The 72,089-nt window shown below is 36.2% G+C and overlaps 1 protein-coding gene and 3 pseudogenes across 1 annotated transcript; 3 read left to right on the top strand and 1 right to left on the bottom strand.

The window, feature by feature from the left end:
* LOC113897498 overlaps positions 1-6,799 on the top strand; it is a 10,543-nt pseudogene extending 3,744 nt beyond the window's left edge.
* Positions 6,800-15,042: 8,243 nt separating this feature from the next.
* On the bottom strand, positions 15,043-16,149 carry LOC113897495 (annotated as a pseudogene).
* A 21,503-nt stretch (positions 16,150-37,652) lies between these two features.
* On the top strand, positions 37,653-38,609 carry LOC113897880 (olfactory receptor 13C2). Its single transcript, XM_027550820.1, has one exon. The coding sequence runs from the start codon at positions 37,653-37,655 to the stop codon at positions 38,607-38,609; it is 957 nt and encodes a 318-aa protein (XP_027406621.1).
* Positions 38,610-50,494: 11,885 nt separating this feature from the next.
* LOC113897494 lies at positions 50,495-51,400 on the top strand (annotated as a pseudogene).
* Positions 51,401-72,089: the final 20,689 nt, after the last annotated feature.

Here is a 72,089-nt window from a genome sequence, read left to right as displayed (position 1 = left end):
TTATCACCCCGAGTTCCAAGGGTATAAGATATTGTCAGAGATTGATTGTTTTCCTAGCTTGACTCCATGGACTTAGATCTGGTCCTTGGAAGTGATCAGGTGTAACCCAAAGTAGTTTCCATCAGCCATGGCACAAACAGTACTGTTTTAGGGTGCTGGTAGTGAAATATGATGCCAATATTTTGTGTGTGAAACATCCTGTGGTCTTGGAACATGATGACCCTAATGGAAACAACCTTGGAATGGTGGCCATATCTTATGATTTGCTCAGAACTTATCTAATTAATACCAGCTGCTACAGTGTAATTAGTTATTACTCATTTCATGTCAAAAGTGTCCTAGTTTGGATCATCTAATTTATGGGACACTAAACAGTAGGGCCTATATGAGACAATGTAAGAATCAGTGTCAGACTTTATTTTTTGGGGCTCCAAAATCACTGCAGATGGTGACTGCAGGCATGATATTAAAGGATGCTTACTCCTTGGAACAAAAGTTATAACTAACCTAGATAGCATATTGAAAAGCAGAGACATACTTTGTCAAAAGGGTCCATCTAGTCAAGGCTATGGTTTTTCCAGTGGTCATGTATGGATGTGAGAGTTGGACTATGAAGAAAGCTGAGCACCCAAGAATGATGCTTTTGCACTGTGGTGTTGGAGAAGACTCTTGAGAGTCCCTTGGACTGCAAGGAGATCCGGCCAGTCCATTCTGAAGGAGATCAGCTCTAGGATTTCTTTGGAAGGAATGATGCTGAAGCTGAAACTCCAGTACTTTGCCTACCTCATGCGAAGAGTTGACTCATTGGAAAAGACTCTGATGCTGGGAGGGATTGGGGGCAGGAGGAGAAGGGGACGACAGAGGATGAGATGGCTGGATGGCATCACTGACTCGATGGACGTGAGTCTGAGTGAACTCCAGGAGTTGGCAATGGACAGGGAGGCCTGGCGTGCTGCGATTCATGGGGTTTCAAAGAGTTGGACACGACTGAGTGACTGATCTGATCTGATAGGGCTAAATATAATTATTTTTGTTGGCTTAGTGATATTTTTATTTCTTTCTAAAATTTTTAAAAATTGAAATATATTGATTAATATTGTTTCAAGTGTATAACAAAATAATTGAGTTATGTGTGTGTGTGTATTCTTTTTCAGATTCTTTTCCAAAGTAGGTTATGATAAGATATTGAATATATTTCCCCATGTCTATAGTAAGTCCTTGTTATTTATCTGTTTTGTATGTAGTATCAGCTAACTGGGTATCTATTAACCTCAGGCTTCTCTGGTGGCTCAGTGGTGAAGAATTTGCCTGACAATGTAGGAGGCACAGCTTTTATCACTGGGTCAAGAAGATCCCCTAGAAAAGGAAATGGCAACTCACTTCAGTATTATTGCCAGGGAAATCCTACAGACAGAGGAGCCTGGGGGCGCTATATAGTCTATGGGGTTGCAAAAGAGTCAGACACAACTTAGTAACTAAACAAAACAGCAATCAATTAGTCTCAAATTCTCAATTTATCCATCATCCTCCTTTCTTTTTTGGTAATGATAAGCTTGTTTTCTGTATCTTTGAGTTTATTTTGTAAATAAATTCATTTTTATCATTTTTTGTAGACTCCACAAATTGATGGTATCATCTATTTGTCTTTCTCTAATTTACTTCACTTAGTATAATTAAGTCTAGGTCCAGCCTCGCAATAATTGCCTAGAAATAAATAAGCTGCAAATGACATTGTTTTATCCTTTTTATAGTTGAGTAACATTACACTGTATATGTATTCCACATCTTCTTTATTCATTCATCTGTCAGTGGACACTTAGGTTGCTTCCATGTCTTGCCTATTGTAAATATTGCTGTTATGAACATTGGGGTGCATGTATCTTTTTGAATTAGCATTTTCTCTGTATATATGCCCAGGAGTAGATTTCAAAATTCTATGGCAAGTCTATTATTAGTTTTTTAAAGAACTTCCATACTGGTTTCCATTGTGGTTGTACCAATCTGCATCTTCACAAACAATGTAGGAGAGTTCACTTTTTTCCACACCTTCTCCAGCATTTATTATTTGTAGACATATTGATGATGGCCATTCTGATCAGTGTGAGGTGCTACTTCAGTGTAAATATAACTTAAACATTAAATTAGCATATTGGTAAGTATTCAAAATTATGTACATGTAATATACAAATGGATGTGAAGAGTCGGATATAAAGAAGGCTGAGCACTGAAGACTTTATGCTTTTGAACTGTGGTGTTAGATAAGACTCTTGAGAGTCCTTGGACTGCAAGGAGATCAAACCAGTCAATCCTAAAGGAAATTAATCCTGAATATTCATTGGAAGGACTGATGCTGAGGCTGAAGCTCCAATACTTTGGCCACCCGATGCAAAGAGCCAACTCATTAGGAAAGACCCTGATGTGGGGAAAGATTGAAGGCAGAAGGAGAAGGGGATGACAATGGATGAGATGGTTGGTGGCAACACTGACTCAGTGGATGGCATTACTCAATCCTGTGCTGCAGTCCATGGGGTCGCAAAAGTTGAACACGACTGAGCAACTGAACAACAACAACTGATATAACAACAACAATAGGTGAATGTAATTACTTTACTAGATTTTTAGCTAATTTATTATTAGCCTCTGTGTAATGCTGAGTTGTGTTCCTTCAGAACTCTAATGTTGAAGGCCTAGCCCCCCACCCCTACTCCCACACATACCTAGTACCTCAGAATGCATCTATATTTGAAGATATGACCTTTTAAAAGGTGGTTAAATTGAAACAAGACTGTTATTGTAGGCTCTTGATTTGTGTCATTATAAGAAAAGAAAATTTGAATGCACATAGTGAGAAGGTGACTCTCTAGAAGCCAAGCAGAGGCCTCAGAGGACTTTAAACCTGCTAACATCCTAATCTTGGACTTCTAGCTTCCAAAACTATGACCTGATAAATTTCTGTTGTTTAAACCACCCAGTCCCTGATGTTTTGTTATGGCAGCGTTAGCAAACTAGTATGAACTCTTTTTTAACACAACTAAATGGAATAGAAATAATTACATATTCTCTAAATGTGTGTCTGTGTTTTAAATGTTTGGATATGTTTCTGTATGCATTCATGTATGTGTGTGTAATGTGAACATCTATATACAGATATAAAATATCTGCAGAAATATATCCTGACTAGAGTAGAGTGGATGAGTTCCAGTCAAGAAAAAAATATCAGAGACTTTAGTGGCATGTTATTAGTCTTCAGATGCTGAAATCTTTTTTTTTTTTTAAGTAAATTCACAAGAAGATAAAAGGTGTTTCAGTGAAACTACTAGTTGTTGCTGTTGTTGTTCAGTTGCCCACTAGTGTCTGACTCATGTGACCCCATGGACTGCTGCACACCAGGCTCCCCAGTCCTTCGCTATCCCTTGAGCTTGCTCAAACTCATGTCCATTGAGTTAGTGATGCCATCCAACCATCTCATCCTCTGTCATTCCCTCCTCCTCCTGCCTTCAATCTTTCCCAGCATCAGGATCTTTTCTAATGAGTCTACTCTTCGCATCAGGTGGCCAAAGTATTGGAGCTTCAGCTTCAGCTTCAGCCCTTCCAATGAATATTCAAAAACTACTAGTACTCTGTTTAATCCTGTTATTCCAGACACCTGGTTTAAATCCAATGGTATAAATGAACTCATTAGCACTTAGGGAAAAAAAAAAAAAGGACATGAAATCTGTGCTATAGATGTTACAATAATGAAAGCCTATTAAATGGGTGTAAAATATTGAAATATGTGAAATATCTTATTATATAAACCACAATATACAAAGAATTAAAATGTATACTTAGAAATTTTCATAGCATTTGTAATCCCTCTCTGGACCAGATAGCTAAATGTACAAAACATATTTGATTTTTGTCATGGAATCATTAATGATATCTGTAGATTTTTTTTAATGGCTTGGATTCAAGTTGAGGACTGGCCATGGGTAAAGAAGAAAGAGATAGAAGATGTACTGGGATTAATTTTAGGACATGTTAGCAAATTATAACAAAGATTTATCTAGTTTGTCCAAAGAGCAACAACCTCAGGTAGTTAGATTGGAGTCAATGAACTGATCAATAATTATCTGATAATAATACTTGAAAGCAATGGTTTATGACTATTGGAGCAATAATAGAAAGGTGAAAGAATGGAGGTATCAGAAGTATATTTAAATAAAAGCTAACCCAGTGATGAGGCTTAAGATAGTTATTAATTCCAACTTTTCATATTCACTCATCTGCCTTCCTTCAAAGATTAGACTTTCACTGTCTTCACAAGGTCAGAGAGAATCTGATCTATGGATGAGGAAATAGAACTTAACTAAGCCCCTAAAACTCTATTTCTATATGGAGCCTTTCTAAAGTAAAGTTTGCATTCCTTTAAAATTTTCTGTTATCTGGCCTTGGGTTTATTATCTCCAGTAAGTACTTTTCTGAAACTGACTTCACCAGACATCTTTAAGCCTATGATATAACTTCACTTTGTGAAGACCTCTTAAGTCTTCTGATACCATTATAGGTATCCCTATAATGTATAGGTATCACTATAGGTATCACTATAAAATCACCTGATTTTAATAAACTTCCATAGTACACATACTAGATAATGGTGGATGCTTGTTATTTTATTGCCTATGACTTGTCGTTCAGTTGCTAAGTCATATCCGACTCTTTGAGACCCCATGGGCTGCAGTACACCATGCTTCCCTGTCCTTCACTATACCCTGAAATTTGCTCAAACTCGTCCATTGAGTTGGTGATGCCATCCAACCATCTCATCCTCTGACGTCCCCTTCTCCTCCTGCCCCCAATCTTTCCCAGCATTAGGGTTTTTCCAGTGAGCTGGCTTTTCACATCTAGTGGTGAAAGTATTAGAGCTTCAGCTTCAGTGTCAGTTCTTCCAATGAATATCAGTATTAATTTCCTTTAGGATTGACTGGTTTGATCTCCTTGCAGTCCAAGGGACTCTCAAGAATTTTCTCCAGCATCACAATTTGAAAGCATCAACTTTTTGATGCTTACCCTTCTTTATTGTCCAAATCTTACACCTGTACATGACTACTAGGGGAAAAAAAAAACAAACAAACATAACTTTGATCATATAGACCATGGTCAGCAAAATAATTTCTCTTTGTGTATATACTGTCTAGATTTGTCATAACTTTTCTTCCAAGAAGCAAGAATCTTTTAATTTCATGGCTTCAGTCACTATCCATTGTGATTTTGGAGCCCAAGAAAATAAAATCTGTCAGTTTCCAGTGTTTCTCCATCTACTTGACATGAATTGACAGGACCAAATGCCCGATCTTAGTTTTTGGATATTGAGTTTTAAGAAAAATTTTTCCTATGACTAGTATTTTATAGTTGATTATTTTAATACATTATTTTAATACATTTAATACTCATTTAATACATTTAATATTAGGATGGTGTTACCATTATATTTCTTTTTAAATACAAAAAAGAAGAAATTGGAAGTCAAGGCTAATGGTTTCTTCCATATAAGAACGTGACCTCTCTGTGCTTTGGAAGATGGACACTGCAATGTCTACATTATGAAGCTGTGACAATCAGATGAGAAAATAAAAACCAGCAACCAATTGCTAGTAATTTTTATTATCAAAGGCAAGGGAAGAAAGAGATCCTCTCAGGACTTTAATGAGCATTTGTTTAAGAGATGAAGGTAAAATGGTTTGATGAAGCTTGTTTGTCAAAATCTTACCATACTGGGCTTTTTTCCATAGAAAGAGCAGGTCAGTGAATGTTTTCTCATACTCTTGCGATGTGATCAGGCTAAGATATTAGGTTTAGAAAGACTGGTCTTTCGACAGTATAGAGGATCAACTGAGAATGTGACAAATGATTTAGAGGACCATGGAGACAGTGTACATAGAGGCAGTGAAAAGATAGGATGAATATGGGAATTTCATGGTTACAGTATTGGATTTGAGGATCTTTCATGTATGGATAGTCATCAACAATGATTCTAGTAGTATAAGGAAAGAACTCTAATGCAAGCATTGATTGAATAAGAGGAGAAGCTTAAGGATGATGACTTCATAAAGCTAATGATGTAAGTTGGATGACTGGTTGACTGTGTTGATGATTAGACTTCCAGGGGAAGACAGATTAGTGAAGTCCAGGAGAGAAATCAGGAGTCAAGCTGTATATTAAAAAGTCCTTTGCTCAGAGATGGCAACTGAGCCCTAGGTGTGGATGATATGGTCTATGCAGAAGTTTGGGACAGATATCTATAAAATGATTGGCTTCATTTTTCTACACTTGGTCAGAGTTGAAGTAAAGGGAAAAGAACAGAACACTTGTGATTTAGAGTATAGAATTCCAATTTGATTTTTGTCTGCACCAGCTGAGTGAACTTAGGCTATTTTTAAAACATGCTAGTTTGATTTTCTCTTCTATGAAATACAGATAACTTATTTACTATACTTATAATAAAATTCTTTCTTGCTACTTCTGAAAGACCACCTGTCAGTCAACTTATTTTATTTTAGAGTGTACTTGATAAAAAATGTTGTGTTAGTTTTAGGTTTACAGCAAAGTGATTCAATAATATGTTTATGTATCTATTAATCTTCAAATTCTTCTCCCATATAAGTTGTTAGTAATACTGAGCAGAGTTCCCTTGCGATACAGTGTATCTTTCCTAGTTTTTCCTTTCATATACAGCAGTGTGTACATGTCCATCACAAACCCCCTATCTATTCCTCCCCCTCCCTCCTTCTCCCTTGGTAATAGTAAGTTCATTCTCTAAGCCGGTAAGTCTGTTTCTGTTTTGTAAGTTCATGTCTACTTTTCAGTTCAATTCAGTCTCTCAGTTGTGTCTAACTCTTTGCAACCCCATGACCCGCAGCACGCCAGGCCTTACTGTCCATCACCAACTCCCAGAGTCCACCCAAACCCATGTCCGTTGTGTCTGTGATGCCATCCAACCATTTCATCCTCCGTCGTCCCCTTCTCCGCCTACCTTCAATCTTTCCCATCATGAGAGTCTTTTCAAATGAGTCAACTCTCTGCATCAGGTGGCCAAAGTATTGGAGTTTCAGCTTCAACATCAGTACCTCCAATGATCACCCAGGACTGACCTCCTTTAGGATGGACTGGTTGGATCTCCTTGCAGTCCCGGGGACTCTCAAAAGTCTTCTCCAACACCACAGTTCAAAAGCATCAATTCTTCTAGATTCTGAATAAAAGTGATATCATACAGTATTTGTCCTTCTCTGTCTGACTTACTTTACTCTGTATGACAATCTATATGTCCATCCATGTTGCTGCACATGTCGTTATTCCATTCTTTTTAATAGCTGAGTAATATTCCTTTCTGTATGTATATCACCTCTTTATCCACTCACCTGTCAGTGAACACTTAGGTTGCTTCCATTTCTTGGCTACATAGTCAGTTTTTGATCTTTATTCTGGCTAGATTCTAAATTCAGCTCGTTTGAATTTAATTGTGATTTCAATTAGATTGAGCAACACCTGTTATTTTATTTCATGTCTAGTCCTTTCACTCTGGCAGCTGTTAGGAATATTAGCATAAAATACCCCCAAATCTTTCCTCCTCTCGTGGCTGTCTGTCTCTCTCCACTCTATCTCTGTCCTCTTTGTCTCTCTCTATTTACCTTTCTTTCTCAGCTTTACTCCATTGCCACCCATTCTAGAATATATTGAAATATTTGTTTAATATTTCATTAATTAAGTCAGCATCACCAACTTGATGGACATGAGTTTGAGCAAGCTCTGGGAGTTGGTACTGGACAGGGAAGCCCAGTGTGCTGCTGACCATGGGGTTGCAAAGAATCGGACACGAGTGAGTGACTAAACTGAACAGATTTGTTTTCTGATGGGGAAAACAGAAAGGTGAGGAGGATTAGATTTCTTCTTCTGACCAAGAAGAAACAGGGACTGTGTTTTGCCCTTCTACCTGAAGCAATAAAAATAAAACAGAAATAAATGTGAAAAATCAATTTTAAGATATTGAACATGAAACAACATAGGACAGTGATCCCTGAGAGATGAGGAACAAATGAAGTGAACCCTTTAATTTTCCCAACTTACTTCCCCGAATGATGACTTTCCAGGTAATAAGATAGGGAGAGGGAACCCATCGGGAAAGGATTTGAGGATAGAATTGAGAGGTCAGGGAGAACAAGGCAGCTAGTTTTCAAGTCCAAATCCAGAGAGGAGGAAGCTACAGAAAAAAGAGCTAGAGCTCTAAAGGGACACCGCTCTGCTTTCAGCTGAGTACTGATCAGTGAAGGTGTATGAAGAAACTAAGCGGGACCTGGGAAAGAATCATTCAGGAGAACTGGAGGGAATGATTTTCAGAGCTCACACAAGGCTGAGAATAAAATCAACACATTGCACACCTATAAAATTCACCTTGTATAGCCTAAATGGACACATCTTTAGTTGTTAATAATATTTTAATAAAACAACATAAAAGAAAGAAAGTAGATTTTTAAAGTGGCAAACAGGACACTGATAGAATTACTAGACATGACATTAAGAAGTTATTCTGACTGTATTTAATATTGTCAAGAAGGTAGAGAAAAAATCATGTCATTTGAGATACAGAAAATTATAGTTATAGATATATATTTATAAATAAATATATTTATTTATATTTATAAATATAAAATTATATTTAGAGATATTTTAAAAATACAAATTCTAAGACCTAGTAATGAAGTGTATCTAATATGAATCTATCCAGTATACTTGGGATGGAATTAAAGTAATTGGAGCCTGCAGAAGGAAAGACTAGTGAACAAGGAATCAGAGAAATAGTAACACTTTTAAAAATAAAACAAAGAGAAAAGACAATGAAAAAAATGTGAACAGACCATTAACTGTGTGAGACAGCTTTAAGTGATATGGTATACATATAACTGGAGTCCAAAAAAGAAAAAGCAGTAGTAAATACAAAATGCATTGAAATAAAATGCATTTTAAGTAAATACAAAATGCAAAACAAAAATAATATTTAAATAATGGATAGAAACTTTCTAAACTTGATGAAAACAATAAATACACAGATAAAAAAAATCTCAGTAGCCAAAATAATGAGAAACAGAAAGAAAACCACACCAAGGTTCAGAAACAAACTGCTTAAAAATCAGAAAAGAGGTAGCTTATGTTCATAAGAGATAAGTTTGTTCTCACTGCAAGCCTGAGATAATGAAGAAACCATAACATTAAAGTACTGAAAGAAAAAGAGTCACTATAATATTCTGTAATCCCGTAGAAAGAGAAGCAATGCCAAAGAATGTTCAAATACCACAGAACTGCACTCATTTCACAAGCTAGCAAAATAATACTCAAAATTTGCCAAGCTAGGCCTCAACAGTCCATGAACTGAGAACTTCCAGATGATCAAGTTGGATTTAGAAAAGGTAGAGGAACCAGAGATCAAATTGCCAACAATCTGTTGGGTCATAGAAAAAGCAAGAGAATTCGAGAAAAACAAACAAACAAACAAAAAAACTATCTACTTCTGCTTTATTGACTATGCCAAAGCCTTTGACTGTGTGGATCACAACAAACTATGGAAAATTCTTAACAAGTTGGGAATACCAGACCACCTTACCTGCCTCCTGAAAAATCTGTATGCAGGTCAAGAAGGAACAGTTAGAACCAGATATGGAACTACAGACTGGTTCCAAATTGGGAAAGGAATACATCAAGGCTGTATATTGTCACCCTGCTTATTAAACTTAAATGAAGAGTACATCATGAGAAACGCTGGCTGCAGAAGCACAAGCTGGAATCAAGATTGCCAAGAGAAATATCAATAACCTCAGATATGCAGGTGACACCGCCCTTATGGCATAAAATGAAGAGGAGCTAAAGAACCTCTTGATGAAAGTGAAAGAGGAGAGTGAAAGGCAGGCTTAAAACTCAAAATTCAAAAAAGTAAGAGCATGGCAGGTAATCCCTTCACTTCATGACAAATAGATGGGGAAACAATGGAAACAGTGACAGACTTTACATTCTTGGGCTCCAAAATCACTGCAGATGGTGACTGTAGCCATGAAATCAAATACATTTGCTCCTTGGAAGAAAAGCAATGATCAATCTAGATAGCATATTAAAAAGCAGAAACATTACTTTCCCAACAATGGTCTTTCTAGTCAAAGCTTATGGATTTTCCTGTAGTCATGTATGGATGTGAAAGTTGGACCATAAGGAAAGCTGAGCACTGAAGAACTGATGCTTTTGAACTGTGGTGTTGGAGAAGACTTTTGAGAGTTCCTTGGACAGCAGGGAGAACCAACCAGTCAATCCTAAATGAGATCAGTCCTGAATATTCACTGGATGGACTGATGCTGTAGCTGAAACTCCAATACATTGGCAACTTGATTTGGCACCTTTTTCTTTGTAAAAGACCATGATGCTGGGAAAGATTGAAGGCAGGAGGAGAAGGGGACAATAGAGGATGATACGGTTGGAAGGCATCCCGGACTCAATGGACATGGGTTTGGGTGGACTCTGGGAGTTGGTAATGGACAGGAAAACCTGGTGTGCTGCAGTCCATGGGCTTGCAAAGATCGGACATGCACTGACTGAACTGAACTGATAGTATTCTATACCCAATGTACATATATTTCAAAGTCAACATTTTTCATTTATCATTCTTAGAATCAGCACTGGTTCCATTTTAGCGGAAAATTGAATTTAGTAATCAAGGTCTGGCAATAGATTTACAATTACTATTAACATATCACTGCTCCCAGGTGTTCTCAGTGGTCACAAGTGTGGAATAAGTGTGCTTTTATATGCACCTATGTACATGTAAATATACACACTTTTACAAATATTTGCATCCATATTTTGCTGTTGTTCAGTCGCTCAGTCACGTCTGACTCTTTGCAACCCAATGGACTGTGGCCCACCAGGCTTTCCAGTTTTTTACTAACTCCAGGAGTTTGCTCAAACTCATGTCCATTGAGTTTAGGATGCCGTCCAATCATCTCATCCTCTGCCACCCTCTTCTCTTTCTGCTCTGAATATTTCCCAGCACCAGAGTCTTTTCCAGTGAGTTGGTTCTTTGCATCAGTTGACCATAGTATTGGAGCTTCAGCTTCAGCATCAGTCCTTCCAATGAATAGGCAGGGTTGGTTTCCTTTAGGATTGACTGATTTGATCTCCTTTCTGTCCAAGGAACTCTCAAGAGTCTTCTTCAGCACCACAATTTGAAAGCATCAGTTCTTTGGTGCTCAGCCTTTTTTATGGTTCAACTTTCACATCTGTATGTGACTACTGGAAAAACCACAGCTTTGACTCTCTGGCCTTTCTTGGCAAAGTGATGTCTCTGCTTTTCAATATGCTGTCTAGGAGCTGACTGTGGCTTGGATCATGAACTCCTTATTGCCAAATTCAGACTGAAATTGAAGAAAATGGAGAAAGCCACTAGACCATTCAGGTATTACCTAAATCAAATCCCTTATGACTATACAGTGGAAGTGAGAAATAAATTTAAGGGACTAGATCTGATAGACAGAGTGCCTGATGAACTATGGATGGAGGTTTGTGACATTGTACAGGAGACAGGAATCAAGACCATCCCCAAGAAAAAGATATGCAAAAAAGCAAAATGGCTGTCTGAGGAGGCCTTACAAATATCTGTGAAAGAAGGGACGCAAAAAGCAAAGGAGACTCTCTGGGTTTCTTGGACTTGGGTGATTATTTCCTTCCCCATTTTAGGGAAGTTTTCAACAATTATCTCTTCAAGTATTTTCTCATGGTCTTTCTTTTTGTCTTCTTCTTCTGGAACCCCTATGATTCGAATGTTGTAGCATTTAATATTGTCCTGGAGGTCTCTGAGATTGTCCTCCTTTCTTTTAATTCGTTTTTCTTTTATCTTCTCTGATTCATTTACTTCTACCATTCTATCTTCTAATTCACTAATCCTATCTTCTGCCTCTGTTATTCTACTATTTGTTGCCTCCAGAGTGTTTTTAATTTCATTTATTGCATTATTCATTATATATTGACTTTCTTTTATTTCTTCTAGGTCCTTGTTAAACCTTTCTTGCATCTTCTCAATCTTTGTCTCCAGGCTATTTATCTGTGATTCCATTTTGATTTCAAGATTTTGGATCAATTTCACTATCATTATTTGGAATTCTTTATCAGGTAGATTCCCTATCTCTTCCTCTTTTGTTGGGTTTGGTGGGCATTTATCCTGTTCCTTTATCTACTGGGTATTCCTCTGTCTCTTCATCTTGTTTAAATTGCTGAGTTTGGGGTGTCCTTTCTGTATTCTGGCTGTTTGTGGAGTTCTCTTTATTGTGGCATTTCCTCACTGTGTGTGGGTTTGTACAGATGGCTTGTCAAGGTTTCTTGGTTAGGGAAGCTTGCGTCAGTGTTCTGGTGGGTGGAGCTGTATTTCTTCTCTCTGGAGTGCAATGAAATGTCCAGTAATGAGTTATGGGATGTCTATGGTTTGGGGGTGACTTTGAGCTGCCTGTATCTTGGAGCTCAGGGCTGTGTTCCTTGTTGCTGTAGAATTTTCTTGGTAGTTTGAATATTTTGTGGTAGTTTGAACATTTGTGTAATCCATATGAATTTTATATATATGTATCAGTTCAGTTCAGTTCAGTTGCTCAGTCTTATTTGACTCTTTGCAACCCCATGAATTTCAGCACCCAGGTCTCCCTGTCCATCACCAACTCCAGGAGTTCACTCAGACTCACGTCCATTGAGTCGGTGATGCCATCCAGCCATCTCATCCTCTGTCTTCCCCTTCTCCTCCTGGCCCCAATCCCTCCCAGCATCAGAGTCTTTTCCAATGAGTCAACGCTTCGAATGAGGAGTTTCACCTTCAGCATCATTCCCTCCAAAGAAATCCCAGGGCTGATCTCCTTCAGAATGGACTGCTTGGATCTCCTTGCAGTCCAAGGGACCCTCAAGAGTCTTCTCCGACACCACAGTGCAAAAGCATCAATTCTTCAGCGCTCAGCTTTCTTCACCATCCAACTCTCACATCCATACATGACCACTGGAAAAACCATAGCCTTGACTAGATGGTCTTTGTTGGCAAAGTAATGTCTCTGCGTTTGAATATGCTATCTAGGTTGGTCATAACTTTCCTTCCAAGGAGTAAGCGTCTTTTAATTTCATGGCTGCAGTCACCATCTGCAGTGATTGTGGAGCCCAGAAAAATAAAGTCTGAGACTGTTCCCATATCTATATCTCTATTTTTCTGTATGCATATTGCTCTATGTATATACTGAAAGCAGTGAGTTCACACTATCTTCTTACCCAGTATCTCATGGTTTATTCTAGTTTTTCTCTTTCTGTGTGTGTAACTCTTCTGTCAGTGGTAAGCAGGCTCTCACTATACCTCATATGTTTACTTATCTCTTGTGCATGCTCTTGTGTCATGTCCTGTATATAATTGAGCTCCCATTTCTTTTGATTCACTTTACCTCTATCTCTCCACAGTTCCCACCCTAACACATGCTTTTCTTCTTATAATACGATAATGATCACAAGTGGAATTTTAATTTTAATACTTGTCCTCACAGCTGATAAATTTTAATATACAGAACTGCAAACAAAACATATGTGGTAAGTTTTCTGAAAATACATTTAAAAAAAAGTTATAGGTTATAAAAAAGAGATTAATGGTAGAAACATTGTCCTTAATTACTCCCACCTTTCAGAATACATGTACCTGAAAATTCTTATGTTACATGGATGAAGGATGCATCCTTATTTCCTTATTTTTAATTTTTACTTCTTTTCTCTTGAAATAGAGTTGATTTACAATATTGTATTTGTTTCAGTTATACAGCATGGTGATTTACTATTTTTACAGATTGTACTCCATTTAAAGTATTAATAGACAATAATGGATATATTTCCTCTTCTGGAAAGGAAATCTTGTTGCTTATTTATACATAATAGTTTGTGTCACTTCATTCCATACCTTGGCTCATCCTCCCCATTTCCCTCTCTTCACTGATGACCACTAGCTTGTTCTCTGTATCTGTGACTCTGTTACTGTTTGTTAACATAAATTCATTAGTTCTATTTTTTAGATTTCACATAAAAGTAATAACAGTATTTGTCATTCTCTGACTCATTTCACTAAGTGTAATATATTCTAGGTATATCTATGTTGCTTTAGGTGGCAGAATTTCATTCTTTCTTTGTGGCTGAGTAATATTCTATTGGGGCTTCCCTGATGGTTGAATGGTAAAGATGCCCCTGCCAATTCAGGACACATAGATTCGATCTCTGGGTCAGGAAGATCCCCAGGAGAAGGAAATGGCAACCCACTCCAGTATTCTTGCCTGAGAAATCTCTTAGACAGAGAAGCCGGCAGGAGACAGTCTATGGGTTCCCAAAAGTTTTGGACATAGCAAGTAAACAACAATGATATTCACACACATATATATACACACACACATTACATCTTCTTTATCCATTCATCACCTGATGGACACTTAGGTTGCTTCCATATCTTGGCAATTGTAAACAGTGCTATCACTGTGGGTAAATTTGGAAGGATTTTTCAGAATTAAAACATTTAAATTTTCTTTAATTAGATGCCTGAGTTGTCACCATAGGAGAAATATGATAATGGGGATGAAGTGACATATACTATTGTCCTTAAGTGTGAAAGAACAGGATATATTTGGATAACTACATGGTGCATGCAGCATAGTGTAGCAGACTGTGTAGAAGAAACACAGCAAGGGAAAGAAGAAGGAATATTATATATATATATATATATATATATATATATATATATACATACACACTAGAAAAAGGAGGTTGGGGCCGATCAAGTCCTTAGTAAAACAAAAATGAGTAATAAAGAGAAAAAACATGAACTCAAGTAGTTCTCTCAAAAAGGGGAATGAAAAATACATATTTTTAATTGTCAAAAATTAAACTTGGATATTTCTGGAAAAGTTTAATTTCAATTTTTTTCTTGTTTCTGAAAGTTTGTTCTCACTTCATGGACTACATGTCCCTACATTTTTATGATATTTTCATAAATATTGAAGTTAGATTATTACCTGAAATTTCTTCCCAACTCTTAAATTCTGTGATTTTACGTATAGCCTTTATTTCCTTTGTTCTGCTTATACTGAAAACCTTGCATCCAATATATGAGCTTATTTTGTACATAAATTCAAAGATGAAATTTCTCATTCTTTCCTCCAGAACCAGTCTAGCTGTCAATTTTCTCATAGCGCCATGCACTTCTGTATTCCTCAGGCTATAGATGATAGGATTGAGTATCGGTGTGACTACTCCATAGTACAGGGCAATCAATTTATCAAAAGCAGCGTCTTTGGACTTTGGCTTCATATACATGAAGAGGATTGTCCCATAAAACACAGTCACCACCATTATGTGGGCTGAGCAGGTGGAAAAAGCCTTTTGTCTTCCTTCGGCTGAATTGATTCTTAGGACAATGGAAAGGATGAAAATGTAGGAGATGCAAATCAACAGTAATGGAACAAATAAAAATATTACATTGCCCAACATGATAGTAATCTCATTCAAGGATATATCTGTGCAAGCTAGCTTGACAAAAGCCAATATTTCACAAACAAAATGATTGATGAGATTTTTTCCACAGAAGGGCAACTGTACTGCAAGAATTGTTTCTGTCAATGAGTTGAGAAAGCCCAGTCCCCAGGAGAGGGCCGCCATCTGAATACAAAGTGCCTTGCTCATGATGATAGGCCATCTCAGAGGGTTACAGATGCCTATGGAATGGTCATATGCCATCACTGCTAGAAGTACACACTCTGTCGACCCCATAGTGTAAGAGACAGACATCTGAACAACACACCTAGTGAAGGAGATAGTTTTTTTCTCTGATAGAAAGTGTATCAGCACTGAGGGGATAAAGGAGGATGTGTATCAATTGTCAAGGAAGGAAAGATGACAGAGGAAGAAGTACACAGGGGTGTGAAGGTGGGAATCCAGGAGAGTGAGGATGATCAGAGTGCTGTTCCCCAGGAGAATCACCAGGTGCATCAACAAACACATCGCCAAAAGGAGTTTTTCTGCTCTTGGATACTCAGAAAGTCCCTGTAGAATGAACTCAATGTCTGTCCAACTGGTCCTTTCCATTTCACATTTTCATACCTGGAGTAATCCAGAAGAGATGCGGGTTTAAGGACTCTCTACAGTATTATAATATGAAGTAAGAGAATATTGGAGGAAGGGCAACAGGTCAGTATTAGCTGGCTGGGTTTACAGTTGTGAGTTTAGATTTTCAAACTTTTCTTTTAGCTCATGTGTCAGGGAATAAAAGAAAGACAATAATTATGTTGGTAATTTATTAAAAATACAAACTTAATATTCCATTTCTGACTTTATGTGCACAAATTCTGACTCAGGGAAGAATTATTTAATAAATATTTGTTATTCCTGATTCAGATTTACTTTGAATATCATCATTTTGGAAATAACATGCTTAACTTCTTAAAAATATTGATTTATGATTTTATATCATGCCAGTCATTAACAGTAACATTGGTTAGGGTTTTACAAATTATGAAAATTTTCATCATACTTATTTTATCATCACTATAATACTCTGAGAGAGATAAAGTTCATAACGGTAAGAAGTATTTTAAAACACAGTAGGTAAACAACCTACTATTAAGTTCTATATTTTCTGACTTTACATCCCCCTTTTGAAATTACTTGGTTATTGCTCTCAAAATTATAGAAGTTGTCTGAGTGGGAGTGTCTAAGGCATCTTTTAGAATAACGCACTCCAGATGATTCTATTGTGTAGCTGAGGAAGAAAACACCCATCCAGACCTTAGTATATAGATGAATTACATGGGAAATTTTTGTAAAAGACTCTCAATCAGTGGATCTGAAGTGGGTTTTAAGATCTGTATTCATTAACATGCTTTCAGATGTTGTTGATGTTGCCTGTGTATAAGCACATGAGTAGCAAGGCCTTTTAAATCATCTCTCCCTGATATCTTTGGAACTTGCCATTGGGGTTTCAGTTCTATGTAGGATTGAAATTGAACAGCAGACAATACAAAACTAAACATTTTGGTGAGACTTCTGTGTAAGTGTATTGCAATTTGTTTTGGATTCCTTAGTTTTTAGAAATACAACCTACAAAATCACACATAGAAGAGTTTGCCCTTTATTTCTCTCCATATGAAAGGCATTCCTTTTCCATTTGCTGAATTTGCAATTAAGCTCAATATTTTCCAAGAAAGGAAATTGAGATTCTACCAGACCACCTTACCTGCCTCCTGAGAAATCTGTATGCAGGTTAAGAAGCAACAATTTGAAGCAGACATAGAACAACAGACTGGTTTCAAATTGGGAAAGGAATACGTCAAGGTTGTATATTGTCACCCTGCTTATTTAACTTATATGCAGAGTACATGATGCAAAATGCCAGACTGGATGAAGCACAAGCTGGAATCAAGATTGCCAGGAGAAATATCAATAACCTCAGATATGCAGATGACACCACCCTTATGGCAGAAAGCAAAGAAGAACTAAAGAGCCTCTTGATGAAAATGAAAGAGGAGAGTGAAAAAGTTGACTTAAAGCTCAACATTCAGAAAACTAAGCTCATGGCATCCGAACCCATCACCTCATGGCAAACAATGGAAACAATGGCAACAGTGACAGACTTTATTTTCTTGATCTCTAAAATCACTGCACATGGTGACTGCAGCCATGAAATTAAAAGATGCTTGCTCCCTGGAAGAAAAGCTATTACCAACCTAGACAGCATATTAAAGATCAGTGATAGTACTTTGCCAACAAAGTTCTGTCTAGACAAAGCTATGGTTTTTCCAGTAGTCATGTATGGATATGAGAGTTGGACTATAAAGAAAGCTGAGAGCTGAAGAATTGGTGCTTTTGAACTGTGGTGTTGGAAAGATTCTTGAGAAGCCCTTGGACAGGAAGGAGACCAAACCAGTCCATCCTAAAGGAAATCAGTTCTGAATATTCATTGGAAGGACTGATGCTGAAGCTGAAACTCCAATAGTTTGGCCACCTGATGCAAAGAACTGACTCATTTGAAAAGACCCTGATTCTGGGAAATATTGAAGGCAGGAGCAGAATGGGATGAGATAGTTGAATGGCATCATGAACTCAATAGGCATGAGTTTGAGCAAGCTCTGGGAGATGTTGAAGGACAGGGAAGCCTGGCGTGTTAGCGTCCGTGGTGCTCCAAAGAGTCGGACATGACTGAGAGACTGAACTGAACAAGATCAGAGTAGTGTGCTATAGAATGTAGAGAAAATGACTTTAATTTGAAAAAATCTAAAGAGTAGATATTAGTATATGATATTCTTCCCTGTAACAACTAAGTAGAACTGAGTATAATTTTGAAAACACTTCTTCATTCTCAAGATATTCTACCTAGATTAAAAAATATTCCTAGAGAAAAAAAGTTGATTGAATAGATGGGTTTTTACTTAGGGTTTTCAAAAAGTAGTTATGTTTCCAGTATAGGACTAGCTATTTCTGTGATAGTCATTTGCCAATGAGTTACACTGCTTTCTATGAAAACTCTGTTTTACAATGGTGAGACAGTGCATTCAAAATAATAGAATATTTATATATCTGTTGATTATAGAAAGGAGATTTTTCTTGTTTAGTCTCCAAGTCTTATCTGACTCTTTTGTGGCCTCAAGGACTATGGCCCAGCCAGCTCCTCTGTCCATAGAAAGGAAGACACTCACTTAATTCTGGCTGCACCCTACTTTGTAGGCATACATTTCAAAAAGGGTAGCAAGTGTTGGGTAGGCCAGGATATACCTTTAATTGGTATTAAGATTGGAGCTTGATTGACTGTAGGTACACATACCAAATGACTTTGAGAATAAAATTCTGATAGCAGAACTTCAGTCATCTGAGATCTGACTGTACTGCAGTTTCAGGAGGACAGATGTGAATCAGGTCAAAAACCTTCTCTTTTTAGGAACATCTTATAAACCTGATTCCTATTTGGAAATTACTTATAGTAAATAAATGTAGTGTACATGAGGTATCCTAACAGCCCTTTGATAATTTCTGCAAAAAAAAAAATTTATTTGCAGATTTTTTAAAGAGAGACCACCAATCTGCTTTAAGGTTTTCAAATGGAGGTGGAGAGGAAGCATAACAGATAATATAGAGGAGACGATTTTCATTACTCTTGCAATGCTAGAGTACCTTTTAAGAAACAGTTAACAAATACTCTATTGAATTGCATTGTGCCTGAAATGCTTTCCCCATTTAATTTTACTTCTCTAAAATGAATTTATAGAATCTGGGAACAAGGAAATGAAGATTTTAAAAGATTCTTGGTAATTTATAATACAATCACTTTCCATGGTATCTGTATATTGGAAGTGATCTTTTAAAACAGTTTTTCATTCTTGTCTAATGCAAGGAGAATTGTTAAATAATCATAGTACACTTATATTGGGTCATTATTCACCTTTTAATATGACATTTGTGATAAATTTCCACTAACCCCAAAATTACATTTAAAGTATTTTAGAATGACTAAGTGATAACAAAACAATTATAACATTATTTGAAAGATCAAAATTTAAACCAAGATAACCTAGACAGAATTGAAAGACTGAAAAGAAATATCAAAACATTAATGGATATCTTAGATACTTTTTTCCTACTTTTCTGAATTACCCAAATTCTAAAATAAAAATGCAAAAGGAAAAGTATAATGAAAAAGAGAAAGACACTGAAGTAGGTGTCAAATTATATTAGGAAGATTAACTCAGAGTAAAATATGCTAAAACAATTTAAACATTACAGTGGTTGTCCCATGTGTCTAGATACTAAACATTAAGGCTGAGTTGTACTGGTGCATCCTGTCTAGTTATCCATAGGAAGCTACTATTTCTGGTAGGCCTGGAGCATTTATGATCCCTACTCTCTAAATCTTGCAGGTTAACAGTGTTATATTTGGAGTGAACCAAGATAAAGAATTTGAGTTCTTAGTCATATTAATATAATCTCAAAAGAGATTTCCGATCCATGGTCCCTAGAATAGAATTGTCACTAGACGATAATATTCTTATTTGTTGAGGCTTTGAACTGACCTAAATCCTGTCTGTCCTCTAATCCTTCTCAACCAACGCCCAGTCTTTTAGAGTAATCAGTGTGTGGTTCGATGCTGTGAGGTTTCATTCAGGCACTCTTTTACTGTTGTAACAGACCTAAAGAAAAGTCTGTGACTTTTTTACTCAAAACAGAAGTTAAGCTCTCTAATTATCTAGAAACATCCCTAACTTTCTAGAATTTTTTTTCACTTTTATTGACTTGCTTACTTGAAGATCTAATATTTAAAGTTCTAAGATTTTTCATTGAAAAGCAGATGCCATCTATACTCTAATTCTCACTAGAGGATATAATTCTGTTATCCTCTCCAGTTCTTCTAAATAGATCAATTAAGACAATTGATATTATGAAAAAATAAGTAGAGTTACCAACTTTTATGCTGTAGGTTTTATAAACTCTGATCTTCAATTAACATACCACATGGAAAGGTGTATTATTTTAGCTCACAAAGAGAAGAGTAATTGACAACATGTGAGGTCCTAGTCTGTATTTGGCACTTCAAATAATTTTTAATATTTATCTTTCAGAATAATTCAAAGTTATTATCCATATTTTAACATTGAAGAAATTAATTTGATATTTCAAAATTCAAGTACAATTTCAATGTCTTATAGTTGGTAAATACCAGAATTATTTTTTGAACCCTTATCTTTATTTTTTATATAGGTATTTAATTTACTTTATACGAAAAAAAATTTTGAGACTACATTTTTGTGCTGTTTTTCAAGGTAGAAAGTGTTCCATTTATGCAGTTTTTTCCATACAAAATGAACCAGGAACACAACATCAAAATTCAGTTTTAATTAATTTTAAATCTGTATCTTTATGGTCCCCAAACCCCTATTTTTATTGCTATGTCAAAATGCTTACATAAGTATGAATTTTTTTAAAAAAGCACAATTTTAAAATGATGCACTCAAGTTTTTTCAAGGACCCATATGATAAATACACACATAAAATGTATATTTGCCTCTGAAAACATTGAAGACATTCATCATCTTCCACTTATGAAGACATTATTCTAACAATGAATTCATATGAAAAAATATTGAAAATTTCTCTCAGGTTTAGTGTAGCAAATTAAGGTGTCAGTAGCAGAATTTGATTAATTATATAAATGAAAACTCAAAAACTTTTAAACTTTTTTTTTGTTTGGTTTGGCCTTCTGAGGATCAGACTAACTCTCATGATTATTTCTTCCCTTTGTTACTTTTTTTTTTTTTGGTTTCTAATCCTGTTTTTACTACAAACATCTTTAATTACCTGTATCCTCAAGCTCTTATTGAACATAGTTTATGTGTGAATAATATATAAATCATGAGGCGTTCTTTTTCCAGATACTTTTTACTTAAAATTTTAGTGAACTCAGTACTTCTCAATACTCAAATGATATAGCCACTCAAAGCAAAAGTGTTAATTGCTCAGTCCTATCTGATTTTGCAGCCCCACAAACTGTAGCCCACCAAGCTCCTCTGTCCATGGGATTCTCCAAGCAAGAATACTGCAGGGACCATTTCCTTCTCTAAGAGATCTTCCCAACCTAGGGATTGAACCTGGGTCTCCTGCATTGCAGGCAGATTCTTTACCACCTGAGCCATCAGAAAAGCCTAAGTCTATTATTTATGAGGCTCTTTTGCATTGCAAACTACTTTCTTTTCCTCACAGTCTCTCCCATGGACAAATTTGAGATAAAAAAATTTAGTTGTATCCCGGTCTTGGAGATGATGCCTGGTGGGTTTTTATATTTTTTTCCTTTCACATAAATAAATATATACATATTTTCTAAACCTCTGAGCAATGGTCACCTCAGCTCAATATTTGTATATTTATTGATGGGGTGTTTTTCTTTTGAAAAATTTAAATAAAACTTCTTTCTTTATCTTACCTTCTGACTGGGTTTTAGTCATTCATACCATTCCATTGTATTAACTGAAAGAATTCTCATTTTTGAATTTCATTTGCATTTTATTAATAAGGCCAGAAGATGGTAAACTTCAGTTGCTCCTTCCTAAAAATAAATGGGAGAAAGAGCAGCCATGATTAGGCAACCTGTCTGTGCATGAATATTCTTAAGAGGCATGAAGGAAATGAAACAAGTTAAAAAGAAGATGTGATGCAACTCTAGCTTCACATGATTTGTCTTAAAGTTGACACTTACTCAAGAGACTCAGCTTCTTTTGGAAGCTAATTTAGCGCTCATTTTTATAAACTTCTTTAGTCCCTAAGGTTGTGAGTCAGAAACTTAGAATTCTCTAGAGAAGTCCCCACTTCTGTTCATTCCAAAAACCCAGTTAACCTGTCTTAACAAAAACCTTCCCTAGCCATACATTTCTTGGAATTTTCTTTGAACACATCTATTTGATGACTTCAGCAAAGTTCTCAAAACGCTTAAACTTTCCCTAAGAATTTGTTTTTCTTTGGCTTCCACAGATCATGCTAGATCAGTGCTAATAAAATCCTAGTAAAAGAGGAAGTCATTCTACTTCTTTAAATTATTTTTATCATCCATATGCTTGTTAACTCAAAACTACATAGAAATAATTTTTCTTTATACCAGTATGGATAAAATTTAATTAGCATATTGCATTTTAAATCAATTTTCTGTGACTTTGCAGTCTTTATAACCTTTCTCTCTAATATTTGAAGAATAATCTAGCCTTAATTTTAATACTGTTGGATATTTTAATTTTATTTTAATATTTTGAGATTTTGATATAATAATCAATGATATCTTTGTCATCTGCTTTCCTTCTACTAGAAATAACATAAGGTTAACCTCTAGTGATGTGATTATAGAATGTAAAGATATGAATTGAGAGAATTCTTGATACATTTGCAAAATTATTTTTCCAAAGCTTAACATTTTACTGTGCTCCTGCAGTATTTGCACGTAGACTAATTTTTGCATATTTTCTAGAACCAGAAATGGTATCTATTCTTTTCTATTTATATAAAACATTACTTTGTTTAACTTTTTATTCCTATGATTGCTCATGAAATTGAATATTACGTCTATGTTTATGTATTACTTATATTTACCTTTTTATTATTCTTGTCTCTTGGTATTTTGATAGTTTTCCTCTTAAATTGTATGAACTCTTAATGAACAATTTTGTCTCTGTAAATACCTTTCCAATTTGTAGTTTTCCTTCTTATTTTTGACATGCAGTTTAAATTTTCATTAAGATTTTCATTATATCCCTGAAAAATATGAATGAAATTTAACTTATGGTTTTATTTAGTTTTGTTTCATCCATATGAAAACTATGTTGTTTTCTCTACAGTTGGGTTGATATTCATTTTACTTCTGTTCCCAACCCAGTGATGGTTAGAGCACTGTAAGAGGCCACTCAGGTTGCTTTGGGAGAATACTTATTATTAGAAAGCTCTTTACATTTAACTTTACATATATGCAACCCTCATTTTTCCTTGTGTAACAACAAGTATATTTGTTCATTTTTCATGAGAGCTTTTCAGGTACTTCCAGATTGCTGTTTCTGATTCTTTCTTGTACCAGGCTACACTTTTTTTTTTAAATTTTATTTTATTTTTAAACTTTACAATATTGTATTAGTTTTGCCAAATATCGAAATGAATCCGCCACAGGTAAACCCGCGTTCCCCATCCTGAACCCTCCTCCCTCCTCCCTCCCCTAACCTCCCTCTGGGTCGTCCCAGTGCACCAGCCCCAAGCATCCAGTACCGTGCATCGAACCTGGACTGGCGACTCGTTTCATACATGATATTATACATGTTTCAATGCCATTCTCCCAAATCTCCCCACCCTCTCCCTCTCCCACAGAGTCCATAAGACTGATCTATACATCTGTGTCTCTTTTGCTGTCTCATACACAGGGTTATTGTTACTATCTTTCTAAATTCCATATATATGCGTTAGTATACTGTATTGGTGTTTTTCTTTCTGGCTTACTTCACTCTGTATAATAGGTTCCAGTTTCATCCATCTCATTAGAACTGATTCAAATGTATTCTTTTTAATGGCTGAGTAATACTCCATTTTGTATATATACCACAGCTTTCTTATCCATTCATCTGCTGATGGGCATCTAGGTTGCTTCCATGTCCTGGCTATTATAAACAGTGCTGCAATGAACATTGGGGTACACGTGTCCCTTTCCCTTCTGGTTTCCTCAGTGTGTATGCCCAGCAGTGGGATTGCTGGATCATAAGGCAGTTCTATTTCCAGTTTTTTAAGGAATCTCCACACTGTTCTCCATAGTGGCTGTACTAGTTTGCATTCCCACCAACAGTGTAAGAGGGTTCCCTTTTCTCCACACCCTCTCCAGCATTTATTGCTTGTAGACTTTTGGATCGCAGCCATTCTGACTGGCGTGAAATGGTACCTCATAGTGGTTTTGATTTGCATTTCTCTGATAATGAGTGATGGTGAGCATCTTTTCATGTGTTTGTTAGCCATCTGTATGTCTTCTTTGGAGAAATGTCTATTTAGTTCTTTGGCCCATTTTCTGATTGGGTCATTTATTTTTCTGGAATTGAGCTGTAGGAGCTGCTTGTATATTTTTGAGATTAGTTGTTTGTCCGTTGCTTCATTTGCTATTATTTTCTCCCATTCTGAAGGCTGCCTTTTCACCTTGCTAATAGTTTCCTTTGTTGTGCAGAAGCTTTTAAGTTTAATTAGGTCCCATTTGTTTATTTTTGCTTTTATTTCCAATATTCTGGGAGGTGGGTCATAGAGGATCCTGCTGTGATGTATGTCGGAGAGTGTTTTGCCTATGTTCTCCTCTAGGAGTTTTATAGTTTCTGGTCTTACGTTGAGATCTTTAATCCATTTTGAGTTTATTTTTGTGTATGGTGTTAGAAAGTGTTCTAGTTTCATTCTTTTACAAGTGGTTGACCAGTTTTCCCAGCACCACTTGTTAAAAAGATTGTCTTTAATCCATTGTATATTCTTGCCTCCTTTGTCAAAGATAAGGTGTCCATATGTGTGTGGATTTATCTCTGGGCTTTCTATTTTGTTCCATTGATCAATATTTCTGTCTTTGTGCCAGTACCATACTGTCTTGATAACTGTGGCTTTGTAGTAGATCCTGAAGTCAGGTAGGTTGATTCCTCCAGTTCCATTCTTCTTTCTCAAGATAGCTTTGGCTATTTGAGGTTTTTTTTTGTATTTCCATACAAATTGTGAGATTATTTGTTCTAGCTCTGTGAAGAATACCGTTGGTAGCTTGATAGGGATTGCATTGAATCTATAAATTGCTTTGGGTAGTATACAAACAAAAGCCCAGGTCCAGACGGCTTCACAGCTGAATTCTACCAAAAATTTAGAGAAGAGCTAACACCTATCCTGCTCAAACTCTTCCAGAAAATTGCAGAGGAAGGTAAACTTCCAAACTCATTCTATGAGGCCACCATCACCCTAATACCAAAACCTGACAAAGATCCCACAAAAAAAAAGAAAACTACAGGCCAATATCACTGATGAACATAGATGCAAAAATCCTTAACAAAATTCTAGCAATCATAATCCAACAACACATTAAAAAGATCATACACCATGACCAAGTGGGCTTTATCCCAGGGATGCAAGGATTCTTCAATATCCGCAAATCAATCTATGTTATACACCACATTAACAAACTGAAAAACAAAAACAATATGATTATCTCAATAGATGCAGAGAAAGCCTTTGACAAAATTCAACATCCATTTATGATAAGAACTCTTCAGAAAGCAGGAATAGAAGGAACACACCTCAACATAATAAAAGCTATATATTACAAACCCACAGCAAACATTATCCTCAATGGTGAAAAATGGAAAGCATTTCCTCTAAAGTCAGGAACAAGACAAGGGTGCCCACTTCCACCATTACTATTCAACATAGTTTTGGAAGTTTTGGCCACAGCAATCAGAGCAGAAAAAGAAATAAAAGGAATCCAAATTGGAAAAGAAGAAGTAAAACTCTCACTGTTTGCTGATGACACGATCCTTTACATAGAAAACCCTAAAGACTCCACCAGAAAATTACTAGAACTAATCAATGATTATAGTAAAGTTTCAGGATATAAAATCAACACACAGAAATCCCTTGCATTCCTATACACTAATAATGAGAAAACGGAAAGAGAAATTAAGGAAACAATTCCATTCACCATTGCAACAGAAAGAATAAAATACTTAGGAATATATCTAACTAAAGAAACTAAAGACCTATATATAGAAAACTATAAAACACTGGTGAAAGAAATCAAAGAGGACACTAATAGATGGAGAAATACACCAGGCTACACTTTTGTTGTTCCTTCAGCCATTCCCCATGTGTTTTGTTAAAATATTTAAGAACATACATTGCCAAAGAGAATATTTTAGGATTGTCAGATTCTCTGTGATACAAAAGGACTTTGGCTCCGCACGATATTTCTGGTATTGATTTTGCTAATTCTACAGGAACAAAGTGTTCTCTCTCATTTTGGAGGTAGAAGAGTGAGATGGTTGAGAACATTAGATTCTGAAGTTAGCCCAGTTTTGTCAAGCACTACCTCTATGACCTCAGTGAGGTCCTGAAACTCTCTAAGCCTTGGTTTCCATGTCTGTAAAATGAGGAACTTAAGAATACCCAATATTGTTTTGAGAATTAATGAGGCAATACATATGAAGAATTTAATGTAGTTTTGAATGCATAGTAATTATCAATAATGGTGCTTACTAATCTAATTACACTGTTGATTTAAGATACACACCTTACCTTGCAGTTATAAAAAGAGATGGCTTTAGAATTGGATACTCTGAATTCCAATTTCCTGACTTGTTGGTTGGTGATCTTGGGGAAGATCAATTGAGTATTATATCTACCTTGTAGTGTTGGTATATGATACAGTATTTATGTTTCTTGGTATTTAATAGGCACTCCATAAAAGACAGTTAACATTATTATATTTGATTACAGGTCAGTTAGTTTGAGTGGAGAAGGCGATGGCACCCCACTCCAGTATTCTTGCCTGGAAAATCCCATGGACGGAGGAGCCTGGTAGGCTGCAGTCCATGGGGTCGAGAAGAGTCAGACAGGACTGAGCGACTTCACTTTCACTTTTCACTTTCATGAATTGGAGAAGGAAATGGCAACCCACTCCAGTGTTCTTGCCTGGAGAATCCCAGGGATGGGGGAGTCTGGTGGGCTGCTGTCTGTGGGGTGGCACAGAGTCAGACACGACTGAAGCGACTTAGCAGCAGCAGCAGCAGCAACAGCATACCTCAGTAGCACACCAAGTCATCATTTTTTGTTGCAGCATTAGGTAAGTGTAAGCTTCCTAATGGGAGGGACTGGCAATGGGAAAAACTGGGTCTTGCCCTGATGAGCAGGGCCTTACTCAATAAAACTTTAATCCAATTATTTGCTGATGAGTGGCATTGCATTCCCTCCCTGGTAGTTATTTGGCCTAAGGCCAACTTCAAGGCCAGATTCCCTGGAGATTCCTGAGATGGGAATGTGAGTTCTAATTTCTGGAGCTGAACTTCAGGAATAGAACATGCAAACACTCACAGTTGCATGCAAGTGAATAGGATTTATTTTAAAAGAGAAAAAAGTACAAAGCTCTTAGCACAGACACTCAGTCAGTTCAGTTCAGTTACTCAGTCAGGTCCAACTCTTTGCAACCCCATAGAATGCAGCATGTTGGGCTTCCCTGTCCATCACCAAGTCTTGGAGCTTGTTCAGACTCACGTCCTTTGAGTCAGTGATGCCATCCAACCATCTCATCCTCTGCCGTCCCCTTCTCCTCCTGCCCTCAATCTTTCCCAGCATCAGGGTCTTTTCCAAGGAATCAGTTCTTTACATCAGGTGGTCAAAGTGTTGGAGTTTCAGCTTCGGCCTCAGTCCTTCCAATGAATATTCATGACTGATTTGCTTTAGGATTGACTGTGGCTTGATCTCCTTGCATAGACAGCATAAACCCTGAGAGGGGATAAATAGTCCCCCAGAAAGACAGGATTTACTGGCACTGATCTGTGCATTTTTGGTTGTCTCCTGTCCTTAAAATATGTCATTTCTAACCAATCAGTTTAAAGATCACATTTTAACTTAACATCTTTATGGCCCTTGGATAGCAAGAAGATCAAACCAATCTATCTTAAAGGAAATCAGTCCTGAATACTCATTGGAAGGATGGATGCTGAAGCTGAAGCTCCAATACTTTGGCCACCTGATGCGATGAACTGACTCATTAGAAAATACCCTGATGCTAGGAAAGATTGAAAGCATTAGGAGAAGGGGATGACAGAGAATGAGATGGTTGGATGGCATCACCAACTCAGTGGAGTTTGAGCAAGCTCCAGGAGTTGGTGATGGACAAGGAAGCCTGGCATACTGCAGTCCATGATGTGGCAAAGAGTCACTACGGAGTAACTGAACTGAATGGTTTATATTGATCCTTAGATTAAGTTGCCACCCTTTATCGTGCCCCCTGGCCATTTAAAAGTAGACCAGATGTAAGGGCCAAAGATGAATGGATCACCGGTTGTTTTTCCCTCAAGCTTATGGAACAGATGTTAATTACTGACCTTTCCTGGATCTGAGTACTGATAATTTACCAGACAAAGGACACATTTCAGGAATTCGGGACAAAAGGTATAGTTTTAGGTTAATGGGGCGAGATGTTTATTGAAAACAGGACTGAGGTCTCAGAGTCCTACCCTGACTACCTAGCAATTTCGACCTCATTCCCAGTCCCTTTGTTGGATCCTCAGGAGGGGAAGCCTGAGGTGGGTTTCAGAACTTTCACAACAGTAGGAGAACTTATTGGGTATTATTGTTCTCCAGTTTGTGGGCCAGCCACCTGGCAGGAATGGGATTTGATTTTATCATGGTGCTACCATCTCACTGCAGCTTTGTCTTTGTGCAGCTTCTTCTTGGCTTTGGATGTGGTGTACCTTTTTTGGTGGGAGCCAGAGTCCTCCTCTGATGGTTGTTGGACAACTAGTTTAATGTTGGTGTTCTCTCAGGAGGAGATAAGTGCATGTCCTTCTATTCTGCCATCTTGAACCAGAAGTCTCAATTTATTTTCATCCTTGTTCTTTACATCTCTATGTGTGTATTGCCTAAGGATATACTTTCTTTCCTTGCCTTACTTTCTCTTCCTTCCTTTTTTTCTTTCTTTACTTTAAAAAATTTTTCTTTTAAAGTATGTCTCAGTTTTAGAAATTTATAATATGTTTATTCAAAAAGTCAGCATTTATATAAGCTAAATATATAAAGTGAATGTCTATAAAATCTAGAGTTTCTAAAAAATGTATAAAGAAATTGTGTACTGTAATAACCATTTATACTTCAAAAATGGTGTAGGTGTGTTTGTGTGTTAATATGAGTATGTGTGTAAGAGAGAGCTGGGGAAGAGATAGACAGAGATAGAGAGAGAGAGAGACAGAGAGAGAATTCAACTGGGGAAACTTTGGTAACATTGCACAAGACTCCTCCAGATTCTGTGTGAAGCAGAGTAATAGGCTTCCTGTAATTAGGTCTTCAGGGCTTTATTTCTGGAGTCTCATAAGTTTTATACATATTTCATCTATGAAGCAATTGAAAATTTTGCACAGAGGTTTAGAAACATCCTTTAGAACATTTAAATTGTGTCCCAAAGCCTGAAGCATGTTCTTTAGGTATTTGTGGGTCTCCACAATGGGGTCGTATTTCAGCCTGGGCTTCAGGGGCAAGTTGTCCTATTCCTAAAATTTATTACTAAATATTAATTTTCTTTCTATTTTGAACTAGAGGAATCTAACAATTCTTTATTTGAACTAGAGGAATTTATCCTAATTATCATACCTGCAACCTGCATACTTCTATAGATGTCAACAAATGAGTGAATTTCCATGGCAAAATGATTACTCATCAGTAGCTGCCTCTTTAGAGGTTCATGAAATGAGGAGTCATGAAAACTGGCTACATGTAAAAAAGAAAGATAAAAATATCTTTTGTTGTCCAACCTAGAAAGAGGGTCAGAACCTGGTTTGAAGGTAAGTTATTGTAAAGACAAGAACCAAATCTTATCAACTACAAGAAAGAGTTAGACTGATGGGTTAAATGTGTCAAGTTTGAAATTCAGATGTTTTTCTCACTGAAGAGAGACTAAATATTGGAAATGGAATTTAAGGGTCTAGTCACTGAGAGGTAGTAGGGAAAAATAAAGACTTTTGAGATCACAAGAGCAGTTTAACATGTAAAGGCTTTGAGCAAGGAACAGAATGGAATATCAGTAGTTATGAATTCCTTTGTGTCAGTGTGTAGCTTTTTAGAGTAGCACACAGTATTTGAACACTCTGTTATCATTTTTAGTTCATTAAGGCTCACTACACAGTACAGAGGGAACTCTGTGTTCTGTAGCATGAGATTCATAACAAACAAGACTTTCCTGGTCCCCTAGCAGCAACTCTGCTTCATTTGGCTCAATCAACTGAGAGCAAGATGAATATGCCACATATTGTGCTAGGGACTCTTTGTGCAGAGTAAACATGTGAAGAGAAGAACTATGACCAATTTGCCTTAAAGACACCTCATATGTGAAACAGATGATTTACCAAAGCAGTGAATAGCCAGAAAGAGACCTGAGTGAGCATTATCCTAGTGTGTTTGCATACACTATTGGTGACTGTTTTGAATATTTGTTTTTCTATTATTAGGTTATGATTGTAAAAATGAATGACTTTTCTATTTTTTTTTAATGTTATAGGCTTGCTAAAAATGTTAACACAGTCTCAGTAAAAAAAAAAAAAAAAAAAATCAGCCATCTTTTTAAGACAAGGAACATACTAATGCCTTCCTAAAATCCTATTTTTTTATGGAGTGAATTGAACCTTATGAGTGATTTTTCCTATTTGCCACTCAATTTGCTGACATCCAAGGGATCAGAGTGTGATAAAGGACTGGAGTGTTATATACTGTGATGAAGTGTATTAGGATTTTATGGTAAGATGAACAGAATACCATTTGCCAGAACACTGTGTGCGACGTGATTAAACTCTTCAGCTGTATATACCTGGCCATGGAAAAGACAATGACTGGTTCAAAGGTGTAAAAAGTTTCTAACAAAAGGAAGAACCGTGATAGAGTGGCATAAAGGAAACTGCTAATAGTGGAAACCATTCCTGTGGTAATTGTATAATATATACTATCTCATTTAATCTTATCAACAAATATATGGTACAGGTGCTGTCTTTATCTTCATGCTATAGCTGGGGAAGGTGATAATCAGAAATATGCCCAGGCCACCCTGCTTAGTAAGGGGCAGAGATACCATTTAAACTAAGCCTACCTCCAAGGCCTGTGTTCCTAACAATATTATGGAATAAGTTTGGTAGAATATCATGTAGCATGGAGGCAGCTCATGGAACAAGGGTTTTTGTAGAGATGACTTTTACAGGTGTAGGTATAAACTCCATTATTCAATGAACTTCACATGTTATCTAATGCCCTTTGGTGTCTCAAGTAGTTTACACAGTAACCCAGAAAATCTGAAAAATTCGAACAAATTCAAATTTTATAAAAAGCTACAAAATGTTAAAAGCTGGGGATAGGAGATGAGTTTAGAATGGAGAAATGAAGTTGAGTTTGGAGTGATTCTGAGGTGATTAATTATGTCCGGAAATTGGGAAGATAGACCTAAGATTCAGAGCAAGTATCTTTTAATGATAGGTGGACAAATAATTCCTAAAGAGGGATCGCTCTTTGGACTTGTGAATGAAACAAGAATAATAGCTAACATTTATTGAGCTGTAATTTTGTTCCAGGAATCTTACTAGCTCCTAAACGTAGTAGCACATTTAATGGAAAGGAAATGAATGGGGTAGAAGTATAGATTCTAAACCAGATCAGAGGATAGCTTGCAGTTTGATGGAGGGTCAGGAGATCCATATGGGCCTGAAAATCCTAATGATACTTCTGAAAGTATCTTGGATATTAAATTATGACTATATTTAAAGGACTTGTTAGTGTGTGTTAATCGCTCAGTCGTCCCCGACTAGCGATCCATGGACTGCAGCCCACCAGGCTCCTCTGTCCGTGAGATTTTCAGGCAAGGATACTGGAGTGGGTTGCCATTTCCCTCTCCAGGGGACCTTCCCAACCCAGGGATCGAACCCGGATCTCCTGTACTACAGGCAGTCTTTACCGACTGAGCTACAAGGGAAGCAAAGGACTTATCAGTCTTTGGCAATTCCCATTTAAGGTGTGATACTGAATAACAACAATTTTTAACTGTATGTAGTTGTGTCCCATGGCAGTGGATGGTTTGATGTAGTGTGCCATCAGAAAAGTGAAAGGAGAAAGGTTATACATCTTAAAGACAAGAACTCTTTAGCTTAAACGTAATTTATTTTATGGTAGGTATTATAGTCACAAGATTCAAAATGTTTAAAAGGTACTGAATAACATACAGTAAACAGCCTCCCTTCCATTTCTGTTAGTGAACTATTCATTTCCTTTCCTAAAGATAACAAGTTATTCCTGTTTATTTTTCTATAGGTATTCTATATAGGAGCAAAAAATTGTTGGGGTGTGTGTGTGCATGCACGCACGTGCGTGTGTGTGTGTACAGACACATATAGTGACTCAGACGGTAAAGATTCTGCCTGCAGTGCGGGAGACCCGGGCTCAATCCTTGGGTCAAGAAGATTCCCTGGAGAAGGGAATGGTAACCCACTCCAGTATTCTTGTCTGGAAAATCCCATGGACAGAGGAGTCTGGCAGGCCCCAATCCATGGGGTCACAAAGAGTCAGATACAACTGAGCTACTAACACACACACACACGTGTGTGCGCGCATGTGTGTGTGTGTGTACACAGGCATATATGTAAAATATTTATACACAACGGTTACTGTGCCTTATATACTGTTCTGAACATTCGTATTGCTGTCTAGTCATTAAACCATGTCCTACTCTTTGGCAACTCCGTGGACCATAGCCCACCAGGCTCCTCTGTCCTTGGGATTTCCCAGGCAAGAATACTGGAGTGGGTTGCCATTTCCTTCTCCAGGGGTTCTTGTGGACTACCACTGAGCCACCAGGGAAGTCAATTCTGAATATTACCTTTACACTTAATAGTTCTTGACGATCTTTCCATGTCAATGCACAAAGAGTCTCTTAATCTTTTTGACAGCAGATCGGTATTTCATTATTTCTATGTCCCCTTCTCATAGAAATTTAAATTGCTTCCACATCTGCTATTACAAATGGTACTTTAATGAATCAGTTTTTAAATAAATTACTTTACACATGCACAGGCATAATTGTGTGGGAATTACCTAGTGTAAATTCTATAGTCAAAGGTTATACGCATGCCTTTATGATTCTGTTTAACACTGCCAATTTGTCCTCCACAGAGGATGCACCAGTTTATGTGTTCACTGAGAATGTATAAGAGTGCCTGTCTCCCTACCTTTAGAAGGCAAGGTCATTAGAAATGAAACCATGGCTCATCCCGTAAGACATCAGTGCAGTGCTACCTAGAGGATAAGTCACAGTGAGTGATATTAGGAAATTTCTCTGAGCAGAAGTTCCTTAGTAATTTGGTCACTAAGTTTCTTAAACATTCCTTTCAATATATATATGTATGTGTGTGTATATTTTATATATATATATATATATATATATATATATATATAAACATATAAAGTACCAAATAGAGTAGCAACATGTCAATTAGCAATAATAGCCTCAATTCATGTATCCATTTGTGTGTTTCTAGCTAATATAGATTTTTATCTTCAAATTAATCTAAATTTGATTCTCCTAATTTATCTTGGTCAGAGAAGGCAATGGCACCCCACTCCAGTACTCTTGCCTAGAAAACCCCATGGATGGAGGAGCCTGGTAGGCTGCAGTCCATGGGGTCGCTAGGTCGAACACGACTGAGAGACTTCCCTTTCACTTTTCGCTTTCATGTTTTGGAGAAGGAAACGGCAACCCACTCCAGTGTTCTTGCCTGGAGAATCCCAGGGATGGGGGAGTCTGGTGGGCTGCTGTCTATGGGGTCACACAGAGTTGGACACGACTGAAGTGACTTAGCAATTTATCTTGGTAGCATCTTGGAATTGTGGAGTAGGGATAGAAATGGAGGGATAAAACTATTGTAGTTCTATTTTCATTTTGTGTTTGAGGGATAATTTAGGAGCTTGGGAGCATTCTAGTTGAAAAAGTTCATTTGGATTTATCTGTAAGGTGGTGCAGAAATACCTGCATGAACCTTTTGGCTAATGCAATAGTTAGTTTTTACAAACAAATGTTTGGTCTGTATGTCAGATTGTGAAAGTAGAGAAAGAAGGTAACTCACCACTCATGGAACGGAAAAAATGAACAAAGTGTTCAAGTTAAGGCAAACAATTAGTGAATGACAATTTAATCAGCCAGAAGAAATAGAAAGTGGGAAATATAAGTAATGCAAAATAAGTATGTAATAAAAATAAAGTATATGGAAGGAAAGAAATGAAGTACATTTAAATTGTGTTCTAAAGGGAATGGAGTGAATATGGTCATAAAAAAGCAATGACTGTAAAAAGAATTAACAACTTACATCCAGATATATGTTGCACATATTTAGTGATCAGATATTTTTATACAATTATTATTATATTTAATTTATTTTATTATAATAAAAAATGTGACCTGTAAGTCTAAAGTTATATATTTTTGACAGCAAGTTACTTGATCCATGTTGAAAATGTTAACAAAAAATATGAATTCTCTTTGGGAGAGATATTATGATTTATATATATACACATAATACATGTATACACATAATCAGGACATTTATTGAATGCCCTATTCAAATCTTTGAGATAATTTTCTGTTATCTATATATAATCAGTTCTACATAAATAGTTATAATCAAGTTTTACTTGTGTATCTAGGATTATTTTTATATGCTTAGTTTCTGTGTTGTTTAGTGTACACCTGCTTATGGCTGATAACCTTCTTCATAAATTGTGAACGTTGTAATTAATTAATCTATTTTATCACATTTTATCCCTGGGTCAGGAAGATCCCCTGGAGTAGGAAATGGCAACCCACTCCAGTATTCTTGCCTAGAAAATCCCATGGACAGAGGAGCCTGGCAGTGCATAGGGTCGCAAAGGACTGGACACGACTGAGTACACACAACAAAGAGAGCTAAAGTTGGGCTTCCCAGGTGGCACTGGTGTAAAGATCCTGCCTGCCAAGCACAGGAGATGTAAGTGATGCAGGTTCAATCCCTGGGCCAGAAAGAACCCCTGGAGAAGGAAATAGCAACCCACTCCAGTATTCTTGCTTGGATATCAATATCATAAACGTAGAATTTAAATTTAAAATACAAAATGTGATAAAAATTAATTGTAACATTCACAATGTATGAAGTTTATCAGCCATAAATAGGTATACACTAAACAACACAGTAACTAAGCATATAAAAATAATTCTAGATATACAAGTAAAACTTGATTCAGTTCAGTTCAGTTCAGTAACTCAGTTATGTCTGACTCTTGGCTACCCAATGGACTATAGCACGCCAGGATTCCCTGTCCATCACCAACTCCTGGAGCTTGCTCAAACTCATGTCCATCAAGTCAGTGAAATCATCCAACCATCATTATATAGAGTTAATTAAATATAGATAACAGAAAATAATCTCAAGGATTTGAATAGGGCATTTAATAAACCTGATTATGTGTATACATGTAGTGTTGTGTGTATATATACATATATATAAATAATATATCTTCCCCAAAGAGAATTCATATATTTTGTTGACATTTACAACATGGATCAAGTAAATGGAACCCCAAAATATATACCTTTAGAATTAAAGGTCACATTTTTTATCATAATAAAATGAATTAGATAAAATAAAATGGAATAAAAGTATCTGATCACTAGGTATGCATATCTAGATTAAAGATTAAAGACAGAAGGAGAAAAAAATTATCTGGAAACCAGTAACAAGGAAATTTCATATAGAAATCTAAGTCTATAGGAAAACAAAGTATTTTAAATGACTTAGAGCTAGAAAGAGGATAAAGATAAAATATTATGAAATAGTTTTTCTTATTTCATGAAATTGTAAAATGCCAAATAAGCGTAAACAAATTTACAAACACAAAAACCTACATTAATGAAACAATGTGGAAAGGACAAATCTTTCCAAAAGCATTAAAAATTATTTTTGGAGAAAACTTGTAATACGGGAAAACTTATTGTGAAACTCATGAAAAGAGAAATCAGTTAAGAATAGCAGTGAAAAAGTAGACAGAACTACTCATAAGGGGAGACTATAGAATTATACACTAATAGATATATTTTGTTCACAGAAATGAATAATTTCCCTCAAAATATAAAGAATTAAAGTGCTCTAAAATCACCATAATGAACTCTTCTTTCTGACTAATCCCCTATTTTGGTCTGATGTTTCTTTTGAAATATTAGTATTGTCTATTAGATTACAAGATATTCTAGACTGTGAGTCAAGTTCTCTGCAAAATGAGCAGTTAAGTTTGAACTCCACAGCCATATGGCTTGGATTCAAGTTCTGCCTCAACCACTTATTTAGCTATGACCTTGACCTTTTTTCTTCCTTTTTTATAATGAAAATGACAATGCTAATAATAGCAATAATTGCCTAATAGGGTTGCTTCTGAGACTAAATTAGGTAAAGTACAAATAAAATAATTAGTAGTCATTTGGTCCTTGACTGTATTCATTTATTCAACAAATATTTCTGAACCTCTTATCTCTGTGTCTGTTATATTGTAGATACAGGTATTGTAGAAGTAAACAAGAAAAAGTCCCTGCCTTAATAAATTTTTCATGCTAATAGACAAGTCAGATAATAAGCATAGCAGTATAACATGGAACAGTGACAAGATCATTAATCTATTGTGTGGGGGTTTGTTGTCGTTTAGTCACTAAGTTATGTCCAACTCTTTGTGACTCCATGGACTGTAGCCCACCAGGCTCTTCTGTCCATGCGATTTTCCAGGCGAGAACATTGGAGTGAGTGGCCCTTTCCTTCTCCAGTGGTGGTTTGTAGCCAATAAAAACAGTTTACTTTTTAGTTACACATAATGCAATACTCGTATTTGTTTTAAACCTTAGTTAACTTGTGGTGACAAATACGACCAAAAGCTCAGGCTTCAGCAAGGAAGACTTGGGTTTGAATCTTACCTCTGCTCTAAATTTACCTTTAATTAAGTTTACTTAATATTTTTGCTTTGATTTATTTATTGTAAAATGTGGATGATGACACCTCACTCCCAGAACCTTGATGAGATTCAATAAATTGCATGGCATATTGCTTGTAGCTTGAAAATATGTTCATTTCTCTTCCCTTCCCCCCTCTATTCTATTTGGTCCACTTTATTTCTTTTCTTCTTTCTTTGGTCTATTCCTTTTTATATTTTCTTTTCTTTCTATGAGTATATGGTACATTGGTACATAGATGAATATAATCATAGTAGAATACATATTTTAACATATTCTAATATATTACAGGTGAAAAAGAAACCATACAATGGAATGGGAAAACCAAACCATTCTGGTGGAATTTTTTCTGAAGGGGCTTTCTGGTTATCCAAGGCTTGAGCTACTCTTTTATGTGCTTGTCTTAATAATGTATGTGGTCATCCTTCTGGGGAATGGTACCCTTATTCTCATTAGCATCTTAGACTCCCACCTTCACACCCCTATGTACTTCTTCCTGGGGAACCTCTCCTTCCTGGACATCTGCTACACCACTGTCTCCATTCCCCCCATGCTGGTGAGCTTCCTCTCAGAAAAAAAGACCATCTCCTTCTCTGGCTGTGCTGTGCAAATGTTCCTTGGCTTGGCCATGGGGACAACAGAGTGTGTGCTCCTGGGCATGATGGCCTTTGACAGGTATGTGGCTATTTGCAACCCTCTGAGATATTCTGTCATCATGAGCAAGGGTTCCTATGTGCCCATGGCAGCTGGCTCCTGGATCATAGGAATTGTCAACTCTGCAGTACAAACTGGGTGTGTAGTACAATTGCCCTTCTGCAGGAATAATGTCATCAATCATTTCACCTGTGAAATTCTGGCTGTCATGAAATTGGCCTGTGCTGATATCTCAGGTAACGAGTTCATCATGCTTGTGGCCACAACCTTATTCATAATGACACCATTATTGTTAATCATTATCTCTTACACATTAATTATTATCAGCATCCTCAGAATTCGCTCTTCTGAGGGGAGGAGCAAAGTCTTCTCTACCTGCTCAGCCCACTTGACTGTGGTGATAATATTCTACGGAACCATTCTCTTCATGTACATGAAGCCCAAGTCTAAAGAGACACTTAATTCAGATGACATGGATGCTACTGACAAACTTGTATCTGTGTTCTATGGAGTGATGACTCCTATGATTAATCCTTTAATCTACAGTCTCAGGAACAAGGATGTGAAGGAAGCAGTAAAACACTTACTGAGAAGAAAAGTTTTTAATAAGTAAATGGAAAAGGGACAGGTAACTTTTATCATCACAATGTAGAAATCAATTAATCAATTTTGTTGGTTAGTCACTGAGTCTTCTCCAACTTTTTTGCAACCCAGTGGACTGTAGCCCACCATGCTCCTCTGTCTATGGATTTCCTAGGCAAGAATATGAATGGGTTGCCATTTTCTTCTCCAGGGGATCTTCCTGATCTGGGGATCAAACCCTCATCTCCTGCATTGGCAGACGGATTCTTTACCACTGAGCCACCTGGAAGCCCCTCATATCCAACTGCTGCTGCTGCTGCTAAGTCGCTTCAGTCGTGTCCGACTCTGTGTGACCCCATAGACGGCAGCCCACCAGGCTCCACCGCCCCTGGGATTCTCCAGGGAAGAACACTGGAGTGGGTTGCCATTTCCTTCTCCAATGTATGAAAGTGAAAAGGGAAAGTGAAGTTGCTCAGTGATGTCCAACTCTTCGTGACCCCATGGACTGCAGCCTACCAGGCTCCTCTGTCCATAGGATTTTCCAGGCAAGAGTACTGGAATGGGTTGCCATTGCCTCCTCCAACTAGGAGGCATTAAATTATTCTTTCAACATATATAGTATACTTTCATATATTTTCAACATATAAATTATACTTTCAACATATCTACTTTGGCAGTTTTTTTTTTTTTTTTAATATATATACCTTCTGATACATGGGATCTAACTGCTTTAGTCTTACAACCAAATAACTGATATTTAAAGCTGTAAATATAAATAACTTCTGAGTCAAATTACCCACTGTTAAAAATAGAGCTATATATTTTTCTCTGTTCTATAGGCTCTCTATCCATGAAATATTTAATGTACTGCCAATCCAAGAGGAATCTGTTATTAAGAAATGTGAATCTATCTTTTAGATGGTTTTTACATTTGATTTTTATCTGGGGTTTATATTTCTTTCCTCTGTTTGTAACCTTCAATCTTGAAAAAAATCCCCTTTGTCATTTTATTTCTTCCTTTTATTTAAAATATTTATTTATTTGGCTCTGTTGGATCTTAGTTGCAGCATGTGGGATATTGCAGCACATGAACTTTCTAGTTATGGCATGTGGAATCCAGAGCTCACGGTCTCAATAGTTGTAGCACTTAGGCTTACTGGGCTTGGTTGTCCCAGGTATGTGGGATTTTAGTTCTCCAACCAGAGATCGAACCCATGTCCCTTTCACTGCAAGTCAGATTCCCACCCATTGGACCATAAAGGAAGTCCCTATTTCTTCTTGATCTGAGTTGCACACTTCAGATTTTCATCTTAGACTTTAATGTTTATTTTAAAATTATATCTCTTTTCTCTGTAACTGCTATCATATTAGCCTCTGAATTTTAAATTTTATTTAGTTTGATTATGTTTATTTTAGAATTAAAAAAAAAATTGAGGACTAAGTAACTTGGTTTTATTTCTCTTTGATTGCTTTACCTTTCTAATGCTAACAAAAATCCCATAATACTTAATTGTTCATTTTTATTTAGATTTTAAAATCTTCTTGTTTTTCTATCTTATCCTTTAATTTTTTTTAATCTTGTATTTATTTTCACTATAAGGAAGGCATAAATTTCTCCCCTTATATTTCACAAGTGAGGCAGTGAGGAACATTATACAGACTACCATAACACAAAGAGAGAAATTGAGTTTATTTCTCTTGAGTCCTTTCTATTTCTATCTCTATCTCCTTGAAACGTTGTTTTAACTCTATTAGTAATTTTTTGAGTATGTTCTTTAAGAAATTTGAGATAACCATCAGTTAATCATTCCCAGATTCTACATATAACTAAAAAAAAAAGGAAAAAAAAAAAGACCTAACTGACTTCCTCTTGGAATGGTGTGCTTTCTGAATCTGTACAGGGAATAAAATGAGTTCTTGTGAGTTTCTTTTCTGAAAAGTTTATATATATATTATTTTTTGTTATTCTTTTACATTTACTTCTTTCATCATGATGGTCAATGAGAAGCTGCCCCCAAAGATTTTTTTTTTTTTTGAAAAATGAGATCACAGTTTTTTCCCTGGTTTTCAGGTTTTCTCCATAGTTGGATTCAATGTTGGTCATTATGCACCCTCCCAGAAAGTGGAAACACCATATGGAAGATTGGTCTTTCTTTGGGAACAGAGACTAGCAATTTTTGAATTTTATTCAACTTTATTAGGACAGAAAAATGTGCCATTCAGAGGGAGATAGAATACAGAAGTGTGAGGGAATAGTTGTTTTTAGAAACTTCTGGTTGTGGCTAATCATTTCTTATTTCTGATCACTATTTAGGCTTCATTGCTAGTCATTTGAGCCTGTTCTTCAGTGTCATCAATGTTGATGTGGTTCTTTTTCCAGTTTGTTTTATGCCATGTGTGGATTATTTTGCCTTTGTTCCCTGAGCTATAGCTGGCTCTGGACTTCTTTCTAAGTGAAAATTTGAGGAAGAGTTGACTCATTGGAAAAGACTCTGATGCTGGGAGGGATTGGGGGCAGGAGGAAAAGGGGACGACAGAGGATGAGATGGCTGGATGGCATCACTGACTCGATGGACGTGAGTCTGAGTGAACTCCGGGAGTTGGTGATGGACAGGGAGGCCTGGCGTGCTGCGATTCATGGGGTCACAAAGAGTTGGACACACTGAGCAACTGAACTGAAATGAATTGAACTGAAGAATCAGATTCCAGGGGAGTGATAGGATTAGCAGATCATAACAGTGTGATAGCAGTATTCTGAGGGGGAAGAGGTGGACATATATTCACCACATGTGAGATACTCCCAGGGACTCTCCAAGTTAATTGGGAAGGTCGTTCATCAAATTTGGAGATAGTCCACTAGGAAAACATGCTACAAGTTAGATTTTGAGTTGTCACTGAAAATTATGTAATGCCTATCCATAATAGTAACTTTGTATGGATCTATGAACATTCAGGCAGTAATTCACTAGAATAGTCATTATTTCTGGCAGCTCCTCATTAGGATACTAATACTGTATCATCTGTTTATTTAAAAAGTGTTATTTTCTTCATTATAGAGGGACTGATGACCAACTCATCTAAAATGATATGTAAGCATTAAATAACAAGTAAAAAATATGAGTCCAAAACAAAGAAACTTTGTTTTCCCACTGAAAATGTTAGTTTTTCATCAGAAGATCACTTTAAAAAATAATTAAAATATTTAAAAATACAATTCAAAAGGTTATATAATATTTAGTTATTACTAAATATTGGCTATATTTTCCATGTTGTAAATACATATTTCTAGCCTATGTTATATTCAGTAGTTTCTATCTCCCACTTCCCTGCCCATATATCCTGCCCCACTCAATACCACTGGTAAGCCCTCATTTGTTCTATTTGTTGTTCAGTTGAGAAGTCACATCCAACTGTTTGTGACCGCATGAACTGCAGCATGTCAGGCTTCCTTGTCCTTCGCTATCTCCTGGAGTTTGATCAAACTCATGTCCACTGAGCTGGTGATTCCATCCAACCATCTCATCATCTGTCACCCCATTTTCCTTCCATCCTCAATCTTTCCCAACATCAAGGTAGAGGGAAGAGCTAGATCTGTGAGTCTTCTTCTTTTCTGTTACATGCACTAGTTTGTTGTATTTTTTAGGTTCTATGTATAAGTAATATCATATCACTTTTCTTTCTTGGTCTGACTTGTTTCACTTAGCATAATGCCCTCTGAGACCATCCATATTGCTGCAAAAGGCAAATCTTTTATCTAAGTTTAAGGCCAGATACCACAAAAATCCTAGAGGAAAACATAGGCAGAACACTCTTTGACATAAATTGCAGCAATAATTTTTTTGGATGTGTATCTTAAAGGAAATAAAAGCAGAAATTAAAAAAAGGAGCCTACTTAAATGTAAAGGCTAGTGCATGGTAAAGGAAACCATCAGCAAAATGAAAAGACCACTTAGTGAATAGGGGAAGATATTTGTAAATCATATGACTGATAAAGGATTAACATCCAATATATATAAATGAAACATACAGCTCAACCTCTAAAAAGAAACAACCTAATTTAAAAATGAGCAGAAGAACTGAATAGATATTCTTTAAGAGAGGAAATGCAGATGGCCAACAGGTACATGAAGAGATATTCAACATAGGTAATTATGAGGGAAATTCAAATCAAAATCATAATGAGATATCACCTCCCACATGTCAGAATGGCTACCATCAAAAGAACATAAATAACAAATGTTGATGAGAATGTAGAGAAAAGGCAACCCTTGTACACTGTTAGTGGGAATATAAATTTGTGTAGCAACTGTGGAAGACAATATGGAAATTTCTCAAAAAACTAAAAATAGAACTACTATATGACCTAGCAATTCTACTCCTGGATATACATCCAGAAAACACTAATTTAAAAAGATATGTGCACCCCAATGTACATAGTGGGACTATTTGCAATAGCAAAGACTGTATATTGTCATCCTGCTTATTTAACTCATATGCAGAGTTTAAATAAGTTCAGTTCAGTCGCTCAGTCGTGTCCGACTCTTTCCGACCCCATAAATCGCAGCACACCACGCCTCCCTGTCCATCGCAAACTCTCAGAGTTCACTCAGACTCAAGTCCATCGAGTCAGTGATGCCATCCAAAAATTTCATCCTCTGGCGTCCTCTTCTCCTCCTGCCCTGAATCCCTCCCAGCATCAGAGTCTTTTCCAATGAGTCAACTCTTCACATGAGGTGGCCAAAGTACTGGAGTTTCAGTGCCAGCATCATTCCCTCCAAAGAAATCCTTCAGATTTCAGGGCTGATCTCCTTCAGAATGGACTGGTTGGATCTCCTTGCAGTCCAAGGGACTCTCAAGAGTCTTCTCCAACACCACAGTTCAAAAGCATCAATTCTTCCGCGCTCAGCCTTCTTCACAGTCCAACTCTCACATCCATACATGACCACAGGAAAAACCATAGCCTTGACTAGACGAACCTTTATTGGCAAAGTAATGTCTCTGCTTTTGTATATGCTATCTAGGTTGGTCATAACTTTCCTTCCAAGGAGTAAGCGTCTTTTAATTTCATGGCTGCAGTCGCCATCTGCAGTGATTTTGGAGCCCCAAAAATAATGTCTGACACTGTTTCCACTGTTTCCCCATGTATTTCCTATGAAGTGATGGGACCGGATGCCATGAAAATAGTTTCTGAATGTTGAGCTTTAAGCCAACTTTTTCACTCTCCACTTTCACTTTCATCAAGAGGCTTTTTAGTTCCTCTTCACTTTCTGCCATAAGGGTGGTGTCATCTGCATATCTGAGGTTATTGATCTTTCTCCTGGCAATCTTGATTCCAGCTTGTGTTTCTTCCAGTCCAGTGTTTCTCATGATGTACTCTGCATAGAAGTTAAATAAGCAGGGTGACAATATACAGCCTTGACTTCCTCCTTTTCCTGTTTGGAACCAGCCTGTTGTTCCATGTCCAGTTCTAACTGTTACTTCCTGACCTGCATATAGGTCAGGTGGTCTGGTATTACCATCTCTTGAAGAATTTTCCACAGTTTATCGTGATCCACACAGTCAAAGGCTTTGGCATAGTCAATAAAGCAGAAATAGATGTTTTTCTGGAACTCTCTTGCTTTTTCCATGATCCAGCGAATGTTGGCAATTTGATCTCTGGTTCCTCTGCCTTTTCTAAAACCAGCTTGAACATCAGGAAGTTCATGGTTCATGTATTGCTGAAGCCTGGCTTGGAGAATTTTGAGCATTACTTTACTAGCATGTGAGATGAGTGCAATTGTGCGATAGTTTGAGCATTCTTTGGCATTGCCTTCCTTTGGGATTGGAATGAAAATTGACCTTTTCCAGTCCTGTGGCCACTGCTGAATTTTCCAATTTGCTGGCATATTGAGTGCAGCACTTTCACAGCATCATCTTTCAGGATTTGGAGTAGCTCAACTGGAATTCCATCAGCTCCACTAGCTTTGTTCATAGTGATGTTTTCTAAGGCCCACTTAACTTCACATTCCGTGATGTCTGGCTCTAGGTCAGTGATCACACCATTGTGATTATCTGGGTCATGAAGATCTTTTTTGTACAGTTCTTCTGTGTATTCTTGCCACCTCTTCTTAATATCTTCTGCTTCTGTTAGGTTCATACCATTTCTGTCCTTTATCGAGCCCGTCTTTGCATAAAATTTTCCCTTGGTAGCTCTAATTTTCTTGAAGAGATCTCTAGTCTTTCCATTCTGTTGTTTCCCTCTATTTATTTGCATTGATCACTGAGGAAGGCTTTCTTATCTCTTCTTGCTATTCTTTGAAACTCTGCATTCAGATGCTTATATTTTCCCTTTTCTCCTTTGCTTTTCACTTCTCTTCTTTTCACAGCTATTTGTAAGGGCTCCCCAGACAGCCATTTTGCTTTTCTGCATTTCTTTTCCATGGGGATGGATATGCAGAGTACATCATGTTAAATGCTGGGCTGGATGAATCAAAAGCTGGAACCAAGATTGCTGGTAGAAATATCAACAACCTTAGATATGCAGATGTTACCACTTTAATGGCAGAAAGCAAAGAGAAACTAAAGAGCTTCCTGATGAAGGTGAAAGAGGAGAGTGAAAAAGCTGGCTTAAAACTCAGTATTCAAAAATGAAGATCATGGCATCTGGTCCCATCACTTCATGGCAAAGAGATGGGAAAAAAAGTAGAAACAGTGATGGATTTCATTTTCTTGGGCTCCAAAATCATTGCAGATGGTGACTGCAGCCATGAAATTAAAAGGTGCCTGCTCCTTGGAAGAAAAGTTATGACAAACCTAGAGAAGCATAATTTTTTTAAACAAATTAGATTGCTTCTGAATGAGTCAGGATATGAGGAGCTAAGGTTATAGAGAGAGAGTTAAACCTACCAAGACATTCTATTCTGAACTGAAGGGATGCCAAGTTTCTGAATTAAGGAAGTTAAATGATCTCAACAGATATAATTCATTTACCACATGAAGCACTTGCTAATTTTTAAGCTGCCCAGAGTAAGAGTGCTAGAAATTGAGCAAAAGGAGGTTAAAATATGTTAAGTTAGGGTTTATCAGTCCCACAGTGGGTATGAGATAAAAATTGAAGTCCATTGACTCTTGAAAGGGAAATCTCCCTTGTACAAACTCCAGGTTCTCAGTTTGGAACCTAAAGGGATAAATCTAAAATAGGAGATGAAACAGATTTTTGGCCAAGTTCTACAAAATCTGAAATCCATCTCTACCTTGTCTCAGTGACTCTTTGGATTAAAGCAGTCTTTCTCAATCTAGGCTTATATCAAAGGATAAAGGAAATTCTCTTTGTATAAATAAAACATCATCCAGAGATTATATGTTTTTTATGTATGATAACTGGTAAGATATAAGATCAAAAGATGAAAACAGATGATTAAAAGTCTCTCAGGATGATCCAAATATAGAAGTTACCAGACCTATTTGAAAATAACCAGTGTTAACATGTACCTTTACATACATTACAAGATGATGAGTTCACTAGAGCATTCGATGTTATATTAAAAGGTCAAGTAGATATTATGGAGCTGAAAAATACAGCCAGAATGAGGAAACTAGAGATGGATTTACCACAACTTAGACACAATTGAAGAAAGGTTAGCAAATTGAAAGATTAATCAGTAGAAATATCCAGAGTGATGTATAGAGAAAAAAAGAATGGAAAATACAGAAAGGACTGTAAGAGCTTATATGGGTCATGTTGGAAAAGACTAGTATATATAGCTGAACACTGAGGGGGAGAGGAAAAAGGGGAAATGGGGTAGAAAAGAAATTGGCTAATACTGAATGATTTTTTCAAACTTATGAAAGACATCAAGCCTTAAACTCAAGAAGATCTATAATGTTAAGAAGGATAAATAAAAAGAAAGCCACATTTAAGAATCTCTTTGTAAAATTTTAGAAAACCAATAATAAAAATTAAATATAGTCAAAGTAAATAACAGACATTTTTCCACAAAGAAGTAGAGCAAGTAGAGCAAATAGAGAAGTAGAGCAAACAGAGAAAACAATCTAGAGCCCAAATCTCACCTTGTGGCCATTTAAAAGTGGAATATAGAATGTTTTATCTTCTATTACTCTGATAACTGAGATAATTGTAGAGATTGTTGAAAATGAATGTGTCACATTACAAGCTCAGAGGCTACTTGGGATGGCATATCTACAGTCTATTAATTGGAATGTTTGCATATAGTCCAAGGGCCATCTGCCGAGGGATGGAATAGGCAAATAGTTGCCCTCTAGTTCTGCTTGTACAGATATTCTCAAGAATCAGGCCTTTTACTTAGCCAAGTGCCTGAAAATAATTACAAAAATTTTACTATTTTTTTTTTTTTTTTGCCCTAAATTTCTTAACTGAACTCTGGAGAATTTCACCCCCAAGGAGAATGGAAACTTTCTTAACTTCTTTAGTTTTTCAGAATAACAAGTCCAATTGTTAATGGAGGTTGAAGGTCCGTAAAAGCAGTAGGAGACTTTAGACTGAAGTTCTAGGGATTGCCCTTTGGAAGATTTTTGGAGAGAAATCATAGGGGTGATTTGGGCAGAACAAATCTTCAGATCATTATTTCTCTAAGAAATTATTAAACAGTTTTTAATTAACATGAGCTGTGTATATGACACAGGAGTCAGGCAAGATTTGGGTTGATTTTTTGCAAACTAGGAACATCCATGTCATTTTCTAGTATAATCTTCTGAGTAAAAATACCTCTGCACTGCACAACCCACTTTAATATAGTTTTCATAGAATACTATCAAAATTGCAATTTTTAGACTCCTTTACTCTTTGGAGCTACTACACTAGAGTCTCAAGAATGACTTTGTTGAAGATCACTTTTAAATATTGAAGCACACTCTAACCAAAGTGAAGATGTGCATTCATGTGCTGAGGTAAATGGGAACAGACATTAGCCATCTGCTTCTGTAATCTCAGATTTACAAAATTTAATTAGCTTTTTTTATTAGCTATGCCTTAGCTATGCTTAGCTCTGCCAGGAAACCAGAATAAAGATATTTACTTTAAGAAGAAACACTAGTTAGTAGGAAAAATATTGAGATGAAGAAATGAGTTTTGAAGGTGGGATAAAACTTTTGACTATGTGTGTTCCAGAGTTTCTCATATGCCCAGACAAGTCATTGAACTCCCTCAAGTATATGTCATCTATTTTTTGGCATTTAAAATTTTTTATTGATATATAGTTGATTTGCAATATATGTCAGTGTCTAGTGTATGGCAAAGTGATTCAGTCAATATATCCACATATTCTTTTTAATTATGGTTTATTATAGTATTTACATATATTATAGTTCCCTGAATTATGTGTCAATTTTAAAATGAGAAGGTTGGGTTAGGAGTTTGGAGTCTATTCTGGCTCTGACATTTAGAAAGAAAGAGAGGAATTTGTTTGAAACAAGTTTAATATCTTAACATTGTAATCAGAAATCATTTTAGAGAAGAGAAAATATAAATTACTTGGAGTAGGTGGGACCCTGACAAAGATCTCAGATAAGAATGAGGGAAATGAGTGGGGACTCCATCTGGATGAGAAAAGGTGAAGACTTCATTGTTTTGTTCTCTAAAAGTAGACAGAAGAGCAGGTGAAGGGAGAAGGAAACGAGGGCCCAGAGCCAGAAAAGAAAACTGAGTGCTGGGTGGGGAAACAACCCAATGTAGAAACCTCAGTGAGTGGAGGTATTTGCTGATCAAAGGGGATGTTAGAGACCAGGCATGCCTAACTTTTGCCTTTCTGGAAATATTGGTAAAGTGTTCATTTCATAACCTGGCTTGGAGGTTGAAAATTTTAATAAATTTTGAAAAATTTGCTATGTTTTAAAAATCTGAGTCAATGTGGGCTAGCACTGTAGCAGCACAGAGGCAATTATGCTTCAGGAAAAGCAGGGAGAACATGAAACCTCATAAACCACTATTGTCATCCTGTGAACATTAAAGCGATCATGGTTTTGGGGTTATGGAGGGAGAATTTAAAGCAGTTAATCTAAATCATTTAATCTGCACAAGATAGACGCTATTACCCTTCAGTTGTGTCCACTCTTTGTGACCCATGATTGTAGCCCATGAGGCTCCTCTGTCCATGGCATTTTCTTGACAGGAAATACTGGTGGGAGTTGCCATACACTCCTCCAGGCTTTCTTCTTCTCCCATGAATCAACTTGTGTCTCTTGCATCTGTTTGCAAGATTCTTTACTGCTGAGCCACCAGAGAGCCGGTAAAATCAGGTTTCAAAGAGGTCAAGTGATTTGCTAAATTTTTGCATGCCAGTAAATAGCATGGTTGATTTCAGAGCTTAAAATCTCACACTCTGAGGACAGTGCTCTAATTCCTTACAGAAGATGACATTTTGGAAAGTATTTCTTCCTTGTCTAAGAGCACAAGTGATCATTGTCTTTTTCACATCTCACCATATATCAAATACTTAAAACTAAGAGCTAATCATTTTGTTTCTTGATTCAACTGGTTTCTTTAAGATCAGAGAAATGATCAGAGAACTTTGCAGATGTATATAACAAGTTCAGAGGTCTTCAGGCTTTTATGTTGACACAGAGAACCAAAGGGAAAATGCATTTATCTTAACACATATCAAAAACTTGCCATGTTCAAGCAGCCATGTGTAATTAAAAATCTTAAACATGACATTACTTTGCTAGTATTGTGAGGAACAATCTCTTCACAAGCCCAGCGTCCAATGCAGCGGCAATAGGGATGTGCATATCTGGGTATAGTCAGTGTGATATACTTGAACAACGTAACTGTGTACAAAGAATGAAGCTGTACTTATGATTTATGGCATACAGTTTTGATAACTAATTGAAATATTCAAGAAAGTTAAGATTAGAGCCGGGAAGGAAAGGTACTTCAGGTAGATAATTGCATATTAAAATATATAAAAAATAAATTTGCATGCTAAGAATGTGGTCCCACAGAGTGGTTGTTTTAGACCAGAAGGTACAAGTAGAATGTTGGAAGATCAGATCAGAGAAGTAGGCAATGATGAGAAATGTGAGGCTTGTGTAATTTGTGACTGAATTTGTTTGAACTCTATTTTGAAAGACAGTGGTTTTCAAACATACTTCCATATGTGATCAGTTGTGAGATATATTGTAAATAATTAGCTTTACATTATGAATTGCTTGCCTTTGTAATAAAGGATGGGTTCAAGATTATTCCATGGTCAAAAATACCTTCTTGAAGACAGATAGCACATAGTGTTAGAGTGAGTGGACTCTAGCTTATCTCCTGTTTATATTCCTTAGTGTGTGGCATTTCCATCTGTTTTTTTTTTTCCACATAATTTGAAACTTTTTGGGGTGCAACCAAAACCTTTCCTGTTTCAACTTTTACAACCACAAAAAAACTGTTTCTTTGCCCAGAAACTTCTTCTGATCTTTAACTTGACTGAGGCCAGTTCATATTTTGATTAAAACAAATCTCAAAATATCTTACAAAGATTAAAACAAATCTCAAAATATCTTACAAAGCAATACCCCTGACATAGGTTAGCATTTATCTCTGTGTTTGCCTAGTATCTTGGGGCATATGTATATCATGTTATTGTAACTTTTAATTTACTTGAATGTGTCTTTTATTTGATTTTGATTTGCCTGAGAGAAGAACTTGTATAACCTCACTCTAGATTCTCATTGCCTTAGAGTGTATTCAGTAAATATCAGATGAATGAGTGAATATTGCTAGTAATATTGGAAGGCAATGCTCCTTTAAAGTTCCTCAAACAAAAACTCCTTGAAAGTGGTAGAGTGTAAATTTTAAATATAGCCATGTATACTTTTATTCACTATTCCAGATGAACAAAGAAGAATAAAATGGACAAGGACAAATGGCATAGTCATTTCTAATTTTATTTTTCTGGGATTTACTCACATCCCAAAGTTGAAATCACCAATATTGTGCTGTGCTTGCTGATGTACTTGATCACCTTACTGGGTATAGTATTCTGATCTTGGTTAGGTCCTGGATTTCACCTCACACCACCCATGTACTTCTTCTCAGCAACCTGTCATGTCTGGACATCTGGTATACTTCTGCCCTGACTCCAATTCTGGGCAAATTTTATTTCAGGGAAAAACACTATCTCATTTTCAGCGTGTGCTGCTCAGATGTACTTCTCTCTGGCCATGGGCTCCACTGAGTGTGTGCTCCTGTCTGTGATGGCGTATGACCGATATGTAGCCATCTGAAACCCCTGAGATACTCCATCATCATGAACAAGAAGATTTGTGTTCGGATTGCAGCTGGCTCGTGGGTGACAGGCTCCTTCACTGCCCTGGTGGAAACTGTGTCTTTGTTGCAGCTGTCACTGTGTGGAAGTGGTGTCATCAATCATTTCACTTGTGAGATTCTGGCCGTCCTGAAACTGGCTTGTGTAGACACTTCCAAGGTGCAGTTAATCATGCTGGTGATCAGTGTACTTCTTCTTCCTATGCCAATGCTCCTCATTTGTATTTCTTATTCATCCATCCTCTCTAGCGTCCTAAGAATCAGCTCATTGGATGGTCGAAGCAAAGCTTTTTCAACATGTGCAGCCCACCTGGTGTAGTGGTTTTATTCTATGGGACAGCTCTCTCCATGTACCTGAGCCTTCAACTATGGATTCACAGGAAATAGATAAATTTATAGCCTTGGTATATGCTGGCTTAACCCCCATATTGAATCCTATCATTTATAGTTTACGGAACAGAGAAGTGAAAGTGGCTGTGAAAAAATCGCTGGTTAGGAATTCTCTTGTGCTCTTTCAGTCTCTGGTAGCAAATAATATCTGTAAATATTAAGGGATATTTAGTGCTCTATCTATATATCAGGAGATAGTTGGGGTAGACACTCATTTTTAAATGTGATGTGCAATTTTCTAAGTCTCTTCTTTGACTAATCACTGAAAGTCTAAGTAATATCAATTATCATACATAAATTTATCTGATCTTAAAAAATAGTCTCATGATGACAAATTATAATTTTTATCTGAGGTTATAGGGTAAATATAATTATTTTTGTTTTTTAGTGTTATTTTTATTTATTTCTAAAATTTTTAAAAATTGAAATATATTGATTAATATGTTTCAAGTCTATAACAAAATAATTCAGTTATGTGTGTGCATGTATTCTTTGTCAGATTCTTTTCCAAAGTAGGTTATGATAAGATATTGAATATATTTCCCCTTTTATAGTAGGTTCTTGTTATTTATCTGTTTTGTATGTAGTATTAGGTAATTTGGTATCTATTAACCTCAGGCTTCTCTGGTGGCTCAGTGGTGAAGAATTTGCCTGACAATGCAGGAGGCACAGGTTCTATCACTGGGTTGAGAAGATCCCCTAGAAAAGGAAATGGCAACTCACTCCAGTATTATTGCCAGGGAAATCCTACAGACAGAGGAGCCTGGGGGCTATATAGTCTATGGGGCTGCAAAAGAGTCAGACACAACTTAGTAACTAAACAACAACAGCAATCAATTAGTCTCAAATTCTCAATTTATTCATCATCCTCCTTTCTTTTTGGTAATGATAAGCTTGTTTTCCATATCTGTGAGTCTATTTTGTAAATAAACTCATTTTTATCATTTTTTGTAGACTCCACAAATTGATGGTATCATCTATTTGTCTTTCTCTAATTTACTTCACTTAGTAGAATTATTTCTAGGTCCAACCATGTTGCTGCAAATGACATTGTTTTATCCTTTTTATAGTTGAGTAACATTACACTGTATATGTATTCCATGTCTTCTTTATTCATTCATATGTCCGTGGACACTTAGGATGCTTCCATGTCTTGCCTATTGCAAATATTGCTGTTATGAACATTGGGGTGCATGTATCTTTTTGAATTAGCAATTTCTCTGTATATATGCCCAGGAGTAGATTTCAATATTCTATGGCAACTCTATCATTAGTTTTTTAAAGAATTTCCATACTGGTCTCCATTGGGTTGTACCAATCTGCCTCCTCACAAACAATATAGGAGAGTTCACTTTTCTCCACACCTTCTCCAGCATTTATTATTTGTAGACATACTGATGATGACCATTCTGATCAGTGTGAAGTGCTACTTCAGTGTAAATATAACTTAAAAATTAAATTTGTATATTGGTGAGTATTCAAAATTAGGTACATGTAATATACAAATGGACGTGAAGAGTTGGATATAAAGAAGGCTGAGCACTGAAGACTTGATGCTTTTGAACTGTGGTGTAGAGAAGACTCTTGAGAGTCTCTTGGACTGCAAGGAGATCAAACCAATAATCCTGAATATTCATTGGAAGGGCTGATGCTGAAGCTGAAGCTCCAATACTTTGGCCACCCGATGAGAAGAGCCAACTCATTAGGAAAGACCCTGATGCGGGGAAAGATTGAAGCAGAAGGAGAAGGGGATGACAACGGATGAGATGGTTGGATGGCAACACTGACTCAATGGATGGCATTACTCAATAGTGTGCTGCAGTTCATGGGGTTGCAAAGAGTTGAACACGACTGAGCAACTGAACAACAACAACTGATATAACAACAATATGCGAATGTAATTACTAGATTTTTAGCTAATTTATTATTAGCCTCTGTGTAATGCTGAATTGTGTCCTTTCAAAACTCTCATGTTGAAGGCCTAGCCCCCCATCCACTACTCCCCACCATACCTAGTACCTCAGAATGCATCTATATTTGAAGATATGACCTTTAAAATGTGGTTAAATTGAAACGAGGCTGTTATTGTAGGCCCGTATACAATCTGATTTGTGTCATTACAAGAAAAGAAAATTTGAATGCACATAGCGAGAAGGTGATGCTCTAGAAGCCAAGCAGAGGCCTCAGAAGACTTTAAACCTGCTAACATCCTAATGATGGACTTCTAGCTTACAAAACTATGACCTGATAAATTTCTGTTGTTTAAGCCACCTAGTCCCTGATGTTTTGTTATGGCAGCATTAGTGAATTAGTATGAACTCTTTTTTAACATAACTAAATGGAATAGAAATAATTACATATTCTCTAAATGTGTGGCTGTGTTTTAAATGTGTGAATGTGTTTCTGTATGCAGATATGTGTGTGTGTGTGTAATGTGAACATCTATATACAGATATAAAATATCTGCAGAAATATATCCTGAATAGAAGTAGAGTGGATGAGTTCCAGTCAAGAAAAAAAAAATATCAGAGAGTTTAGTGGCATGTTGTTAGTCTTCAGATGCTGACTTTTTTTTTTTTTTTGGTAAATTCACAAGAAGATAAAAGGTGTTTCAGTGAAACTACTAGTTGTTGCTATTGTTGTTCAGTTGTCCACTAGTGTCTGAGTATTGTGACCCTATGGACTGCTGCACACCAGGCTCCCCTGTCCTTCACTATCTCCTGAGCTTGCTCAAACTCATGTCCATTGAGTCAGTGATGCCATCCAACCATCTCATCCTCTGTCATTCCCTTCTCCTCCTGCCTTCAATCTTTCCCAGCATCAGGATCTTTTCTAATGAGTCTACTCTTCGCATCAGGTGGCCAAAGTATTGGAGCTTCAGCTTCAACATCAGTTCTTCCAATGAATATTCAAAAACTATTAGTACTCTGTTTAAGCCTGTTATTCCAGACACCTGGTTCCTTAAATCCAATGGTATAAATGGACTCATTAGCACTTAGAAAAAAAAAAAAAAGGACATGAAATCTGTTCTATAGATGTTACAATAATGAAAGCCTATTAAATGGGTGTAAAATATTGAAATATGTGAAATATCTATTATATAAACCACAATATACAAAGAACTAAAATGTATACTTAGAAATTTTCATAGCATTGTAATTCCTCTTTGGAGCAGGTAGCTAAATGTACAGAACATATTTGTTTTTTTGTCATGGAATCATTAATAATATCTGTAGTTTTTTTGTTTTTTTTTTTGTCTTGGTTCAATTTGAGGACTGCCAATTAATATAGAAGAAAGAGATAGAAGATGTACTGGGATTAATTTTAGGACATGTTAGCAAATTATAACAAAGATTTTTCTAGTTTGTCCAAAGAGCAACAACCTCAGGTAGTTAGATTGGAGTCAATGGGCAGATCAATAATTATCTGATAATAATACTTGAAAGCAATGATTTATGACTATTGGGGCAATAATATAAAGGTGAAAGAATGGAGGAATCATGAGTATATATAAATAAAAGCTAACACTGTGATGAGGTAAAAGGTAATGATTAATTCCAACTTGTCATATTCACTCATCTGGCTTCCTTCAAAGATTAGACTTTCACTGTTTTCACAGGGTCAGAGAGAATCTGATCTATGGATGAGAAAGTAGAACTTAATCAAACCCCTAAAACTCTATTTCTTTATGGAGACTTCCTAAAGTAAAGTTTGCATTCCTTTTAAAATTTTCTGTTATCTGGCCTTGGATTTATTATCTCCAATTAAGTACTTTTCTGAAACTGACTTCACCAAATATCTATAAGCCTATGATTATAACTTCACTTTGTGAAGACCTCTTAAGTCTTCTGATACAATTATAGGTGTTAGTATTGTTGGTTGGTCTGCCTGATTTTAATAAACTTCCATAGTACACATACTAGATAATGGTGGATTGCTGTTATTTATTGCCTATGACTTGTCTTTCAGTTGCTAAGTCATATTCGACACTTTGAGACCCCATGGGCTGCAGTACACCATGCTTCCCTGTCCTTCACTATATCCTGAAATTGCTCAAACTCATCCATTGAGTTGGTGATGCCATCCAACCATCTCATCCTCTGACGTCCCCTTCTCCTCCTGCCCTCAGTCTTTCCCAGCATTAGGGTTTTTTCCAGTGAGCTGGCTCATCACATTAAGCGGTGAGAGTATTAGAGCTTCAGCTTCAGCGTCAGGTCTTCCAATGAATATTCAGTATTAATTTCCTTTAGGATTGACTGGTTTGGTCTCCTTGCTGTCCTAGGGACTCTCAAGAATCTTCTCCAGCATCACAATTTTGAAAGCATCAAATTTTTTGATGCTTACCCTTCTTTATGGTCCCAACTCTTATATTTGTACATGACTACTGGGGAAAAAAAAAAAAACAAAACACATCTTTGACCATACAGACCATTGTCGGCAAAGTAATTTCTCTGATTTTTAATATACTGTCTAGGTTTGTCATAACTTTTCTTCCAAGAAGTAAGAATCTTTTCATTTCATGGCTTACAGGTCACTATCCATTGTGATTTTGGAGCAGAAGAAAATAAAATCTGTCAGTTTCCAGTTTTTCCCCATCTACTTGCCATGAATTGATGGGACCAAATGCCGTGATCCTAGTTTTGGATATTGAGTTTTAAGCCAAATTTTCCTGTGACTAGTATTTCATAGTTGGTTATTTTAATACATTTAATACATTATTTTAATACATTTAATACATATTTAATATGTTTAATATTAGGATGGTGTTACCATTATTTATTTCTTTTTAAATATATAAAAAAAGGAAATTGGAAGTCAAGGCTAATGGTTTCTTCCATATAAGAACGTGACCTCTCTGTGCTTTGGAAGATGGACACTGCAATGTCTACATTATGATGAACCTATGACAATCAGATGAGAAAATAAAAACCAGCAACCAATTGCTAGTAATTTTTATTATCAAAGGCAAGGGAAGAGAGAGATCCTCTCAGGACTTATATGAGCATGCATTTAAGAGATGAAGGTGAAATGGTTTGATGAAGCCTGTTTGTCAAAAATCTTATCATACTGGGCTTTTTACTGTAGAAGAGCAGGTCAGTGAATATTTTCTCATACTCTTGTGATGTGATCAGGCTAAGATGTTAGGTTTAGAAAGACTGGTCTTTTGACAGTATAGAGAATCAATTGAGAATGGGATAAATGAGTTAGAGGACCATGGAGACAGTGTACATAGAGGCAGTGAAGACTTAGAAAGCAATGAGATGAAAAGATAGGACGAATATGGGAATTTCATGGTTACAGTATTGTTTTGAGGATCTTTCATGTATGGATAGTCATCAACAATGATCCTACTAGTATAGGGAAGAACTCTGATGCAGCCATTGATTGAATAAGAGGAGAAGCTTAAGAATGATGACTTCATAAAGGTAATGATGACTTCATAAAGTTAATGATGTAAGTTGGATGACTGGCTGACTGTGTTGATGATTAGACTTCCAGGTGAAGAGAGATTAGTGAAGTCCAGGAGAGAAATCAGGAGTCAAGCTGTGTATTAAAAAGTCCTTTGCTCAGAGATGCCAGTTGAGCCCTAGGTGTGGATGATATGGTCTATGCAGAAGTTTGCAACAGATATCTATAAAATGATTGGCTTCATTTTTCTACAATTGGTCAGAGTTGAAGTAAAGGGAAAAGAACAGAACACTTGTGATTTGGAGTATAGAATTCCAATTTGATTTTGTCTGCACAAGCTGAGTGAACTTAGGCTATTTTTTAAACATGCTAGTTTGATTTTCTCTTCTATGAAATACAGATAACTTATTTACTATACTTAAAATAAAATTCTTTCTTGCTACTTCTGAAAGACCACCTGTCAGTCAACTTATTTTATTTTAGAGTGTACTTGATAAAAATGTTGTGTTAGTTTTAAGTTTACAGCAAAGTGATTCAGTAATATGTTTATGTATCTATTAATCTTCAAATTCTTCTCCCATATAAGTTGTTAGTAACACTGAGCAGAGTTCCCTTGCTATACAGTATATCTTTGCTAGTTATTCCTTTCATATACAGCAGTGTGTACATGTCCATCACAAACTCCCCTATCTATTCCGCCCCCTCCTTCCTTCTCCCTTGGTAATAGTAAGTTCATTCCTAAGCCGGTAAGACTGTTTCTGTTTTATAAATTCAATGTCTACTTTTGAGTTCAGTTCCAGTCACTCAGTCATGTCCGACTTTTTGCAACCCCATGAACCGCAGCACGCCAGGCCTTCCTATCCATCACCAACTCCCAGAGTCCACCCAAACCCACGTCCATTGTGTTCAGTGATGCCATCCAACCATCTCATCCTCTGTCGTCCACTTCTCCACCCACCTTCAATCTTTCCCAGCATCAGGGTCTTTTCAAAATGAGTCAGCTCTCTGCATCAGGTGGCCAAAATATTGGAGTTTCAGCTTCAACATCAGTCCCTCCAATGAACACCCAGGACTGATCTCCTTTAGAATGGACTGGTTGGATCTCCTTGCAGTCCAAGGGACTCTCAAGAGTCTTCTCCAACACCACAGTTCAAAAGCATCATTCTTCTAGATTCTGAATAAAACTGATATCATACAGTATTTGTCCTTCTCTATCTGACTTACTTTACTCAGTATGACAATCTATATATCCATCCATGTTGCTGCCACATGTCATTATTCCATTCTTTTCAATAGCTGGAGTAATATTCCTTTCTGTATGTATATCACCTCTTTCTCCACTCAGCTGTCAGTGAATACTTAGGTTGCTTCCATGTCTTGGCTACATAGTCAGATTTTGATCTTTATTCTGGCTAGATTCTAAATTCAGCTCCTTTGAATTTACTTGTGATTTCAATTAGATTGAGCAGCATCTGTTACTTTATTTCATGTCTAGTCCTTTCACTCTGGCAGCTCTTAGGAATATTAGCATAAAATACCCCCAAATCTCTCCTCCTCTCGTGGCTGTCTGTCTCTCTCCACTCTATCTCTGTCCTCTTTGTCTCTCTCTATTTACCTTTCTTTCTCAGCTTTAATCCATTGCTACCCATTCTAGAATATACTGAAATATTTGTTTAATATTTCATTAATTAAGTCAGCATCACCAACTTGATGGACATGAGTTTGAGCAAGCTCTGGGAGATGGTACTGGACAGGAAGCCTGGTGTGCTGCAGTCCACGAGGTTGCAAAGAGTTGGACATGACTGAGTGACTGAACTGAAAGGATTTGTTTTCTGTGGGGAAAACAGGTGGGGAGGATTAGATTTCTGCTTCTGACCAAGAAGAAACAGGGACCATGTTTTGCCCTTCTACCTGAAGCAATAAAAATAAAACAGAAATAAGTGTGAAAAATCAATTTTAAGATATTGAACATCAAACAACATAGGACAGTGATCCCTGGAGACATGAGGAACAAATGAAGTGAACCCTTTAATTTCCCAACTTACTTCCCTGAATGATGAACTTTCCCGGTAATAAGATAGGGAGAGGGAACCCATCGGGAAAGGATTTGAGGATGGAATGAGAGGCCAGGAAGAACAAGGCAGCTAGTTTTCAAGTCCAAATCCAGAGAGGAGGAAGCTACAGAAAAAAGAGCTAGAGTTCTAAAGGGACACCGCTCTGCTTTCAGCTGAGTACTGATCAGTGAAGGTGTATGAAGAAACTAAGCAGGACCTGGGAAAGGATCATCCAGGAGAACTGGAGGGAATGATTTTCAGAGCTCACACAAGGCTGAGAATAAAATCAACACATTGCACACCTATAAAATTCACCTTGTATAACCTAAATGGACACACCTTTTAGTTGTTAATAATATTTTAATAAAACAACAAAAGAGAAAGAAAGTAGATTTTTAAAGCAGCAAACAGGACACTGATAGAATTACTAGACATGACATTAAGAAGTTATTCTGACTGTATTTAATATAGTTCAGAAGGTTGAGAAAAAAATCATGTCATTTGAGATACATAAAATTATATTTAGAGATATATATTTATAAATAAATATATTTATTTATATTATATGTATAAAATTATATTTAGAGATATTTTAAAAATACAAATTCTAAGACCTAGTAATGAAGTGTATCTAATATGGAATCTATCCAGTATACTTTGGGTGGAATTAAAGTAATTGGACCCTGCAGAAGGAAGATTAGTGAACAAGGAATCAGAGAAATAGTAACACTTTAAAATAAAGAGAAAAGGAATGAAAAAAAGTGAACAGACCATTAACTGTGTGAGACAGCTTTAAGTGATATGGTATACATATAACTGTAGTCCAAAAAAGAAAAAGCAGTAGTAAGACAAAATGCATTGAAATAAAATGTATTTTTAAGTAAATACAAAATGAAAAACATAAATAATATTTAAATAATGGATAGAAACTTTCTAAACTTGATGAAAAACTAAATACACAGACAAAAGAATCTCTGTAGCCAAAATAATGAGAAACAGAAAGAAAACCACACCAAGATTCAGCAACAAACTGCTTAAAAATCAGAAAAGAGGTAGCTTATGTTCATAAGAGAGAGGTTAGTACTCACTGCAAGCCTGAGATAATGAAGAAACCACATTAAAGTACTGAAAGAAAAAGAGTCACTATAGTATTCTATAATCTTGTTGGATGGCATCATGAACTCCAATAGGCATGAGTTTGAGCAAGCTCTGGGGAGATGGTGAAGGACAGGGAAGCCTGGCGTGTTACCGTCCATGGTGCTCCAAAGAGTCGGACATGACTGAGAGACTGAACTGAACAAGATCAGAGCTGTGTGCTATAGAATGTAGAGAAAATGACTTTAAATTGAAAAATATAAAGAGCAGATATTAGTATATGATATTCTTCCCTAAAAACAACTAAGTAAAACTGAGTATAATTTTGAAAACACTTCTTCATTCTCAAGATATTCTACCTAGATTAAAAAAAACATGTATAACTGTGGCGGATTCATTTCGATATTTGGCAAAACCAATACGATACTGTAAAGTTTAAAAATAAAATAAAATTTTAAAAAATATTCCTAGAGAAAAAAAAGTTGATCGAATAGATGGGTTTTTTACTTAGGGTTTCAAAAAGTAGTTATGTTTCCAGTATAGGACTAGCTATTTCTGTGATAGTCATTTGCCAATGGATTATACTGCTTTCTATGAAAACTCTAGTTTACAATAGTGGGACGATTCATTCAAAATAATAGAATATTTACCATATCTATTGACTGTAGAAAGGAGATTGTTGTTTGTTTAGTCTCCAAGTCTTATCTGACTCTTTTGTGACCTCATGGGACTATGGCCCAGCCAGCTCCTCTGTCCATAGAAAGGAAGACACTCATTTAATTCAGGCTGCACCCTACTTTGTAGCATACATTTCAAAAAGGGGTAGCAGTGTTGGGTAAGCCAGGATATACGTTTACTTGGTATTAAGATTGGAGCTTGATTGACTGTAGGTACACATACCAAATGACTTTGAGAATAAAATTCTGATAGCAGAACTTCAGTCATCTGAGATCTGAATGTACTGCCAGTTTTGGGAGGACAGGTGTGAATCAGGTCAAAAACCTTCTCTTTTTAGGAACATCTTATAAACCTGATTCCTATTTGGAAATTACTTAGTAAATAAATGTGTACATGAGGTATCCTAACAAGCCCTTTGATAATTTCTGCAAAAAAAATTTATTTGCAGATTTTTTAAAGAGAGACCACCAATCTGCTTTAAGGTTTTTCAAATGGAGGGTGGAGAGGAACGAAAACAGATAATATAGAGGAGACAGTTTTCATTACTCTTGCAATGCTAGAGTACCTTTTAAGAAACAGTTAACAAATACTCTATTGAATTGCATTGTGCCTGAAATGCTTTCCCCCATTTAACTTTACTTCTCTAAAATGAATTTATAGAATCTGGGAACAAGGAAATGAAGATTTTTAAAAGATTCTTGGTAATTTATAATACAATCACTTTCCATGGTATCTGTATATTGGAAGTGATCTTTTAAAACAGTTTTTTCATTCTTGTCTAATGCGAAGAGAATTGTTAAATAATCATAGTACACTTATATTGGGTCATTATTCACCTTTTAATATGACATTTGTGATAATTTCCACTAACCCCAAAATTACATTTACATTATTTTAGAATGACTAAGTGATAACAAAACAATTATAACATTATTGAAAGGTCAAAATCTAAACCAAGATAACCTAGACAGAATTGAAAGACTGAAAAGAAATATCAAAACATTAACCAATATATTAGATACTTTTTCCTACATTTCTGAAGTACTCAAATTCTAAAATAAATATGCAAAAGGAAAAGGTATAATGAAAAGAGAAAGACACTGAAGTAGGTGTCAAATTATATTAGGAAGATTAACTCAGAGTAAAATATGCTAAAACAATTTAAACATTACAGTGGTTGTCTCATGTGTCTAGATACTAAACATTAAGGCTGAGTGTACTGGTGCATCTTGTCTAGTTATCCATAGGAAGCTACTATTTCTGGTAGGCCTGGAGCATTTATGATCCCTACTCTCTAAATCTTGCAGGTTAACAGTGTTAATTATTTTTGGAGTGAACCAAGATAAAGAATTTGAGTTCTTAGTCATATTAATATAATCTCAAAAGAGATTTCCGATCCATGGTCCCTAGAATAGAATTGTCACTAGATGATGATATTCTTATTTGTTGAGGATTTGAACTGACCTAAATCTTAGCTGTCCTCTAATCCTTCTCAACCAACTCCTGGTCTTTAGAGTAATCACTCTGTGGTTCCATGCTGTGAGATTTCATTCAGGCACTCTTTTACTGTTGTAACAGACCTAAAGAAACATGTGACTTTTTATTCAAGACAGAAGTTAAGCTTTCTAATTTTCTAGAAAGATCCCTAACTTTCTAGAATATTTTTTCACTTTTATTGACTTGCTTACTTGAAGGTCTAATATTTAAAGTTCTAAGATTTTCATTGAAAAGCAGATGCCATCTATACTCTAAATTCTCACTAGAGGATATAATTCTGTTATCCTCTCCAGTTCTTCTAAATAGATCAATTAAGACAATTTGATATTATGAAAAAATAAGTAGAGTTATCAACTTTTATGCTGTAGGTTTTATAAACTCTGATCTTCAATTAACATACCACATGGAAAGGTGTATTATTTTAGCTCACAAAGAGAAGAGTAATTGACAACATGTGAGGTCCTAGTCTGTATTTGGCACTTCAAATAATTTTTAACATTTATCTTTCAGAATAATTCAAAATTATTATTGATATTTTAACAGTGAAGAAATTAATTTGATATTTCAAATTTCAAGTACAATTTCAATGTCTTGTAGTTGGTAAATACCAGAATTATTATTTGAACCTTTATCTTTATTTTTTAAATAGGTATTTAATTTACTTTATACGAAAAAAATTTTCAGACTACTATTGTTGTGCTGTTTTTCAAGGTAGAAAGTGTTCCAGTTATGCAGTTTTTTCCATACAAAATGAACCAGGAACCCAACATCAAAATGCAGTTTTTAATTAATTTTAAATCTGTATCTTTATGGTCCCAACCTCTATTTTTATTGCTTTGTGAAAATGCTTACACAAGTATGAATTTTTAAATAAAGCACAATTTAAAATGATACGCTCAAGTTTTTTCAAGGACCCATATGATAAAGACACACATAAAATGTATATTTTCCTCTGAAAACATTGAAGACTTCATCATCTTCCACTTATGAAGACATTATTCTAATAATGAATTCATATGAAAAAATATTGAAAATTTCTCTCAGGTTTGGTGTAGAGAATTAAGGTCTCAGTAGTGGAATTTGATTAATTATATAAATGAAAATTCAAAAACTTTTAATACTTTTTTTTTTTTTTTGCTTTGGACTTCTGAGGATCAGACTAACCCTCATGATTATTTCTTCCCTTTGTTACTTTTTTTTTTTTTTTGGTTTCTAATCCTGTTTTTATGACAAACATCTTTAATTATGTGTATCCTCAAGCTCTTATCGAACATAGTTTATGTGTGAATGATATATAAATCACCAGGCATTCTTTCTCCAGATACTTTTTTTTTTTCCTCCAGGTACTTTTTACTTAAAATTTTAGTGAACTCAATACTTCTCAATACTCAAATGCATAGCCACTGAAAGCAAAAGTGTTAGTTGCTCAGTCCTATCTGACTTTGCAGCCCCATGTACTGTAGCCCACCAAGCTCCTCTGTCCATGGGATTCTCCAAGCAAGAATACTGCAGGGACCATTTCCTTCTCTAAGAGATCTTCCCAACCTAGGGGTCAAACCTGGGTCTCCTGCATTGCAGGCAGATTCTTTACCACCTGAGCCATCAGGGAAGCCTAAGTCTATTATTTATGAGGCTCTTTTGCATTGCACTACTTTCTTTTCCTCACAGTCTCTCCCATGGAAAAATTTGAGATAAAAAAATTTAGTTGTATCCCGGTCTTGGAGATGATGCCTGGTGGGTTTTATATTTTTTTCCTATTCCATAAATAAATATATACATATTTTCTAAACCTCTGAGCAATGGTCACCTCAGCTCAATATTTGTATATTTATTGATGGTATGTTTTTCTCTTGAAAAATTTAAATAAAACTTCTCTCTTTATCTTACCTTCTGACTGAGTTTTAGTCATTCATACCATTCCATTCTATTACCTGAAAGAATTATCATTTTTGAATTTCATTTGCATTTTATTAATAAGGCCAGAAGATGCTAAACTTCAGTTGCTCCTTCCTAAAAATAAATGAGAGAAAGAGCACCCATGATTAGGCAACCTGTCTGTGCATGAATAATCTTAAGAGGCATGAAAGAAATGAAACATGTTAAAAAAAAGATCAATGATGCAACGCTAGTTTCACATGATTTTGTCTTAAAGTTGACACTTACTCAAGAGACTCAGCTTCTTTTGGAAGCTAATTTAGCACTCATTTTTATAAACTTCTTTAGTCCTTAAGGTTGTGAGTCAGAAACTTAGAATTCTCTAGAGAAGTCCCCACTTCTGTTCATTCCAAAACCCCAGTTAACCAGACTTAACAAAAACCTTCCCTAGCCATGTATTTCTTGGAATTTTCTTTGAACACATCTATTTGATGACCTCAGCAAAGTTCTCAAAACACTTAAACTTTCCCTAAGAATTTGTTTTTCTTTGGCTTCCACAGATAATGCTAGATCAGTGCTAATAAAATCCTAGTAAGAGAAAGTTATTCTACTTCTTTAAATTATTTTTATCATCCATATCCTTGTTAACTCAAAACTACATAGAAACAATTTTTCTTTATACCAGTATGGATAAAATTTAATTAGCATATTGCATTTCAAAACAATAATTTTCTGTGACTTTGCAGTCTTTATAACCTTTCTCTCTAATATTTGAAGAATAATCTAGCCTTAATTTAATACTGTTGGATATATTAATTTTATTTTAATATTTGAGATTTTGATAAAATGATCATTGGTATCTTTGTCATCTGCTTTCCTTCTACTAGAAATAACATAAGGTTAACCTCTAGTGATGTGATTATAGAATGGAAAGATATCAATTGAGAGAATTCTTGATACATTTGCAAAATTATTTTTCCAAGCTTAACATTTTACTGTGCTACTGCAGTATTTGCACAGACTATTTTTTGCATATTTTCTAGAACCAGAAATGGTATCTACTTTTCTATTTGTATAAACCATTACTTTGTTTTACTTTTTGTTCCTATGATTGCTCATTAATTTGAATATTATGTCTATGTTTATGTATTACTTATATTTACCTTTTTATTATTCTTGTCTCTTGGTATTTTGATAGTTTTCCTCTTAAATTGTATGAACTCTTAATTAACACGTTTGTCTCTGTAAATACTTTCCAATTTGTAGTTTTCCTTCTCATTTTTGACATGCAATTTAAATTTTCATTAAGATTTTCATTTTATCCCTGAAAAATATGAATGAAATTTCACCTATGATTTTATTTAGTTTTGTTTCATCCATATGAAAACTATGTTGTTTTCTCTAAAGTTGGGTTGATGTTCATTTTACTTCTGTTTCCAACCCAGTGATGATTATAGCACTATATGAGGCCACTCGGGTTATTTTGGGAGAATTCTTCTTATTAGAAAGCTCTTGACATTTAACTTTACATATATGCAACCCTCATTTTTCCTTGTGTAACAACAGTATATATGCTCGTTTTTTCATGACAGCTCTTCAGGTACTTCCAGATTGCTGTTTCTGATTCTTTCTTGTACCAGGCTACACTTTTGTTGTTCTTCAGCCATTCCCCATGTGTTTTGTTAAAATATCTAAGAACATACATTGCCAAAGAGAATATTTTAGGATTGTGAGATTCTCTGTGATACAAAAGGACTTTGGCTCCGCAATATATTGCTGGTATTGATTTTGCTAATTCTACAGGAACAAAGTGTTTTCTGTCATTTTGGAGGCAGAACAGTGAGATGGTTGAGAACATTAGATTCTGAAGTTAGACAGCCCAGTTTTGTCAAGCACTACCTCTATGACCTCAGTGAGGTCACTGAAACTCTCTAAGCCTTGCTTTCCGTGTCTGTAAAATGAGAAACTTAAAAATACCTAATATTGTTCTGAGAATTAATGAGGCAGTACATATAAAGAATTTGATGTAGTTATGAATGCATAGTAGTTATCAATAATGGTGCTTACTAATCTAATTACATTTATGATTTAATATACATACCTTACCTTGCAGTTATAAAAGAGATGGCTTTAGAATTGGATACTCTGAATTCCAATTTCCTGACTTGTCGGTTGGTGATCCTGGGGAAGATATTTAAGTTGCAATTGAGTATTATATCTACCTTGTAGTATTGGTATATGATACAGTACTTATGTTTCTTGGTATTTAATAGGCACTCCATAAAAGATAGTTAATGTTGTTATATTTGATTACTGGTCAGTTAGTTTGAATATACTTAGTGCTGTTAGCACTAACTACCATTAGTGCTATAAATGATCATTTTTGGTTTGTTTGCATAAATAAAAGACGTATAATAATCCTGCTTCAATAAGATACTATAAAAATCAGCAAAAAAAAATATCAGGATCACTGCTGCCAAAAATAGAATCTATTCCTTGATGAATTGTGGATAATACAGGTTCCTTGTATGAGACAAAATTGTAAAACTTACTGAATTTGATTACACAAAGCCTTGACAAATCATTTAATTCCATAAAAATCAGAGGAGGCTCATTTTTCTTGACAAGTGTGTTTAAGTCAATATACTTCAGCAGTTACACTCCCAGGCCAATAAGTTGTGGGGGAAATAAAATAGGGTGATGCATGGCTCTGATAAGTCATGAGCTCCTGAGTGAAGTGGCATTTCTGCAGGAACTTCCTTACTGGTCTCTCAACTTTCACTCTTGCCTTCCATCAGAATATTCTGCAGACAATGACACTGTGGATCTTCTTAAAATGTGATATAAATAAAATCACTACTCTGCAAACCATCTAATATAATATGTTATTCCAGCTATGTTTCTATTCTGATTCATTGTTATCTACCCCTTACTTGTCAGATATTTTCTTGAATATCATCACTTGTCAGGATCCAGTTTCACATTCAAACTAAACTGTGAAGTAACCACTACTTGATATTTTATGAGGACTGTGTTGTAGAGAGTGAAATCTATCTCCAGATGAGAGAAGACACTGCTGCAATCTGACTGCATGTTCTCTGCTTTCACATTCAGCACAAGTTCCTATGAAAAAAAGTGAAAACTATTTGGAAGAAGCAGTGCTCATATATTCAAGGGTCAGAGCTGTCACTCCCATCCTTATATTTGGATTTTTCATTTTAACTAGGGCTGAGATTGGAGAAGGAAATGGCAACCCACTCCAGTGTTCTTGCCTGGAGAATTCTAGGGACAGGGGAGCCTGGTGGGCTGCTGTCTATGGGGTCACACAGAGTCAGACACGACTGAAGCGACTTAGCAGCAGCAGGGCTGAGATAGCACTTTCTGCTTCTCCTGAAGTTGGGCAGGGGGGCAGGGTGGGTAAAGTGGAGGGTATGGAAGGAATACATGATGTCTAATAGGCCAGCATGGCCCAGTTCTCTTCTCACTGCAGATGCATATGTTGAATGCTACCAGATACCAAAGGGACAGTATTGATAAACTGTTAGTTGTGATGATTTCTAGGTAATGTTTAATGTATGGCAAAAGCAATACAATATTGTAAAGTACTTAGCCTCCAATTAAAATAAATAAATTTAAATTAAAAACAAACAAAAATAAATAAATAAAATGATGTGATGTATTTATTTGAGACTTTCAAATTTGAAAAATTACTTGCAAATTAGCACAACCATGAAAAATTTCCAATCAAAGATACTGGTTTGTTTAACCCTAATGTCCTTGTTCATATCTGTGTTATTTTCAATATAAAAATTTTTTCAGCAGATCAGCTCATGTTATCTACTGTTAGAAGCTATCTACCCTGTAGCTACTATTAGAAACCTTGGACGCCTACATATTCCAATTTCTGTAATAGAGGCTCACACATCTAGGTAGTTTGCTTATCTGAATTCCCAGAAAGAGAATGCTGATTAGTATGTACACCTTTATTATTTAAATTGTTATTTATTGTTTTATTATTTAACACCATTCTTTGTTTATTTGCCATGTTTCCTCTTACTGCTCCTGATCTAAGAACTTAACTTGTGCCTTTTAAAAATATCATTGTAGATTTTGTAAATTTGGAGTGATGAAAAAAATCCCAATATTTATTGAATCCTATGTAGGTGTTTCAGGATTCTCCTTTATTGTGACTCAATTCATGATTGTCCTGGACTTACTGAACACTATAGATAAAAGAACTCTCCACTTCAAAAGGTAGATTGTTCTATTTTCAAAAAAATCTAATGATATTTTTAAAAAAGTCACTTTACTGATATTGATTCTTAAATTCCCAGGATGAAAATGAACTATCTGCATGATTTTATGTCTTCTGGGAGTCACAATTCCCAGAAACTGTGGAAAATTCTGAAAGAGATGGGAATACCAGACCACCTGACCTGCCTCTTGAGAAACCTGTATGCAGGTCAGGAAGCAACAGTTAGAACTGGACATGGGAACAACAGACTGGTTCCAAATAGGAAAAGGAGTACATCAAGGCTGTATATTGTCACCCTGCTTATTTAACTTGTATGCAGAGTACATCATGAGAAACGCTGGGCTGGAAGAAGCACAAGCTGGAATCAAGATTGCCAGGAGAAATATCAATAACCTCCGATATGCAGATGACACCACCCTTATGACAGAAAGTGAAGAGGAACTAAAAAGCCTCTTGATGAAGGTGAAAGAGGAGAGTGCAAAAGTTGGCTTAAAGCTCAAGATTCAGAAAACAAAGATCATGGCATCTGGTTCCATCACTTCATGGGAAATAGATGGGGAAACAGTGGAAACAGTGTCAGACTTTATTTTTTTGGGCTCCAAAATCACTACAGGTGGTGACTGCAGCCATGAAATTAAAAGACACTTACTCCTTGGAAGGAAAGTTACGACCAACCTAGATAGCATATTGAAAAACAGAGACATTACTTTGCCAACAAAGGTCCATCTAGTCAAGGCTATGGTTTTTCCAGTGGTCATGTATGGATGTGAGAGTTGGACTGTGAAGAAAGCTGACCGCCGAAGAATTGATGCTTTTGAACTGTGATGTTGGAGAAGACTCTTGAGAGTCCCTTGGACTGCAAGGAGATCCAACCAGTCCATTCTGAAGGAGATCAGCCCTGGGATTTCTTTGGAAGGAATGATGCTAAAGCTGAAACTCCAGTACTTTGACCACCTCATGTGAAGAGTTGACTCATTGGAAAAGACTCTGATGCTGGGAGGGATTGGGGGCAGGAGGAGAAGGGGACGACAGAGGATGAGATGGCTGGATGGCATCACTGACTCGATGGACATGAGTCTGAGTGAACTCTGGGAGTTGGTGATGGACAGGGAGGCCTGGCGTGCTGCGATTCATGGGGTCACAAAGAGTCGGACATGACTGAGTGACTGAACTGACTGACTGACTCTACCTATAATTTAAATAAGCAAGGTGAGAATATGTAGCCTTGACGTACTCCTTTCCCAATTTGGAACCAGTCTATTATTCCATGTCTGGATCTAACTGTTGCTTCTTGATGGGCATACAGATTTCTAGGAGGCAGGTGAGATGGTCTGGTATTCCCATCTCTTGAAGAATTTTCCACAGTTTGTTGTGATGCTGCAGTCAAAGGCTTTGATGTAGTCAATAAAGCAGAAGCATATGTTTTTCTGAATTCTCTTGCTTTTTCAATGATCCAAAGGATGTTGGCAATTTGATCTCTGGTTCCTCTGCCTTTTCTAAATCCAGCTTGAACATTTGGAAGTTCTCGGTTCATGTACCGTTGAAGCTTGGCTTGAAGAAAAATTGTGTGAGATGAATTCATTTGTGTGGTAGTTTGAACATTTTTTGGCATTGCCTTTCTTTGAGACTGGAATGAAAACTGACGTTTTCCATTGCTGTGGCCACTGCTGTTTTCCAATTTGCTGGCATATTGAATACAGCACTTTAACAGCATCATCTTTTAGGATTTGAAATAGCTCAGCTGGAATTCCATCACTTCTGCTAGCTATTGGCCTGTAGTTTTCTTTTTTGTGTTGTCTTTGTTGGGTTTGGTATCAGGGTGATGGTGGCCTTCTAGAATGAGTTTGGAAGTGTTCCTGCCTCTGCAATTTTTTGAAAGAGTTTTAGAAGGATAGCTATTAGCTCTTCTCTAAACGTTGAATAGAATTCCCCTGTGAAGCCGTCTGGTTCTGGGGTTTTGTTTAGGGGAGATTTTTGATCACAGCTTCAATTTCAGTGCTTGTAATTGAGTTGTTCATAATTTCTATTTATTCCTGGTTCAGTCTTGGAAGATTGAACTTTTCTAAGAATCTGTCCATTTCTTCCAGGTTATCCATTTTATTGCCGTATAGTTGCTCATAAATCCTGTGTATTTCTGCATTGTCTGTTGCAATCTCTCCTTTTTCATTTCTAATTTTGTTGATTTGATTCTTCTCTCTTTTTTTATTGATGAGTCTGGCTAAATATTTGTTAATTTTGTTTATCTTCTCAAAGGACCAGGTTTTAGTTTTATTAATCTTGACTATTGTTTCTTTCATTTCTTTTTCAATTATTTCTGCTCAGACCTTTATGATTCTTTCTTTGTACTAATTTCAGGGTTTTTTTTGTTCTTCTTTTTCCAGTTGTTTTAGGTGTAAAGTTAGGCTGTCTATTCTATGGTTTTCTTGCTTCTTGAGGTAGGATTGTATTGTCTATAAACTTCCCTCTTGGGACTGCTTTCGCTGCATCCCATGTTTTGAGTTGTTGTGTTTTCATTGTCATTTGTTTCTAGAAATTTTTTGATTTCCCTTTTGATTTCTTCAGTAACCTTTTGGTTATTTGGAAACATATTGCTTAACCTCCATGTGTTTATGTTTCTTATTGTTTTGTTTTGTTTTGTTTTCTTGTAATTGATATCTAGTCTCATAGCATTGTGGTCAGAGAAGATGCTTGATATGATTTCAGTTTTCTTAAATTTATTAAGGCTTGATTTGTGACCCAAGATGTGCTCTATCCTGGAGAATGTTTCATGCACACTTGAGAGAAAGGTTTATTCTTCTGCATTTGGATGGAATGTCCTGAAGATATCAATGAGATCCATTTCCTCTAATGTAGCATTTAAGACTGCATTTCCTTATTAATTTTCTGTTTTGATGATCTGTCCATTGGTTTGAGTGGGGTCTTAAGGTCTCCTATTATTATTGTGTTACTTTCAATTTCTCCTTTTATGTCTTTTAGTGTTTGTCTTATGTATTGAGCTGCTCCTATGTTGGGTGCATAGATATTTACAATTGTTATGTCTTCCTCTTGGGTTGATCCCTTGATCATTAATTTTGTTTCTTTCTCTCACAGTCCTAAGTTTATCCCTTCTCACATATATTTTAGTATTTAGTGAACTACTTGATGTTTTCCTTTCATATGGACATATTATAATTATTATATGTCATTTTAGAGCATACTGAAGAGGTTTTTATAAACTACATTTTAGACACAAGCAACAAACTATAGAGGAAATACAAATGTCTTTCCCCATACATGTTATTTAGTTATGTATGGAAGTGACAGTCTAACCAAATCTTTGCGTATGCTCCATCTGATTTACTATATTTCTCAAGCACAGAATTGCATATATTATTGTTTTTAAAGATACCTCAAGATAAAATAAAAACTTAGCAGGACTGCTTATCTACCAAAAGTAAAAGAGCATTATAGAGCATTAACAATACAAAATCACCAATATTTATTGGAAATTTAGAACATCCTGCTGCTGCTGCTGCATTGCTTCAGTTGTGTCCGACTCTGTGCAACCCTATAAATAGCATCCCACCAGGCTCCTCCATCCCTGGGATTCTCCAGGCAAGAATACTGGTGTGGGTTTCCATTTCCTTTTCCAATGCATGCATGCATGCTAAGACGCTTCAGTCGTGTCCGACTCTGTGCGACCCCATGGACAGCAGCCCACCAGGCTCCTCCATCCTTTGGATTCTACAGGCAAGAATACTGGAGTGGGTTGCCATTTCCTTCTCCATTAGGACATCTTAGGTACTATTTAACAGAGTATAAATGGACTTATTTAATCATATGAAGAAATAATAATTACTTGTTCGGAAGAAAGTAAGACATTAAGGGCTTACTTTTACAATTTAGATGTTATAGTCTTTTGGCCTTCACTGGTCGCTCAGTAGTAAAGAATCATCTGCCAAAGCAGGAGACTGGATGTGAATTTGATTCCTGGGTTGGGAAGATCCT

This window comes from Bos indicus x Bos taurus, chromosome 8, assembly GCF_003369695.1.
Source record: "Bos indicus x Bos taurus breed Angus x Brahman F1 hybrid chromosome 8, Bos_hybrid_MaternalHap_v2.0, whole genome shotgun sequence".
In the NCBI taxonomy this organism is placed as follows: Eukaryota; Metazoa; Chordata; class Mammalia; order Artiodactyla; family Bovidae; genus Bos; species Bos indicus x Bos taurus.
Note: the sequence above shows the minus strand (reverse complement) of the source record. Positions and strands in the feature narration are given on the sequence as shown.

Excerpts from the sequence above, each read along its gene's own strand:
- LOC113897880 (XM_027550820.1), top strand. The coding sequence starts at position 37,653 with ATGGAATGGGAAAACCAAACCATTCTGGTGGAATTTTTTCTGAAGGGG.